General features: G+C 37.7%; 9 protein-coding genes and 1 long non-coding RNA gene across 16 annotated transcripts in view; 5 read left to right on the plus strand and 5 right to left on the minus strand.

Annotated features, from left to right (window-relative positions):
• Positions 1-1,035: 1,035 nt before the first annotated feature.
• On the minus strand, positions 1,036-12,117 carry hnf4g (hepatocyte nuclear factor 4, gamma). 2 transcript variants are annotated; one of them, XM_057322910.1, is made up of 10 exons: positions 12,006-12,117; positions 6,115-6,277; positions 5,549-5,643; positions 4,628-4,734; positions 3,993-4,148; positions 2,900-2,987; positions 2,637-2,789; positions 2,306-2,542; positions 1,480-1,590; positions 1,036-1,169 (listed from the first exon to the last, which is right to left on the minus strand). In XM_057322910.1, exons 1-10 carry the CDS (start codon positions 12,031-12,033, stop codon positions 1,036-1,038), a joined length of 1,272 nt encoding a protein of 423 aa, XP_057178893.1. In that variant the 5' UTR covers positions 12,034-12,117. The 2 variants fall into 2 exon arrangements, with proteins under 2 accessions (XP_057178893.1, XP_057178892.1); XM_057322909.1 differs by lacking the exon at positions 12,006-12,117 and adding an exon at positions 9,574-9,700.
• Positions 12,118-17,720: 5,603 nt separating this feature from the next.
• Positions 17,721-18,599, minus strand: LOC130546680 (probable G-protein coupled receptor 141). The gene has a single exon (XM_057322041.1). It carries the CDS (start codon positions 18,597-18,599, stop codon positions 17,721-17,723), a length of 879 nt encoding a protein of 292 aa, XP_057178024.1.
• Positions 18,494-30,049, minus strand: pign (phosphatidylinositol glycan anchor biosynthesis, class N). Of its 3 annotated transcripts, XM_057322848.1 has the most exons (30): positions 29,763-30,049; positions 29,217-29,460; positions 28,791-28,912; positions 28,628-28,726; positions 28,440-28,546; positions 28,225-28,349; positions 27,930-28,060; positions 27,681-27,797; positions 27,151-27,191; positions 26,997-27,056; positions 26,828-26,920; positions 26,683-26,738; positions 25,948-26,026; positions 25,676-25,858; positions 25,440-25,579; positions 24,940-25,039; positions 24,725-24,817; positions 24,558-24,649; positions 24,311-24,413; positions 23,584-23,692; positions 23,360-23,462; positions 22,990-23,092; positions 22,536-22,622; positions 21,924-21,979; positions 21,760-21,835; positions 21,548-21,621; positions 21,327-21,369; positions 21,188-21,240; positions 20,831-20,994; positions 18,494-18,604 (listed from the first exon to the last, which is right to left on the minus strand). In XM_057322848.1, the coding sequence occupies exons 2-29, from the start codon at positions 29,441-29,443 to the stop codon at positions 20,871-20,873; spliced, it is 2,796 nt and encodes a 931-aa protein (XP_057178831.1). In that variant the 5' UTR covers positions 29,444-29,460; positions 29,763-30,049; the 3' UTR covers positions 18,494-18,604; positions 20,831-20,870. The 3 variants fall into 3 exon arrangements, with proteins under 3 accessions (XP_057178831.1, XP_057178830.1, XP_057178832.1); XM_057322847.1 differs by lacking the exon at positions 18,494-18,604 and having other exon boundaries at positions 18,611-20,994; XM_057322849.1 differs by lacking the exons at positions 18,494-18,604; positions 28,791-28,912; positions 29,763-30,049 and having other exon boundaries at positions 18,611-20,994; positions 29,217-29,306.
• Positions 30,050-30,603: 554 nt separating this feature from the next.
• cops5 (COP9 signalosome subunit 5) lies at positions 30,604-34,469 on the plus strand. Its single transcript, XM_057322656.1, has 8 exons — positions 30,604-30,957; positions 31,053-31,287; positions 31,496-31,624; positions 32,028-32,093; positions 32,253-32,338; positions 32,506-32,617; positions 33,325-33,473; positions 34,187-34,469. The coding sequence occupies exons 1-8, from the start codon at positions 30,821-30,823 to the stop codon at positions 34,272-34,274; spliced, it is 1,002 nt and encodes a 333-aa protein (XP_057178639.1). The 5' UTR covers positions 30,604-30,820; the 3' UTR covers positions 34,275-34,469.
• A 2,684-nt stretch (positions 34,470-37,153) lies between these two features.
• Positions 37,154-43,675, plus strand: ppp1r42 (protein phosphatase 1, regulatory subunit 42). The gene is made up of 10 exons (XM_057323159.1): positions 37,154-37,505; positions 37,826-37,919; positions 38,310-38,478; positions 38,564-38,730; positions 38,979-39,117; positions 40,277-40,393; positions 42,009-42,126; positions 42,352-42,483; positions 42,806-42,928; positions 43,562-43,675. Exons 3-10 carry the CDS (start codon positions 38,350-38,352, stop codon positions 43,573-43,575), a joined length of 939 nt encoding a protein of 312 aa, XP_057179142.1. The 5' UTR covers positions 37,154-37,505; positions 37,826-37,919; positions 38,310-38,349; the 3' UTR covers positions 43,576-43,675.
• A 1,458-nt stretch (positions 43,676-45,133) lies between these two features.
• LOC130547323 (transcription factor 24-like) lies at positions 45,134-47,129 on the plus strand. 2 transcript variants are annotated; one of them, XM_057323184.1, is made up of 3 exons: positions 45,134-45,511; positions 45,816-46,273; positions 46,515-47,129. In XM_057323184.1, the coding sequence occupies exons 2-3, from the start codon at positions 45,833-45,835 to the stop codon at positions 46,614-46,616; spliced, it is 543 nt and encodes a 180-aa protein (XP_057179167.1). In that variant the 5' UTR covers positions 45,134-45,511; positions 45,816-45,832; the 3' UTR covers positions 46,617-47,129. The 2 variants fall into 2 exon arrangements, with proteins under 2 accessions (XP_057179167.1, XP_057179168.1); XM_057323185.1 differs by lacking the exon at positions 45,134-45,511 and having other exon boundaries at positions 45,713-46,273.
• A 1,640-nt stretch (positions 47,130-48,769) lies between these two features.
• Positions 48,770-52,361, plus strand: LOC130547136 (uncharacterized). 2 transcript variants are annotated; one of them, XR_008961853.1, is made up of 7 exons: positions 48,770-48,854; positions 49,980-50,031; positions 50,142-50,256; positions 50,535-50,591; positions 50,866-50,919; positions 51,235-51,288; positions 52,169-52,361. It is a non-coding gene; the product is annotated as an uncharacterized LOC130547136 (long non-coding RNA). The 2 variants fall into 2 exon arrangements; XR_008961852.1 differs by having other exon boundaries at positions 52,119-52,232.
• Positions 52,086-58,418, minus strand: mcmdc2 (minichromosome maintenance domain containing 2). 2 transcript variants are annotated; one of them, XM_057322830.1, is made up of 14 exons: positions 58,100-58,418; positions 56,520-56,650; positions 56,217-56,276; positions 55,894-56,089; positions 55,683-55,805; positions 55,368-55,469; positions 54,708-54,836; positions 54,382-54,616; positions 54,098-54,303; positions 53,795-53,961; positions 53,266-53,445; positions 52,977-53,119; positions 52,450-52,559; positions 52,086-52,254 (listed from the first exon to the last, which is right to left on the minus strand). In XM_057322830.1, the coding sequence occupies exons 1-14, from the start codon at positions 58,194-58,196 to the stop codon at positions 52,100-52,102; spliced, it is 2,034 nt and encodes a 677-aa protein (XP_057178813.1). In that variant the 5' UTR covers positions 58,197-58,418; the 3' UTR covers positions 52,086-52,099. The 2 variants fall into 2 exon arrangements, with proteins under 2 accessions (XP_057178813.1, XP_057178811.1); XM_057322828.1 differs by lacking the exons at positions 52,086-52,254; positions 52,450-52,559; positions 55,368-55,469 and having other exon boundaries at positions 52,850-53,119.
• Positions 58,419-58,733: 315 nt separating this feature from the next.
• sgk3 (serum/glucocorticoid regulated kinase family member 3) lies at positions 58,734-65,098 on the minus strand. The gene is made up of 16 exons (XM_057322831.1): positions 64,915-65,098; positions 64,733-64,816; positions 64,465-64,537; positions 62,826-62,901; positions 62,429-62,504; positions 62,256-62,305; positions 62,025-62,082; positions 61,615-61,698; positions 61,383-61,514; positions 60,852-60,964; positions 60,684-60,720; positions 60,206-60,292; positions 59,863-59,958; positions 59,618-59,773; positions 59,326-59,415; positions 58,734-59,248 (listed from the first exon to the last, which is right to left on the minus strand). The coding sequence occupies exons 1-16, from the start codon at positions 64,990-64,992 to the stop codon at positions 59,072-59,074; spliced, it is 1,467 nt and encodes a 488-aa protein (XP_057178814.1). The 5' UTR covers positions 64,993-65,098; the 3' UTR covers positions 58,734-59,071.
• Positions 65,099-67,919: 2,821 nt separating this feature from the next.
• The window catches only part of apoob (apolipoprotein O, b), a 2,806-nt gene continuing 2,738 nt past the window's right edge, over positions 67,920-67,987 (plus strand). The window contains exon 1 of the mRNA XM_057322899.1: positions 67,920-67,987. This exon is cut by the window's right edge and continues 23 nt beyond it. Coding sequence (XP_057178882.1) covers positions 67,984-67,987 — 4 coding nt within the window. The 5' untranslated portion in view covers positions 67,920-67,983.

Consider the following 67,987-nt stretch of genomic DNA (forward strand, 5'->3'; position numbering starts at 1 on the left):
CAGGGCATTGTTGGCTGGCTTGCTCACCGGGAGACTGCTTTTATTAGATATTATTAGATATTATTCACTAGAATGATCTTGTTCTATAAACACCATGCGCTGTGCTGTGTTTTACATTTTCTGTTTTTCTGTTTTTCTCCTGTAAAGCTGCTTTGCAACAATCCACAATGTGAAAAGCGCTATATAAATAAAATTGAATTGAATTGACTCACCCTCTTGTCATTTCAAACCAGTATGACTTTCTTTCTTCCGCAGAACACAAAAGAAGATATCTTGAAGAATGTTGTTAACAGCCCCCCATTCACTTGCATTGGTTACAATAGAAGTGAATGGGGGGCTGTGCTGTTCTGTTACCAACATTTTTCAAGATATCTTCTTGTGTGTTCTGCAGAAGAAAGAAAGTCATACGGGTTTGAAATGACATGAGGGTGAGGAAATGATGACAGAATTTTCATTTTGAAGGTGAACTACTCCTTTAAAACCAAATGGAAAAAGATATTCTTACTGTTTTGCTACAGTGTACATTTTGACTACATTTTATTTAACACAATGTAAATATGTTTACATTTCACTAAACACAATGCAAATAAATGCTAGATAAAGTTTTAGTTTTAATAAACACTTTCAAACAAAATTAACATTCCTTAAAAGTTGCAAAGTATGGAGCAATTTTGTTAATAAATTAAAAAAGTCGCTTTTAACTGACAATAATTTGTTATTAATAAACAAATTGTCTACAATTATCAGTTTACCAGTTATGGGTTCATAAAAAGAGAAACCACACTTATCTAAAAGAAACACAACAAATATCTATTAAAAATATATATTAAATAAACAAAGTTTTTTTTTGAAGTTCCACTCTAAAAATAGCCTAGATTTGGAATTTGTTTCAGTGATCTAAGAAGTTCTCTTTCACTCAGATAAATATGTTGCGCTGGAATTGAGTGTCAGAGTGTAGCTTTCACAATTGACACACACACACACACACACAATGCTCCACTACACTTGCACAGAGAGAATGAGACTGGTGGAGCCTCATAGGGGTGGTTCAGGAGAGGGTCTGTTTGACATGGGCTGTGGTGGAAGCAGGAGAGCCGGGCTGCCGGGGGGCTTGTAGACCTCCTGGATCTGTACTAGGGTAGGGGAAGGAATGGGGGTCTCTGGAGATGCTGAGGGGAAAGATGGTAAAACATAACATGACAAGTTTACATTATTGAGAGTATATGTGACCCTGTGAAAACCAGGCCAAAGTCTCGTAATCTAATTTTGAGGAAACAAGCATCAAAGTTTGATTTCAAGCATTCATTTGACTATGATTTCAATCTTTGACATGGCCTCACTCAGTCAGTATTAAATCAAGGCTATATTTGCACAGTGTGTTCTTTATGTAGGATGATTTTTACGGACGTAGAAAACAGTAAATCACCAAAAAAGGCATTTCATATTTTTTTTCATAGATTAATAGAATAATCGACATACACATCTGTGAATGTCCAGGTACTGGTATTGAGCTAATGACAATTGTCTGCCCCATTATTGGACCCTGCGGGTGTCCGTTGTGATGCAGGTGAGGCTGTTCATTGGTTAGACCTGTATAACAAATAAACAATGGATGAATTATTACTGTTTTGTAATGCAACGCTGTTTTCTCTAACTAAAATGGCACAACCACAGTAAACATTTACATGCATTTGGCAGACAGTTTAAAAACCTTAAAATTAACCATGGTTTCATTATGGTAAAAGTGCAGTATCCATGTTTTTTGGTGGACTGATTACCATTTGTATTGCCGTAGTTTGACTACAAATATCATGGTTACCGTGGTTACTACAGTAAAACCATGTTAAATTTGTGGTTCCTACACTTATATAATACTGTGTTGTTTTCAAACCATCGGGCTCATTTGCTGCATTAGCTAAAACACAAAAGAGTATGGTTTTACTACAAATTCCATGGGTCATTTTTGCAAGAGATGTGACAATGAGTCCATTCAAGATTTACATTTGATTGATTTATTATTTATTTGAATTGCTTCGAATTTAACTCATGTTCTTGGTGTGCCATTTATTATCGAGTGCATGGATGACATATTTTTGTAGGCCAACCTAGAAGTTAACGCCGCACTCGTTCCCTTGACCGAAAGCTTCTGCAGATCTCAAAATACGTCACCTCTGCACCGCTCTATTGAGCCATAGGAAAACGTGAGCGTCATCATGGCGCTGTGGTGTTGTGGTTGGGTTCCAGAGCATGCAGTTTGGTAAGGTGGCATGAATGCCTGATCTCAAAAAATGATCATCACGCTTACCTCCAAGAAGCATCTCCTGCAGCAGGTTATCTAGCTTGGTTAGGCCGAACAGCTTGATAAACTGAAGCTGCTCTATCAACTGCCAGGTGATGCTTTGCAGGGTAGGAAGAAGGAGCAAAAGCTCTCCGAATCGCCCACGCGAGTCATACTGCCGGTCATTAATGTAGTCTTCCAAACTCATCTGAACCTGATAGCGCATGGCCTTGATCTTAGAAGGGTCTCTTAAGCTTTTGGCATCTAGAGGTGAAAAATAACAATAACATGTTAAGTGTTCCAGTATAGATATTTGAATGGTAAACACATGGGTTGATTATGAGAGCATATACTGTACCGGGGTCGAAGAACACAATAGCCTTCAGAGCTGCGTATTCGTTGTCGTCAATTTGGATGTCCTGAAAGGGTAACACCAGTTCATCTATAACACGGTTAGCCACCCGACCTATCTCCGGCTCAGGGCAGTTTCGATGGACAATACACCCATTACCTGCATGGGAAATAAGCAACGAAAGATCAACATCCTGCTGATGTGTGTAATCGTCTGTCTGTCTACAATTATGTTAAAAGCTGAAAATGACATTTTATTTGAGCAGTTACCTAGTAGCAGGATGTCTTTGTATGGCATTGACCTCTTAGCAACCCCGAGAAGAAGATGCTCACCTGCGTGTGCTCGCAATAAACTTACCTGGAGAAAGATTTTTTAATATTTAAACAATACTATTAAACAATAACATCAAACGGAGTTTGACTTTCTTGGTTTCTTTCCTTATCCTTTCTTTCACAACTGCTCACAGAGTCTTAGGTTAATTCCATTTAATTTCACATATTTCCACATGAGTTTACAGCAATAAATAAAGAGTATACAATATACACAGTTTATACAATACACATTGATTTTAGAGTTTACGCAGATTTTATGTTTTTGATGTGTTTTTAGTATGTCTCCACTGTTGTTTATATTGTGTTTTATCAAATAAATGTAGATTTTGTAGGATTTTACTGGTTCAGGGCAGGCAATTACAGTAATTTACTGTATAGGGCTGCATGGGGCTTTTAAGCCTAAAAGATGGATCTGTTTCATCTTCATCTATTAGTTGAACCAGTACACAAAACAAGCATAAATTATTTGTTTATGGATTAAACAAACGAACAAACAAAAAGTCATATGGACCACTTCCATAAATACAGGTTAACGGCACTTTTTGACTTTTTTTAGGTATGCTACAGAAGAGTTTGCACGCTACAGACAGTTTCATTTGACGTTCACGCCTGCCATGAAATCAACTTCCGGTCTGTGGTCATAATATAACCATTTATTTAATATTCATTTATATTCATATTTTATTGTATATGAATTGTATTAAAGTACACTAAAACTACTCAACAGTTGTTGATTCTTTGCGGAGGTCTACTGGAAGTTAAGTCTGGGCCAAAAGAATGAAGTAATATCATTCTCGTTTTAACTTGAACTACACCTTTAAATTATATAACAAGGTTTTGCATGTCCAATAATAACAAACATAAGATGGGGAGAACTCAAATTTTGTGCAAAACAGTGCATGATGACTACAGAGCTAAAGTGAGTCAGTCATGTGAATAGCAAACATTGAGCTTCAGTGAACGGCCCTGCAATTTAACCCAAGGGCCTCCCCAATTAGCACAGCCAGCGCTGCTTTCCATCGGCCATTACCTGGTCATCAAGAGGCAGTTCACCGAAGGCCGGGATGTATTTAGCCCATTCCACCAGAACAAGCAGCTGCTGCTTCATAGACTCGCAGACATCAGCGACAGTCGCAGATTTCTTCTCGGAAACATCAGCAGGGCCCATCGGACTGGCGACGTTGATCTGCTAGGAAATAGACGGGAACTGAACTTACTGCGTCTCAAATGGTTTTTGGCACAGGCTGTTGCTTCTCTCACACAGGTGCTCAAGCAGATCATTGGAAATGTTGATGACACTGAACGCTGCTCAGAGGGCCTGACGATCACGCAAATGACTCTTGTTATCTGTCTATTGTCATTATTAACTCCAGAGCAGAACATATTTGGAGAAGCGCAAGCTAGTGTAATGAAATCGGTGTTATTTCTTCAATCAGCATTTCTGCTGGTTAATTTTTGTCTTCGGTGCCTGTTTATCTACAGCAGAATGCATTATGACTTTACACCTTTGCTTTGACTGACAATCACACCAATGATTTATTGCTCGAACGCAATAAAACTTGCTAATTAAATGCACATTTTTGTGTCAACGCACTCTTTCCTGCACATATTCTTTCTCTTTCTTTTTGTCTGTGTGTGCGGATTAACCTTGATAGGACGGTATACCTGCTGTGAGAGGGATTCAGCGTGAGCGAGGGCCGTGATTGGCGGCAGGTCATGTGAGTCCTGCATGTTCCTACGGGAGCTGATACGATCGCGCTCATTCTGCACCGCTTCAAAAAAACAACACAAACAGATGATTAGCGAGTTAATAACAGTCAGGAGTCATTACTGATTAGCCAAGATGACGGGTGTGTTTCTCAAGCATGCTTCTAGCCAAGCTCACACATTTCCAACAGGTTTATGACAGAATGCAGTTTGAAATGTTTTGAATGCGTCTAAAATGTAAAATCAGATAGTAGGAGTGCTCTTAAAGGGATAAAAACTCTCTCATCATTTATTCATCCTTGTGCCATTCAAAACCTGCATATGACTCTTTCTTCTGTGGAGCACAAAAGAAGATATTTTGAGAAATCTCTCCGTGGTTCTGTGTCAAAACAATGGAAGTCAATGGTGGCCGATGTTGTTTGCACACCGACATTCTTCAAAGTATCTTCTTTTGTGTTCTGCAGAAGAAAGAAAGTCATACAGGTTTGGAATGACACGAGGGTGAGTAAAAGATGAAGGAATTTGTATTTTTGTTATTTTTAGTGAATGCTACTCTTTTCGAAAGGAGATGAAACAATTCTGGAGATCACAAAAATAATGTGACTTAAGTCACCTCATTTGCTACCTTTAGTTGCACGTGGTAAAACTTTAACCGACCACAGTCTCGAACAACCTGTGCGCACGGAAAGCGAGGTAGGGAGCACATGATCGGTCGTCATAAAAGTGTAAGCCAAGGTTATACATCCAATAAACGAAACATCCTTGTGTAATCAGGACAGGTTTTATGGCATCATCCCTTTTCCTTGTTATTCTATTAACTGTCTGCTTACCGCTGTGAAATGAAAGCATTTAGAAAAATACAAAATATGGCATGTTTACCTTCTTTCTTCATTCCAGCTCGAAAACATTTGTGAAGCCTGCAAAACCGGCACTGGTTCCTCTTATCTTTATCAACAACACACTGACGATTGAACCTGGCCAAGAGGTCAAAAATCATGATCTCAAAACTTTACAGGTTAAAGGGACAGTTCACCCTAATATGAAAATTCTGTCACCATTTACTCACCCACTTGTCACTTCAAACCTGACTTTCTTTCTTCCGCAGGACACAAAAGAAGATATTCTGAAGAACGTTGGGGGCCGGCACCCATTTACCTGCATTGGTTTTGTGTCCACAGGATAGAAGTGAAAGGGTGCCGGCGTTGTTCGGTTATAACATTCTACAAAATATCTTCTATTGTGTTTGCCGGAAGGAAGAAAGAAAGTCATACAGGTTTGACAAGAGGGTAAATGATGACACAATTTTTTATTTTTGGGTGAACTATCCCTTTAACGTACACAGTGATATAGATAGTCTTGTTGTGTGTTGGTCATAATTATTTTTTAATGCATTTTTGCATCCAAATGATGTTTAATACACAACATTAGTTATATATGAGATGTACCTGCATGAGTACACGTGACTCTTCCTGATGCTTCTGCGGAAGAAGCCTTTGCAGCCATCGCAGCTGGAGGCACCGTAATGTTTCCCTGTGGCTTTGTCACCACAGATTGCGCAGTTGGAGCTCACGCCGGTTTCTCCTCGACTGGGCTCTGTCGGCATGCTTTCTGTGGACAACAGCAGTGAGAGTTAGGGATGGCGCTCATCACACACAATGTTATTGCCATCTGAACACTCTGCTGGTTTTAGAATTGCTGCAACGCTTCAGTGTAATCATGGCTGGATGGATCACTTAGGTGCCTTCAATCTCAGCATCAGAACAAGGCTTTTACCTCAACGGTTCTGACAAACATCATGTGAATATCCAAAAGTTGCATTGCACCGTCCATATGATAGAATGATAATGTATTGATATTATGTGCAATAATGATCAAGATTCAACCAAGTATAATAAAATATCACAACAAAAGCTGGTGGGAAAAGTGGGAAGCTAATAAAACACAGCTATCTTCAGTGTTACACTCAGTGAAGCCATGCTTGGGTAAACATGGACAAACCCAACAGTTTGGTTTACAATATCCTGCGGGATCGTTTAAACTTAAATGAATTTATCAAATTTATTATTACTTTTGTATCATTTTTCCATTTTTAAATCAAGATACATTTTTGAGAAGAAAAATGACCTACAATATCAAGTTTGAAAAAGTTTATGCCTAAAAGAAGAAAAATATCTACCAATGCATTAAGAAAAGCAAAATAAAGTTAATTAAGTTATACTCCTGATTTAGTACCAGGGCTGGGTTTGGGGGTCTAGGGGGGCGTTGCCCCTCCAGATTTTTCTTGGGCCCCTCCAAAATTATCCAGCTGACAATTCAAATAATAAAAGATTATTATAATTTAATAATAATAATTATTATTAAATACATACTAAATACTTATTTGTATTATCTATTAAATAATGACCTGTCAATTTAATTACAGAAAAATGTAAAAATGATGCATGCAATGAACTTTTTGGTTTATTTATTTGCCCAACCAGAATATGTAATTGCCCCCCCAGTCGAGCCAGCCTAATACCGGGCCTGTTTAGTACCAAATTCAATATTGTTTTTCTTATACTATTGGCAGATATTTTTCTTGTTTTAAGCAAAAACTATCATTTTTATCATAGAACAAGACTTAATGTCTTAGGTAACTATGCTTCTCATAAAATCTTTATTTAAAAATGTTTATATATTTGTACTGGAAAATAAGACAAAAATACTTCAAATAATACTTCATATAATTTTGCTTTTCGAGTAAATGTGTCTGGGTTTAAGAATTCATAGATATTTGTACTGGAAAACATGACAACAACATGAGAATAGAATAGAAACATTATTAAAATAGAAATACAATCGAAACATTTTTGTCCAATTTCAAGGAACAGGTACCAGATAGCAGATCTTCAGAATACAGGCAAACGTGAGAAATTCATTTTTTAAACGTATGGACATTTCTTTATAGGTTCATTTTAACCAATGGCTGGAGTCCAAATTTGATCTAACCATGCGTAGAAGAACGCCACATTACAGACAGTTGTCTTGTACTATTTGCTTTTAGCATTGTTTTGCTCCCTGCCATTCACTTTTGGAGTCATGAACCACCAATTTAGATCCACTGTTCAATTGAGTTGATCAAGAATTGCACATCCAAACACACCCACCCTTCAAGCATAACTGCCAAGCTAAGAATACATATTAAAGTTAATAAACAGGAGACTAGTAAACCTCATGAACCACTGTCACAATCCCTCTATCAAATCTAAACCTTTCACACAGACTCCCAATCAGAAGAGCTAATGAGGTGAATGAAGAAGAGTTCTGCATAGGTGAACAAAGGAATGCTCGTCCTAAAAGAGCTTCGCTAATGCTACAGAGAGCGGCACCCTTCTGTTCATATACAAGGATGAAAAATCAATCATTCCTTTGTGCATCCAAAATCATAACATTTCAACAAAAGAAATGCAGCGGGGGACTTTAGCCTTTCATGCGCGGAGACTGATTGGAAGCTCCCACTGTCACAGGACGGACTTCATTTGGATTAGCCTCTGTTTTATCCGATAGACAGATATTCAGAGGAGATTGACATCTCGTGGATAAATGTTAATGCGGGTTGAAAGCAATCTCTTCTGATTCAGCATATTCCCAAAGTGATTCTTTCTTATTTCAGAATAAAACATAATACAAAGGCAAAGGGTGTGTGTGGTCACCGTGAGGCAATTTCATTCTGTCAGCTTTTCTAAGAAATTGAAAATCTAAAACAATGCAAAAACACACAACCAATTCATCCAATGACACAAAATCCTACAGTATTAAAAGTGTCATTTGTGTACATCTCTTGGTGTTTCTCTAGCTGTCCGTCTGTGTCTATGCCTTTAAATGTCTTTCATTCCAGTCACTTTATGACCTTTCTCTATCTGTGCGTTTAGATGTACTGTAAAAGATCGTAAAGATAAATCGCAAATCTTTGCAGTCTCTGCATTTTAATTCAGCATCAGGTTAATGAACAGATTTGGATAAATCTCATCTTGGACATCAGCGGATTGTGGTGACACAATGGTTAAAGATCTACAATTGCCCAGAGGACAGAGGTTTAAGTTGATTCATAAGCTGAAGGGTATATCTGGATGACTGTCCTGAGTAGAAAGTCTATTTTAAATGGCCTGCTAGACAAAATGGCATTGTGACAATATTTCAAGAAAAACATTCTGTGTGCTTTATGTTAACATTGCAGTTGTAAAAACACCAGGCCTATTTATTCACCCTCGTGTCAGTCCAAACCTGTATGACTTTCTTTCTTCTGCAGAACACAAAATAAGAAATTTTGAAGAATGTTATACTGGTTGACTTCCGTTGTATGCACACAAATCCACGGAGACATTTCTCAAAATATCTTCTTTTGTGTTTCACAGAAGAATGAGTCAACAACAATAGGTTGGATAAATGAGTAGAGATTGTTTTGTGAACTATCCCTTTAACACTTTTAATGTGTCTTCCCTTTGTTAAACTTTTGCTGAAAATCTCTAATCCTCAGGATTTCTGTGAAACTCTCTGTTGAATTTTAAACTGAGTAGAGAATCTTTCGAAAGAGTTAGCTAACAATGATCTCTTTTTAGTTGAGGTAAATGATTGTGCAAGAGAAAAGTCATCCTTCACCAGCCCCCAAAACCAGATTGAGATATTAACCCAGCCATGCAATTGTATCTGTCCCCTTAAGAAACACAAGTCTGATTCAACTGAAGTCATCCACAGATTATGACAGATGTTAGTTTTGCACAATACACATATGCACCAATTTCAAAAGTAATCGTTTCAAAAATCAGAATGGTCATTGGCTCTAGCTCACCCAATCAGCAGCCACCTCTATTCTTCTTGACACAGATTTTAAACCAAAAGTCCCTATTGCTGTGTCCAACACTCACCCCCAGAATAAAGCACCTCTGCATTCTCAAAGCCCAGGGTGCTATAGGTAGGGTCCAGGCCCTCACAGTAATTGGCTACATCCATGTCCAACAAGGATTTAGGAAGAGGAGCTGTTGAAAACTTCATTCCTGCCAGACTATCTCTGCTTAGCCTCGTCCTGGGACAGTGTCTCTTGGTGAGAGTATTGAGGGTAGCCTGAGGTTGACCATCTCTTCAGAATGCTGATTTGTCACCTTCTAAGGTGGGGAGGAGCCTTGAACAAGACTCCTCACCTCCTTGCACAAAACTTATCTTCTCCCCTTATCCTATACTTATCAGGATGAAGAGATAACAGTATTTCCATTTGTTCCCGATAGGAACAGCGGATTTTATTGGCGTATCGAGAGCCAACTAGTAGGCCTTGTTTTCTTCTTCCAAAGTATACTGCACCTTTACACTATCAAAAGTATTTATAATGTTGCACAATGAATCTATAGAAGTTGTTGCGAACCCATTATGAGCTGTCTTTGGCTACCAAAAAAGGATGGTGAGGATACTAAGCATAAGTTACCCTGTGACCAAGAGACATTCAAGAATCATTTGAATGTAATTTTATTTATTTATTATTTTGTAAGTATTATTAATACTAATACTACTAATCATGTAATAATATTTCTACTAATAATAATTGTAATTAAATGATTATTGTACATTATTCATCTTTAGAAACAAACCTATATTTCTGAACATAAAAAAGGAAATTTAAAAAATGATACAATTTATGAGCAGCCATAACATGCCTCTATTCTTGTGCAAAACCAATAGGAAAAACATGCAAACATTCATCTCTGGTCACAATTGACTAAAGACCTTCATAACATTTAACTTCAATAAAATAATTTCTGTGTTCAATCTTTATTGCTTTAAAGAAATAATTGACCCAAACTTCGACAGCAAGACCAGCTGACAGCCATGGTCACCATGCACTTTCATTGCATCTGTTTCCGTGCAATCATTGTGCATGATGATTGTGTCAGTTCCTAATATTCTGCATTTACTCATATAAATTCGTACAGATATAGAACAACATAAGGGTAAACTATGTTCGCTTTTGGGTGAAATATTCCTTAGGGTTTATCAGATAGACTATAAAACTGAAAGGTTGTTTTTTATTATGGCATTTTCGTGCACCTTCATTTTAAAAGTCTAGATTAAAGGGCAGTCGTGGCCTAATGGTTAGAGAGTCGGACTCGTGACCAGAAGGTTGCCGGTTCGATTGAGCAAGGCACCTTAACCCAACTTGCTCCCCGGGCACTGCAGTGATAGCTGCCCACTGCTCCGGGTGTACGTGTGATCACCACTTGCTGTGCGTGTGTTCACTACTCTCTGGATGGGTTAAATGCAGAGTCACATTTCGGGTATGAGTCACCATATCTGACTAATAGGTCACTTTCAAAAAAAATAAAATAATAAATTGTCACCTTGCCAAGTGCCCTGGCTCTCCTGTTTTTGCCAAGTGGTTGATGTCCTTAGGACAACATCATGTTGACCCTGGGACAACATTTAAATCAACCAATGAGATTTCAGAAATAAGTTGACAGTTTATTTTAAGTTTCATCTTCCTACCAGGATTAGGTGCTTCTAGACCATTGTTTTTCCCTCATCATTTCCCTCTGATTTTAGGGGTAAGTTATGGTTAGGGTTGGGCTTTGGTGTGGGTTTAGGTCTTATTTATAAAAATGTTGTCCTGAGGACATCAACCACTTGGCAAAATCAGATTACCTACCTCAGATTTACTAAATCCAACAAAAGTATCACCAAAATGCCATAACACAAACAGAAAGACAACATATCCAACATTTCGGTAAAGAATTATCAGAAGAAAATATAAGGCATAAATTGAGGCTTTATTTCTGTAAAATGTGATAAGCAGGGTGACACATTATAGCAGGTGGTTACATTTTAACTTTACTCAGTGTTTTAAATGAGGAAGTGCTCAAAACTTGATAACAGTCTTGAAGGTGAGGTCATCTATAGCATGCCATTTTCTTTCAATACACTGAACCTTATGCAATATTTACAGTTCCAAGGCAGACCGATGTATACAAATACCATACATGAAATATATCTTAATTGATCAGTAATTCATGTAATACACAATTTCGTAAGTAAAATCATTTCAAGGTCAGAGAAATTTTGTTGGGCAAAAAGAGTTCAAACTGTATATTGCTTGTATTGAAAAATGTTTAATATGAGTTAAAAAAAACAGCTATACACTCATCTACACGTAATATTTACTTTCACACACAAATTTTGTTTGGCTGTTAAAAACTACTTTATAGGTGGACTATTTTAAATACATTTAAAAACCTTTAAATTCCTTTAAATCCTAAATATTTTTCAATTAATTTTCGTTGCGTGCGAACGCAACTCAAAGCAGTTTCGGTCTTACCTTCTCCCGGTCCAACAACGATTTGCATTGATCCAGCAAAGCCCAAACGAACATGTGTCAAAAACAAGAAACAAAAATACTAGTTTATGCTATTACAGAGAGAACCTGGGAGTACATGAAGTGTTTAACATGTCATAAGCTTCACATTGGTTCAAACAATTGGTGGTGTTGGGGGAGACTCTCATTAGATCGATTTACTAAACAAACTGAAAGTTGGGTGGAGATGTTAAACAGTAACTAGCCCCAATAAAACTTGCCTGTGCGTTCACGCCATATGGAAATGTAATAACAAGAGCACGGACAGCTGGGGCTTTCTAACAAAGAAACGATAACAACTGTGCTTTAGGAAAATAGGAGTTCATTTCGTAACAAATACATTAGGATACATAAAAATACATTCGTGACACATTTTTCACTTTTTTATTTTCGAGAAGTCGTAGAAGCTCATGTTAAGAGACGCAGAATGGAAGCATAAGGACGGAAAATATTTGTTTACAGTATAGAAATACTATTATATTCTTGCGTTTATAAGCCCCAGCACTGATCTCTGAATGTTTTCATATTGCCGGAAGATGGCGCCAAAACACTTACAATCTTAATGAGCCCTACAGCGACCGTCAATCATTATGTTGTCAAGGAAATTTAAGATTAAGCGTCTTTCTGGGATCTCTGGTGACCATTTACACTGCTGGAACCAACCCAGCGGGCATTTCAACGTTGAGTCTTGAATCAACGTCATGGTCAACGTTGAATGACCGTTGGATTTTGTTTTGATTTTGAAAATTGAAACAAGGTTGAAATCCTGACGTTGTTTTAACGTCTCAGGTTTCAGCTAACAGAAGTTTGTTTTAAGAACGTTCCCAGCTAACAAACGTCACCATCACACCATCATGGTGATCAGTGTTTCCTTGAGTTGGGCTCTTCTACCCTGACTATAAGTGTTAGATTCTGGGCGTGTTGTAACTGTGTGCATGTCATGTACTGTTGTTATGGCGATGCAATGAGATTCTAATCCTCATCTTGTGGTTAGAATCATTGATCTCATCTGGTTTGAGTGCTGTGCTGTTGATGTTTAAGTAAAATAGTTGGATCCTGGAGTTACATTAGCATTTTGAGTTCTTAAAAATGTGTTAAATCTGGACATATAAAAAACTATAGCAGGGTTTAGACAAACACAGACATCAAGTATCAGGGTATGAATCTCAACAATGGTGACAATCAACAAAAGAAAACATCATGCTGCAATGCATGCTGGGTAACATCTTAGTACAAAACTCATTCATGATTCCCAGCATGCATTGCAATTGATCTGTACACTGGGTTCCAAATTATTATGCAAATGATATCTTTCTCTGGTTTTCCTAATTTGTCGATGCAAATGACAGTCAGTATAATTTTCAAGTAATCAACAGTTAGGGTACATTTGGAATTTTATTGAACAAACCTCCCACTGACAACAGTATTTATTTAAAAAATGAAAAACTCAAAATGCACTGTTCCAAATTATTATGCACAACAGAGTTTGAAAACATTTCATAGGTTGTAAAAAACTGAAAATGGTCATTTGTTGAATTTGCAGCATTAGGAGGTCATATTTACTGAAATCAAAAGCTATTTCAATCAAAAACATCCTAACAGGGCAAGTTACATGTTAACATAGGACCCCTTCTTTGATATCACCTTCACAATTCTTGCATCCATTGAACTTGTGAGTTTTTGGATAGTTTCTGATTGAATTTCTTTGCAGGATGTCAGAATAGCCTCCCAGAGCTGCTGTTTTGATGCTAACTGCCTCCCACCATCATAGATCTTTCGCTTGAGGATGCTCCAAAGGTTCTCAATAGGGTTGAGGTCAGGGGAGGATGGTGGCCACACCATGAGTTTCTCTCCTTTTATGCCCATAGCAGCCAATGACACAGAGGTATTCTTTGCAGCATGAGATGGTGCATTGTCATGCATGAAGATGATTTTGCTACGGAAGGCATGGTTCTTCTTTTTGTACCATGGAAGAAAGTGCTCAGTCAGAAACTCTACATACCTTGCAGAGTTCATTTTCACACCTTCAGGGACCCTAAAGGGGCCCACCAGCTGTCTCCCCATGATTCCAGCCCAAAACATGACTCCGCCACCTCCTTGCTGACGTCGCAGCCTTGTTGGGACATGGTGGCCATCCACCAACCATCCACTACTCCATCCATCTGGACCATCCAGGGTTGCACGGCACTCATCAGTAAACAAGACTGTTTGAAAATTAGTCTTCATGTATGTGTGGGCCCACTGCAACCGTTTCTGCTTGTGAGCATTGGTTAGGGGTGGCCGAATAGTAGGTTTATGCACAACTGCAAGCATCTGGAGGATCCTACACCTTGAGGTTTTCGGGACTCCCGAGGCACCAGCAGCTTCAAATACCTGTTTGCTGCTTTGCAATGGCATTTTTGCAGCTGCTCTCTTAATCCGATGAATTTGTCTGGAAGAAACCTTCCTCATTCTGCCTTTATCTGCACGAACCCTTCTGTGCTCTGAATCAGCCACAAATGTCTTCACAGTACGATGATCTCGCTTAAGTTTTCGTGAAATATCTAATGTTTTCATACCTTGTCCAAGACATTGCACTATTTGACGCTTTTCGGCAGCAGACAGATCCTTTTTCTTTCCCATATTGCTTGAAACCTGTGGCCTGCTTAATAATGTGGAACGTCCTTCTTAAGTAGTTTTCCTTTAATTGGGCTCACCTGGCAAACTACTTATCACAGGTGTCTGAGATTGATTTCAGTGATCCAAAGAGCACTGAGACACAATACCATCCATAAGTTTAATTGAACAATATAAAATTAAATGTTTACGACACTTAAATCCAATTTGCATAATAATTTGGAACGCAGTGTATATCAGAATTAGTTTGTTGATTGTCACCATTGTTGAGATTCATACACCGATACTTGATGTCTACATTTGTCTAAATTCTGTTGTCTTGTGTCCAGTTCTTACATGTCTTCTAGCCATTGAAATACAATTAAACTCCCTTATATTATTGTTCCTTCAGGATCAAGAACACGATTCTCATATAATATGCATTCATTGAATTGAACTACAACATTGTTTGGTGTTTTCATCATTGGATTAGAATCTCATTGCATCGCCATTACAACAGTACATCACATGCACACAGTTACAACACACAAAATAATCGAACACTTACAGTCAAGGGACAAGAGCCCAACTCAAGGAAACACTGATCACCATGATGGTGACTTTTGTTAGCTGGGAACGTTCTTATTCTTATAACAAACTTCTGTTAGCTGGGTTGAAACCTGAGACGTTGAAACAATGTCAGGATTTCAACGTTGTTTCAATTTTCAAAATCAAAACAAAATCCAACGGTCATTCAACATTGACCCATGACGTTGATTCAACAGTGACTCAATGTTGAAATGCCCGCTGGGTACATGATTTCAACCAAATATCAACGCTGAAGGTCAGTCGTGTGCCAGCTGGGAACCTTTATCAAATAAATAACATTTTATAACTCAAAAAAAAAATGGTGCTATATAGCACTAAAGTGGTTTTACGGCCCATATCTTCGTGCTTCAGTCAATGGTTCTTCAGCGGTTCGGTTCTTTGGGATAACCGAGGTGCTATGTTGAACCGCTGAGGAACCATACAGGGGCTAAACAGGTGTTTCGAAAAGTTCTCCAATGCCATAGAAGAACCTTTTTTGTCTAAATGGTTGCATAAAGAACCTTTAACATCCGAAGAACCTTTCTGTTTCACAAAAGGTTCTTTGTGGGGAAATAAGGTTCTTCAGATTATGAAAAGGTAAGAAAGAGATGGTTCTTTAAAGAACCTTTGACTGAATGGTCAAAAATGGTTCTTCTATGGCATCGCTGTGAAGAACCTTCTAAGCACCTTTATTTTTAAGAGTGATTAACCCCTAAAGAACCATTGACGCACCAAGATATGGTTCTATGTTGCACTTAAAGTGGTTCCCATATGGGTACGAGCCAAAAACCACTCTTAGAGCTATACAGTGAGGGAAATAATGATTTGATCCCCTGCTGATTTTGTAAGCAGGGGATCAAATAAGGGACGGGCCAGTGCACCGTAAAATCTTGGACGAGAACCTCCTCCCCTTAACTAGATCACTGAAGATGGGTCGTGCATGTGCCTCTAACATGACAAAGACCCAAAACATATTGCCAAGACAAGCAAAGAGTGGCTTAAGGAGAAGCACATTAAATGTCCAGTCTCTAGACCCTAGTCCTGTAGAACATCTGTGAAGGAGGCCAAAACTATCAGAAATGACTGACCTCTGTGCTCGCCAACAAGGGTTTCTCCACCAAGTACAAAGTTATGTTTTGCTCGGGGATCAAATACTTATTTCACTGACTGAAGTGCAAATCAATTTATAACCTTTACATAAAAAAATTTCCCCTGATTTGTTTTTTGATATTTTGTCTCTATCAGTTAAAATAAACCTACCATAAAAATGATAGACCCTTCAGTTCTTTGTAAGCAGGCAAGCTTACAAAATCAGCAGGGGATCAAATCATTATTTCCCTCATTGTATATAGCAACCATATGTTTTCATGTTGAATTTATTCTAAAACCCCAGTAACCACAAATTCACCACGACCAATAGCTGTGTTCCGGATAGCACACGTACATCTTGGTGATGTCTATTTGGTGTCTGTATTTACATCTACAAGACCTATTTTTTATTGTTTGCTCATCTGCAATACATCTCTGAGGCATTTCCTGACAGACGTCATATAGACACTTATAGATGTCTATAAGATGTTTATGATTTATGATGTAAAACTAACATTTATCAGATGTTTGTATGTTCTTACAGCCGTACCTGTGCTATCTGGGGTATGACTTTTTAAATAAAACCACCAAAAACATGGTTAGCTACTACACTATATTAAAACAATAGTTTTGGACTAACAACGAATCACCAGATGTGTGGAACCATAACTACAGCATACAGAAAAAGAGGTCCCATCGTGAATAATTTTGGTGAGGCTGCATCTTTTATTTACCCTGTTAACCTTCAATCAGACAATCCACTAAATCACATATTTTGCCTAAATTCAAAGCTTATATGCATTTTAATAGCACCTGTTAAAATAATGAAGAGTGTTAAACAGTATTTTGTATGTTTTAAATCAATTTCAGAAAAATGTTTAATGACAAGAGTCTGAAATCGGCACTTTTTATACTATATAAATGTCCAAACACAAATAACCGGATGCTCTACTATTTCCGCCAAGATTTCTCAGTAAGCATCAGTTGGACACTTTTCTATCCCATAAAGCCACAGGAGCTGAAGAGCAGCCGGGTAAAAATTGGAAGTTTACAAATGAAAAAACTCTTAACGGAAAACTGTGAGCCGGGCAGATCTGTGCCATTGCAACTGATACAAGAAACAAGAAATGTATTCCTCATGGTTTAATGTGTACTTGTTTGTTCTCGTGTCAAAGATTTTTGCGGTTGTTCTTAGTACTGTGTCATAAGTGAACAACCACACCGTACATCATTTTACTGTCACATGACAGATGCATCACGCCTGGAAGGTGCACCCATACTACACACGGTTTCAACACTCAATCAGGTACAGTACTTCATTTAATTCAGTCGCCTACATATTGAACATTTCGGATGCAGGGAAGGTCCAGTTCATCAAGTCTGTGATAGTGTTTCTAAGTTTCAGGTTCAGCACATGTGACACATGCCCTTCCCCGTGAACGTCAGCATGTCACAACAGGTGAGTGCCGTGATGGCCAAGAACACCTCATTTATCTCATGCGGCTTTGTAGTCTCGTTCAGATAGTGTATCCGAAACAGGTGATACGGCACCAGGCAGATAAGCATGATGAACACAAAGCAAAGGTTTTTCATCTGGACCCAGAACTCCTGCTGGAAGCGACTGGAGGCTCCGTGTTTGCGTAGTAATGAGCACAGGACGATGGTCTGGAAGCAGGTCAGAACGAACGACACAACGGCAATAAAGATGGATAAGGTCATGTTCAGGGCGTAGATGCCTTTGACGCTTAGCACATCATCGAAATTAAAGCAATGGTCTGTATCCTGGTCTTTCTCCTTGTGGCCGTACTGAGACAGCACGGTCGGCAGCATGACCACCAACAAGATGGACCACAAACAGGCGCTCGCACACATAGCGTGTAAACGTCGGTAAAACTCAGTGCGCTGGGTCTTCTTGTAATACTGCAGAAAACGAAGCGTGAGAACGATGGCGTAGATTACGAACACCATGTACATGTGGATGTGGATCATGGCACTGACCATTTTACATAAGGCGTGGGGCAGATGCCACTTTTGGGACACGTAGTAGTAGATCCGGAAGGGAACGGTGAGCAGAAATAGAAAGTGTGCGACCATCAGGTTGAGGAAGACGGTGGTGGTCAATGAACGAATGTTGGTTTTTAATATGCTCATCATGACGGTTAAACCTGTGGAGCCCGCCAGCAGCACGATGCTGTAGATGGCGATCAAGGTGTTTCTGAAGGGCTCTCTGAATTGAGGGCTGGACGTGGAGTTGGTGATGTTGGTCGCCTCGGTGTTGTTCATCATTGTCCCTAGTGGTAAAACATACCGAAAGTCAGAGAAAAGTGATTAGGCAGCTTAAAGGAATAGTTCACCTTCAAAATGAAAATTCTGTCATCATTTACTCAGACTGTCGTTATTTTAAACCTGTGTGATTTTCTTGTTTCACCCGTGTGAACACGAAAGAATTTATTTAGAAAAACCTGTTACCAACATTCTTCAGAATATCTTCTTTCGTGTTCGGCAGAAGAAAGAAAGTCGTACAGGTTTGAAATGACAAGACGGCATTTAAATAATGACAGAATTTTCATTTTGAAGGTGAACTACTCCTTTAATATGAATCAGTGATTTAGTTAATGTGCAATTGACCTCCCGTTGAGAGTGGTTTAATAAATTCCAGCTGGCACAGCTTTCGACAAAAACATGGGTAAAGTTAACCTAGAACTTAGTTGATTTAAACCAACAGTTGGGTTTGTTCACATTTGAGCCAACTGTGGTTAAAAAACGACACTATATATATACAGTATATATATACTACATAATCCCATAGATCGCATGCATACTGAATTAGAAATGTAGAGATTAAATGCACTCTAAGTCACTTTGGATAAAAGCGTCTGCAAAATGCATAAATGTAAATGTGGAAACACTGATACAAACTACTGTATCAATAACTATATACAAGTTCCTGCAAAAGCAACATCAGCACAGAAACACACATTTATTTTTTGCCCTCTGAAAATGTAACAAAGAAGATGCTGACTCTCGTTTCCCCAACCATGCTTAGACGTGAGAGCCAACATTTTCCTTATCAATAAGACAACGCAAGAAGCAAGCAAGATACGTACCCTCAGAAGAAAGCAGAAGTCAGAATGACCAGACAAGGAAGTGTTTGTCTCTGTTGCATCTACCCCTCACTCAATGTGCAAATGCTGTTCCAGAACATGCAAGCAGGTCAAACTGAAACTGCTGCTCATTTGACACCTCAGTTTTGGTGGCTGACCTCAAACAATGCACGTCACTTTCCCTTTATGACTTGTGATATTTTGTATCAATAGTGCTAAAATCACAGGCACCTAGAATTTTTTATTGTCTCCTAGTAGCTCAATGCATCCACATTTAATCATCAACGTGTGTTTTGCATTTATTACACTTCCAGGGGAGCATGGAGGAGGTCATCTGAGATAGTATTAGAGATCAGGAACAATAAACTATAAACTAAAATATTGCTTACAAATATAAACTTGAGAAAGCTCAGTGGTGAGAGCATAGCGCTAGCAACGCCAAGGTCATGGGTTCGATCCCAAGGATTGCACATACTTAGAAAACAAATGTATAGGATAATGCAATGCAAGTCACTTTGGATAAAAGCGTCTGCCAAATGCTTAAATGTAAATGTAAAAAGGGGACACAACACTGTTCTAATCTAAATGTTTACTGTAATTTATATAATCGTTTAAAACCATTTTAAAATACAGTACTTTAAAGTTTCACATTTGCCATAAAACCGTGGCTGTCCGTACAGTAACACTCAACACATTTTGCAATCATCACCAACACAACACATTCACAGAAACATAATTCACTTACTTTCACATTAATCCTTGTCTGTCTTAATAAGTGTTAATCAGTGCTTAAAGTCAAAAAGAATAGATGCCAGAACTTGCAAATGAAAAGATGGAGACGTTCTGAGAGCTGCCGTTCTGCGAGAACATTTCTTGGTACTGTAAACAGAGTAACGCAGAACTGTGCACCAGCACAAGATGTACACGCGTCTGTAGACTGAACTACTGTGTACCAGTGAGTACCTGCCCAGTTCAAGCTTTAGTTTTTAACAGGAAATAGATAAACGGACACATGACTGCAGCAACAAACTATGTGGTGGTTTTCCCCAGATGCCACAAAACAAACAGTCAGAACTGAACTTCTGCATTTGATTTTTTTTATCAATAAGCCATATTTTGTCCAACCAATAAAAATGATTTTTTTATTTCAGTGACATTTATGCCCTAAGACCCTTTAACATGTGACCTTGCCTTTACATGAAGAGTACATATTAAAAAACGATTACTTTTGTGATAGGCCCATTAGCTTCAACCTGAAGACATGTCTTCCTCTCATCGTCCTCAAAGTCATAGGTCTTCTTGAGTAACAATGATATTAAGAAACACAGGAAAGCATCTTTACCAAACACTGCGCCTCAGTCATGTCAGCGTGCCGTTGAACGTTTGTTTGTTGTGTTTTGTTTGTTTTTGCACCTTGTAAACACATGAAGACAATGGTCAAGGTAAGCAGTCCTCATCTAAGGTGCATCTTTCTTTTCTGCCCAATGAGGATTCGCTTGGAGGTCAAGATGTGGGTCATGATGCTCAGTACCATGAGGAAGATGGTCATGGACATGACGATGACATAGTGACTGATACTGCATCAAAGAAACATTTCTTAGTATTTCATCAGATAATATAATGACAATCTTATTATGCACAAAAAACAAAAGTGAGCAGGAAAATTTGAATTATTATGATACACCGTTACACAATAAAACACACAAATGTTCACTCTGTGAACAGGATGAAAAAGTTTATATAATATACTAGCACAAATGGTTAACCCACCTAGTGCCAATGTCAAGCCAGCTTCCATAATCTTTAACCAAGAAAAAGAAGTGCTGGGAAAAAGAATAAAAACATTTTACATTTATTTTCTAGCACAATTATTGTGCCATGATTAATTGATCTTGTTTTCTGTGCTTACCAGGGCCATCAAGTCTGAGATGACTAGCACAACCAGGAAAAGGCTACAATAAAACATAAAAAGTTTTTGAATGCAACAATAAAATGATACAACAGGGTTCATAGTCCAATTATACAAATATTATGTCACAGCAGTTTTCTCCACTAGTGCCAGACATACGGTTTAAAACACTCATAGGCTAAAAAAATATCTGTTCAAGTACCACTAGACACTGCAAATACCTTCGTGAGGAGAGCCGTGTTGACACTCGTATGCTTTCAAATGTGCACATCACAATAACAAAAGGAATTAAAACCTTAAAGAAAATAAAGCGGAGGAAAGCAATGTAAATACATGTGGCAGAAATAACAGCACGCTTGATCGGAGATCATTTAAAGAGGAGATATTTGAAACAGTAATTTAAGGGCAGTTTGTTAAGTGTGAAGTGTCCTACCTTCCACATTAGAAGGCCACCCATGATGAAAGGATTGAAGACGGTGAGAAAGCAGTACACCGAGGCTGGATCAAAACTTTGAGGGAAGATATTCCCATCTTATATTTACCATCTTTTCACAGGACTGTTCTTACGCTTCAAAATAATTGTAAATGGCCGCTTACCTGTTAATGGAGGCAATGTTTCCACAGCCAAAGAATGCAATTATTATGAAAAACACCTTATTTCAATGTTAAGGCATGTTTGTAAACATATACAGCCGTGGAAAAACATTAGAGACCATTTCAAAATTATTTTCCGTTTTACTGAATGCACTACTTGAACTACTAACAATATTTCTCCCAAATTTCAATAATAATACTGCTTTGTTTCATTTATTCGCAGAAAATGAAAACTAGAGAAACAGGTCAAAATAACATTAAAATAACATATTTTAGACCTCAAATACTGCAAAGAAAAGAAGTTCATATTCACTTTTATGAAATACAACAGTAACATTTGTACATGTATTTAGAAAAGGTTCAACAATTTGTTTTTTATGTGATGACTTTGATTTTCATCACAGTTTTGTCATGCTGTCAGTCTTTCACATTGCTGTTGGATGACTTTATGTCACTCCTGAGGTTTGATTTTCTTCTAATTGAACACACACTCAACTGAAATGGCCCCGATACATCTATTGACGCTGATTAAATAACAATTTGGAATGGTCTCTTCATGTTTTCTGTGGCTGTTTATTGTATTAAAGCACAAATGATCTGCAGTCCAAAAGATACAAAGAAGTAAGATCTCCGGATGTCATCCAGCGTTAGCTGCCTGATTTTGGTAATGTCAATATTTTCAGCAAAATCGACACTGGAAAGCTAAGGGAAACAGAAAACATTACGATCAGCGGTCCGTCAGTTTTATTGTGAAAGGACAACTGAATTCATATTTAAGTTTGCAACATCTGTATTCTCTTAGAGAAACTTAGTTAAGTTACTTCTTAAAAAGGTTGAAGGAAAGGGTGGGGACAGATGTTGTGTTTCATTTTGCCTTTATATTATATGCATGACATGACATTACATTTAGCAGACGCTTTTATCCAAAGCGACTTACAGAGTATGCGTTCTGCAGATGGTTTTATGCAAATAACTTTCAGTTCACTAAAGGTCTACCTTTCTTTTTTTATCAGTGTGTTCCCTTGAGCATTCAACCCATAACCCAGCTGTACCAACAGAGGACTACTACCTCAGTCCTGTTTGACCTTCCCCGAGTGTTCATGGCCTCCTGCTCCACATTGATCCATGCAAACATAAGCCATGACAGCACTGGAGGAAACAGAGCCTCGTACCTAAACAGAACAGAACAGCAACTATCAGTCGATCATTTATCTACAATAATGATTCTCAGAACATTCAGTAGTTGATTTTGGGTCTATCACACCTTTCACGTACACATAGATATGAAAAGTGACTATGAACATTCTGTGAACTGTCTGTTGCTTACTGCAAGCACTTTGTGGTTTCTTTTTGCATGTCACTTCCTAGCAGTTCCTTTGTGAAAGCCAACACCAAAAGTTCCTCTAATGGATGTAAAGCTAAGCCTCTGTAGATCTTACCCTGTACTCAGGAGCAGGTAGACACACACGAGAGACAGCAGGATGCTCAACAGTCTGTGAAAGAGCCTGGTGGAGCTCAACAACGGCACAAAAAACGAAGAAGCTAGCATAAAAAGACAACGAGAGAATTAGAAAGAGAAGACATGAGGTTTGTGGCGATGTGGTAAGCTCTATGTGTACTACTGGAACGGAGGCAAAGCAGTGTGGAAATGATGGTGATGAACCTAGCGTGATCCAGCTAACGAGCTGGTTGAAGAGCGGCAGGCCTTGCTTCAGCTGCAGACTGATGTGGGTGCTGGTCAGGATGTAGGCGCACAGCATCACCTGCATGATCTGCAAACACATTCACGAAAAAAAAGGAAGCTAACACATTGACAAACCGCTTCAATTAGGATACAAATGATGATATGTAGAGCTTTAATAAAAGTCATGGCATGCAAACAAGTGTACTCACATTTGGTTTGATTACTTGCTTCAAACTAGAGTTTGACCGTACACCCTTCCCTGACCTTTTTTACATTGCATTTGGCTCTGAAAGTCGTCTAACGGCAGCTTTTTGTATGTGTAGTGACTCAAAAAAAGGCGCTAAATGTGGAAACCATTGTACTTACCCACAAACATTTACGAAAACAACCAACATTTACATAACCAGGCAAAATGATGCAGAAGGTAATTACTTCTGAAAAAACAGCAATGCATTATTCTATAAACTCAAGTTATAAATGTAGGTATAAAGTATAAACTGATTAAATATAAACTGTTCCACATTAACTGTACCACAAACCCTCTTTTTCGGGTGAACTCGGGTGTGGTTTTTATTGCTTAAAACAGCCGACACAACAACGGCACGAACCAGAGAGTGATGCTATAAACATCTGTATTAAAAGTCACTATGAAAATAGCTTCAGAGAATGCACGAGAACAAAGAAGAAACTGGAGAGCAAAAATGACCTGGCAGATGAACAGCTGGCCATCTCTGATCAGAGGAGAACGTTTCCATGACGACCAAAGGTATGAGGAAGAGATGAGGAGGGTCAGCACTCCAGCACATATTCTAAAGCGACAAATATTCAAAAACCCTTTTTAGAGAAAAAATCATTCAACATCACCCATCACATGTAAGAGTGTAGAAAACAAACACAAATTGACGTGAAACTAAAGGGTCCCGTTGCGATTTTCTGTATAATAAAGTGCTTACACATAGTTAACGTTGGGGTCCCGTCCCACCACAGGCAACAGTGGAAAAAGAGCCAAGCAGAGACAGCTCAACATCCAGGTCACTGACCTAAACTACAGCGATACAACACAACATGACCTTAACACAAGCAACACACACGACACACTTCATACCAGAATACATCCTACCTTGGCTTTGATATACAGGCCAGAGACCACAGGCCACGGTGCCAGCAGAATCAATCCAAGTGTCAACATGCCCCGATAAAAAAAACTCACAACCTAAAAAACAAACAAGCGGCAGTGGGGAAATGAAAAAGTAACATATCTATAAAGACTAGACTGCTATACAGTGTTTATAACCAGCATTACAGATATACAGTAGTAGCACATACTGCACTTACTAGTAATTCAATTCCAAACATCACCAGCAAAAAATATCCAAAGCATTGGCTAAGTGGTAATGAGGGAATGGATCTGATCAGACCGGCAAGAGTTTCATATCTGTTATAAAGAAAACACACACACACACAAGACATTAGATTTAAAGACAAACTGTATTTGACCAAATTATGAGCCTTTTTATTTAGTGAGGACCAGAAAAATGTCCTCACAAGTACTTCACCGTGTAACTGAGGACATTATAGCTAAACCAGTAAACACACACACACACACTATACAACCGAAATCAAGCACTAACATATAAATATGCTTGGTTAGGACTTGTTGTATACAATTTTGGTTGCTTTCTGTATGTTTAACTGCTAGAGTATATGGAGCTGGCAACGCCAAGGTCACGGGTTCAATTTTCAGGGATTGCACATACTGATAACATGTAAAAGTCCTGAATCCACCTGAATCAATACAATGCAATGGTCAGTTAAGGATCGCTGATATAACTTACTCTTTCACAACGGCGTACCACACCAGAACAGGAAGCAAACAGTAAATGTAGTAGGTCCAGGGACTGGATTGGACAGCCAGAAACAAAGCTACAAACAGACCTAAACATAGGAACGTCCAGACCAGACTCCTTTCTGCAACCTTCAAAATGTGCACAAACACACAGACACATACTGGATATGACACTTCATGAACATATTTTTGAAACTATGCATCAATGCATCATCTCTGTCTTACCGAGTGTGTGTTAGTTGGAGGTTTACGCAGGCTAGCGTGTGTCTTCAGGATAAACAGAACTACATAAGAGGTCCAACCAATAAAAGCCAGAACCACACTGCTGCCCAGAAAGAGACGATCGTACGTGTGGTAATACGACAAGCCCTGCAAGGCCTGAGCTATGAGATCCTCACAATAAGGAATCTAGATGAAGAAAAGCTGCGGATAGACTTAAAGAGATCTTTCTGATCAACAGATCAGTTTGGACGTGATGTTGACCAATCAGCACTCACCGCCTTATCAAACTGTCGTCTTTGGATCAATTCTCTGGCATGACGCACAAAATCCATCTGCTTAGACTCGGTAAGGGGTCTAGAAAAACAGCACAACCTCACAAATTCACCTAAGATTCAATAATTGATTTTACAGAATTGATTTATATTCTTTAAGGAACCTCGACATTCTGCATTTATAACTATTTAAGTGAAGATTTTAAAGGAATATTTCACCTCTGTCATTATTTACACGCCCTCTTGTCATTTCAAACCTGTGTGACTTTCTTTCTTCTGCAGAGCACAATAGAAGATATTTTGATGAATGTTGGTAGCAGAAAACCCTTGGTCCCCATTGACTTGCATTGCTTTTGTGTCCATACAGTAGACGTCAATGGGGACCAACGGTTTTCTGCTACCAACATTTTTCAAAATATCTTCTTTTGTGTTTTGCATAAGAAAGAAAATCGCACAGGTTTAAAATTACAACAGGGTGAGTAAATGATAACAGATTTTTCTTTGTGAAGGTGAACTATTGCTTTAATTTTGTATGACCTCTTCCTGAACCTTAGAATAAAACAGGCTATTTTAGAACTGTACCAGACTTCTCTATTTGAATGTTTGAATGTTATAAAGAGAAGATCCACTCGTTGTAAGTACATACTGTGAATACAAAGTGCAATAGACTATTTTTTCGAAAGAACAATGAAAATACTGTTTTCCATTATATGTCCCCTTTAATTGAATTTTACTTACTGGTAAGGTGTAAACAGAATGGATATTGTCGTTTCTTTCTTCTGTGCCATTTTCACCTTTGGATGTCACAAACAAAATTGTTAATTCTATTCAAATGAAACAAAATAAAATCAAGGACAGATGTCATTCTGGAGGACTCAAATACCTTGAACTGCTCCAAAATCTGAATAGCATTTGCAAACATGCTCTCAGCCTTGAAGTGCTGGCTGTTATTCAAGTAATTCAGTGGCAAGACCCCCTGTAAAGCAACAACACGAGCTATAGATGGAGCAGAAGATAATGTCTGAAACAGGCTCTTTGAAAATAATGCTCACCACAGAGTTCAAAGGAAACGGAACTCCTAAAAGAGATGACATCAGGGGAGCAATATCAGCCTGAGATGTGAGGAGAAGAGAAACCATAATTCAAGCAAATTAGCCAGGCTCTTCTTTTCTTTTTGAATATACTGTATAAATACAGATATCTCACTTGATTCACATCTACCCTCTTGTATGTTTCTAATCCCCATTCTGAAATGCAAAAAAATGTTATTAAAACTTACTAGTTACTAAAAGCCGAAGAGAGTGGGGGATAGTACAGGTAGTCCTTTAAAGGGATACGTCGCCCAAATTCTGTCATCATTTACTCACTTCGTGTTGTTCCAAATCTTGTTCCGACGAACACGGAGAAAGATATTTGGAAGAATGCAGATAACCAGACAGATTTTGCCCCCCATTGACTCCCATAGTAGGAAAGAATACAATGGTAGTCAAAAGTGCCCCGGAACTGTTTGCTGTCCTACATTCTTCAAAACGTCGTCTTCTGTGTTCAACAGAAAGTCATTTTTCCTACTATAGGGGGCAAAATCTGTCTGGTTACAAGCATTCTTCCAAATATATTTTTCTGTGTTCATCAGAACAAAGACATTTATACAGATTTGGAACAACTCGAAAGCGAGTAAATGATGACAGAATTTTCATTTGTGGGTGAAGCATCACTTTCAGTGCCATAAAACAAACCTTTTAGATAAAAATCGTCATATTTCTGAGAGTCGGCCCGCTGTGCTGTCTGAACCCCAGCTCCCCACGCCACCAGTGGGGTCAGCGTCTCTGATGGGTGTCCAGCACCATGAGATCCTTAAAACAAAATATACTGTGGTACTTAGACTGACATCAACTATCATTCAGTGTATAACATTGTTAAAGTGCAATCTTTTTCAATTCTTTCAAAGTTTTCCTGTATCAGTCCAGGGCGTGGAGTCATCTTACCCCAATTTGTCATGCCGTGGTCAGATGTGAAAACATAAGCGGTTTTCCCATCATGCCCAAAAAAGTCATCGATCACAGTGACAATTTCAGCGACACCTGTATCAACCAGGCCAATGTTCTCTAGACACTCCCTGCACCAAAATGAAAAAGAAATCCTTGATTGTGAACAGAACAGTGGCTCCACCTAGTGGTAAATCTGATTTTAGGCATTCGTGTACATTTCATGACATCTCAACACATTTTACTTTCGAATAATTTTACTTTGTTAACATGCAGGACAATGTATCTTGCTTACTTTGACATGGGCCGGTGGGCGTGGCCATTTGTGTCTATCCCCAGAAGATGCAGAAAAAACACATTTTGTTCTTCATGCAACTGATTCAGTCGAGTTTCATTGTTTTTGGCAGCACTAAAAAAAGCCTTTACAAAAAAAGGAAACAATTAAGAAATGAAAAAGCCTACACAACTTGAAATGTAGGTGCTGTGTGTACATATATGGCAGAATCTTACCTTGACTTCATCAAAAACCCAAGTGTCCAGCCTGGACGCATCAGTAGAAGCAAAGTCCTCTCGCTCTGGAGGATACGTGTGAGTGTACACGTGGTCTCCGCTGGCCCCTGGAATACACCGAAAGTGCTGGTAAAAGTTACAGAAGAGCCACTGTACTCACACGTCTACTGACAGGTGTGTGGTAGTACCTTTAGCAAACATGGGTAATATGTCAGGGCTTCCCCAACACCAGGTATGTCTGCTCTCATTAAAAACAGAATCAAACTCAACCGGATTCTCCTTCCAACCTGAGAATGAAAACAAATGTAAAGCACTCTATGTTGTTATGTTTACACAAAAATGTGTTCTTACCCTTGGCAACAGCACTAACATCTTCATAAAAGCCTGCTATGAGAGCAACGTGACCCGGGCGTGATTCGGTGGGCACATGTGTGTGTGACACCCCCCACGTGCCAGCCTCTTCAATAATACTCCTTATGACAGGCAACAATAATAAATGATAATCGACTTTATGTTTTCACCATAAAGATCACAATAAAAAGACCTCTAAAACACTAAATATTAAATGTAAAAGCATAGAGCATCTTTAGAAGCAGACCACTTCAAAGTTTAATAGACTAATATCTGCAAGAGTATTGAATGGGGAATATAATAACCAATGCATGTTTTGTCACTGTAAGAAGCTACTAGAAATCTCATCTGGATCACAATAGTACTGTAAGTGGCACATTCAGTCCATCTAATCCAAGCATGAACAGATAATCCTACATTTATCACCTTAGGTAAGGAGTCCTGACTGTCCCGTTGTCATCTGGTTTAAAAAGGCTGTCTGCTCGAAGGCCGTCTGCCACAAAGAGCACCAGGCGCTTGGCTGGAGGTGGCAGAGAGACACGCTGAGGTGTCATTCCATGGACAAGTGGAGATGTGAAATAAATGTCAAATATCGAGAGAAAGAAAACCACATGGACCAAGAGTCCCACGATGAAGAACGTTATCATCTTCATCTTGTCTGCAGTCAGACCTGTGGTATGATTTTAAGAGGAAAGAGATGCATAGTTTATTTCACTATGCTGTTTGAGTATAGACATTACAGATCGATTATTCTGCAAAAAAGAGGACAGAGTGTGAACTTAATCTTTGATCCAGATTAAAATTCTATCTGGAACACTCATCGTTACATTAAACAGACGCAACAGGTATATAAACTCTGAACTTTAACGTTGACATCATCTGAGAGGAGGTGCATTTGAGGGCATATTCCCATTTCATATGTGACATTATATTAACGTCGGGTTAATATAAAGTGAACAAAAATAATCTTACCTTTTTGCTAATATCAGATGAAACGGACTCATGAAGTTTCTTCAATGACGGTAGACAATATGTAAATCTTTTTAGTTCATCACTTGTCAATGAATAGACACTGTAGCGCATGAGTGACCATACAGCAAACGTTATTTTGAGTGTATTGTAAGACTAAATGTTAATATAATGTATCGTTTTGTCCGTTTAAAGGTGGCATATGTGTAGTAAACGTAGCTTTTGACCTGTTAAACCAAACAGTTTGTAAGAAGATTAAACTGACAACTTTTCGTTACTTCCGTGTTTCAGCAACCTTTGAACTGAAAATCCCCGCAAGGAATTTTGGGGAATGTAGTTTACATACTCAAAGCCGCTGAGAACTTCAGATTTTTCATATTTAAACTATAAATAGTTCCATTGATTAAAATGATTTTTTTTTTCATTTGTATCCTGTAGCTCAATCGGTAGTGATAATATACTGTCTGGGTTAGTAAATGTGCCTTTATTGTATTATTATTTTATAATATCTAAAAAGAAAAAAGAAGCAAAGGTAACCCGAAAGAAAAAGTACGCTACTCGTGTTAAAATTATTAATCACTTTTAAATAGATTGGACTGGACTAGATTTAATGTGGCTGTAAGAAAATTACAACAGTCAAAAGGCTTGTTCGACTTCATACGGCCCCGGAAGAACCGACAGGCGGAGACCATCCCATTACCGCGAGAGTCATTCAAAAGCATATAGAGCAGTCGGCTCTCGACTCTCTCTCGCGGTACTGTGATGTCACGCCCATAAAGTCGAACAACCCTAAAAACGACTGCTGAGGACTTTTATTTTGACAACATGAAACCACGTACGGCCTTGTTTGTTGTTGCTGACTTCACTCAGGTTTGCGCGTTGCTCCGCAAAAGGATCCAGCCGGAGCTTTGTTAACTTTAATTAAATGCTGCGTTTACATGTTTAGATAAACTTTTGAAGATTATATATAATTGTTAAGTATTTTAATGATCATAATTTGCAGGCGGCGCGTACAAACATTTCATTTTTAATAAATCTGGACCTCACAACTGACTCGAGCCATGGCTGGCAGTAGCATAGCGATGAAGACATGGGAGCTGTCAAACAGCATGCAGGAAGTTCAAAGTATTGATGAAATATACAAATATGACAAAAAACAACAACAAGAGATTCTGGCTGCCAAACCTTGGACTAAAGAGTAAGTATTCCACCACAGCATAGGCTAAGAGGCCTTGTTTGTCTTTTGATAGTTGATAACAACAGTTTTCCGAACTGTGTTTCTATTGTTTGCAGCCATCATTATTTTAAATACTGCAAATTATCGGCGTTGGCACTGTTGAAGATGGTGATGCATGCCAGATCGGGAGGAAATCTGGAAGTGATGGGACTTATGTTGGGGAAAGTGGACGGAGAAACGATGATCATCATGGACAGTTTTGCTCTGCCCGTGGAAGGCACTGAAACTCGAGTTAATGCTCAAGCTGCAGCCTATGAATACATGGCTGCCTATATAGAGAATGCCAAACAGGTACAGTGGTCATGTGTGACCCACATATTGTTTTAAATGATATTGAGCAAGTAAAAAGAATGAGCCAAGCATTTCTTCTATATTATGAATGCGTACAGCTATACTGTGTAATAGTATGTCTTGAGGATGCATTGCTTATGGTTTTTCTTTAGATAAGTATTGATGATTCCATTCAGTCTATATGCCCTTTTATTATGAATTCATTTAGGTGGGCCGGTTGGAGAATGCCATAGGATGGTACCACAGTCACCCAGGATACGGCTGCTGGCTCTCGGGCATAGATGTCAGCACTCAAATGCTTAACCAGCAGTTTCAAGAGCCGTTTGTCGCAGTTGTCGTAAGTGCATGATAATGTTAAACGAGTTGCTTATTTTGCATTAGGGCTGTAGTCCTCTATAAATGCAGTCTGCATCAATCTCTAAAGACAGAGGGAAAATAGCCTAACTCTGAGATTTTTAAAGCGTCAGTTTAAATTCAAGCAAATCGGTGATCCATAATTGACCCCCAACATACAAATGAGTTTGGTGACATTTGTAGTGGTGTCTGATTAATGGCTGTTGGCTTTGTAACTGAATACATTATACAGTTTACCCTTCATTGCTATTGCTTACTTCATGCCCAGGGCAAATAACAAGCGGGTGCTCATAACTTGCTAAACTGGCAGCTCATTGGTTTTATTTGTTATATTTGACTGAATTGTTTCGCTTAGTACAGTGGTTGCGATTTTTCATGCTTCTCAGATTGATCCCACGAGGACTATATCTGCGGGAAAGGTCAATCTTGGAGCTTTCAGAACATATCCGAAGGTAGGAACTGTTTTCTTTATCAATTCAATGTTTTGTATGTGCGGTAAGTGTTGTGTGTAGTTTTAACTGTGTAGTATTTCGTGTCGTTTCATTTATTTTTCATCATGGTTTTTGCAAGACCTTTCATCGCTTATTACAATGTTTAAAATTGAACGCTAGGGTTACAAGCCACCAGACGAGGGTCCGTCTGAATACCAGACGATACCACTTAACAAGATTGAGGATTTTGGAGTGCATTGCAAACAGTAAGTATACCTGTCATGCTGAACGCCGTTTTCAAGCATTTTTCTGCACGCATTATGTTGTAATACTATTATTAATGATTTTATTTCATTATCTTAAGACTGTTCGTGATGCACATATTTGGAAATAAGTTATGCCTTTTATGTTTATTCCATCTTCCTCTTTTTAGGTACTATGCGTTAGAAGTGTCTTATTTTAAATCTTCACTGGACCGCAAACTTCTAGAGCTCCTCTGGAATAAATATTGGGTCAACACTTTAAGCTCCTCCAGCCTACTAACAGTAAGAATCAATCATTCTGTTGTTTATATCTCTTGTTATTTTACATTTTAAGCAGTACAATGTAAATATTTTTAGCGTGTATTGTAATTTGACATGTATTGACATTTAAGCCTACAACACTGTAACAAATACTAATTTTATTGTCTTGAAGATTTTTCTAAATCCTTAATGACACACGTTTTGTATTTGCATAATGCCAGTAATATAGAGTTTGACATCCACTGCCCGTGGTTAGTATTTATAAATGCTGCTTTTGTTAAGACGGATTGTTTTGTCCATCTGTTCATTTTAAGTGACTATAAGCCAAAGTCCACCCCCATTGTTTTCTGCGACATTCTCTGATGAGCCTTGTTTAACACTTCCAATGGGGTGTAGACTATATCTAAATAGCAGCCTCAGAGCTGTGCGCTAGAGACAAACTGACTGCTTGTCAAGAGCGGCTTGCTTTGCCATGGAAGACGTGTTGTCAGTGATTACGTTGTCACCACAGACAGAGACCTTAAGGTTATTGAGTCTGTCTGTATTGTGAATCTTTGTCTGGGGAGTGTACAACCTCACCTTTCGCAAACTTTCGGAACATTTCCCATTTGTGCTTTAGCAAACAATCCATGACATGTGTAACAACCATTCTGAATTTACCGTCTGTGAAATTGTGCATTAACTTAGACCAAGCAGAATGGATTTGTTAATGGATATTGCTTGTTCAGAATGCAGACTACACCACTGGACAGGTGTTTGATCTGTCTGAGAAGCTGGAACAGGCAGAAGCTCAGCTGGGAAGAGGCAGTTTCATGCTGGGCTTAGACACACATGATAGGAAATCTGAGGATAAACTAGCCAAGGCAACACGAGACAGGTAATATGATTCCTTAATATTCCCTAGTGTTTCCACACAGTGTTGATTACAACAGTAAAAATAAGTTGAGCCAAGCCAAGTTTATTTATATTATATTGTAGTCATACAAACTACAACAGGCTAAATAAAAAGTCAAACAGAAATACAGTGAGGTCCTAAATCTGAAACCAGTGAAAATGCTTAGGTTTTCTATTTGTCAGTAAGTAGTTGACAGTGTTACAGCAAAAATAAAAACTAACCAGATAAATCTCTCTTATGCTATTTTTGTTTTGAATATAAATATGAATAATATAAAATAATATATTATTAACTAAATAACTTAATTTTTGCTATCACACCATAGGACACATGTACAGTATATTTGTCATGACATCTACCCCGTTAAAAATACTTCATTGTTAGCATCATTTAAATGAACAATTTAATTGAAAGATTTACATAGATTTTTTAATTTCTTAGTGTTGAGTATTAGTATTGAGAGCAAGCAATTGTTAAACAAAAATGGTTATAAATTCATATTGGATTTTTGTACACAAATTTATGAAACCCTATAAAATAAACAAACATTTACATTGTTTCCGAGCAAAGGTTACTTTTAAAGTAAATAAGTACAATTTTGTCTTTCTCTATCGTTTTATATAGAAATGCTACCTAACATGATTAATCAAGGTTTCTTTTGTAAAAATGTGATTAACATTTCTCTTCTTTTTCAGCTGCAAAACAACCATTGAGGCGATTCATGGTTTAATGTCCCAGGTTATCAAAGATAAACTCTTCAATCAAGTGAACACATCTAACTAAACTTGAGAGGAACTGATGTAGGATGACCTTATGTTGTGTTTGCTTATTTACGTAACATATTCTCTTCAATATGGTTCTGTTTTGAAAGACAAAGTAATTCGTCTGTAGGAATCTATTCATGCAATGTTCAGCCAATGTTTGCATCACTTGTCATATGTTGTAAAACAATAAATCGTGTTCACGTTCATTAGTTAAGGGACTTCAGATGGTTAATGTTTTAAAAAACGATGCAAGCTCATGTCAAAATAATACTGCATCGTGTGTTCTTCAAAAGTCTGGTTAAAATTGGAACGCATGCAGATCATTGACAACCTGTCCTTCAGAGCGAGACTAATGAGTTTTCCTCAGCGCTGCAGAATACCAGACGTTTTTAAATTTATTCTCCTCTGGGTTCGGTGTGTAACACAGTACCGTACCATTCCCATCTCCCACGATCAGAGCAGTGGGAGCAGTATTCCATTCACACGCCCTAACAACGCAACGTTTAGCAAGTTAACAAAAACCACAGCGCAGTCACAGACCACGAACTTCCTTAAGAGGCCATTTTCATGTTTGCCAGTCATAGCATTACATAATGGAATAACAAACTCAATGGCTACGCCGGCCCAAATGTAAACACAACTTGGCGTGGTCAAAGCGCATCTGTCAGGACGACCCTGTGCAGGTTGTCTCTGTGTTGTACACAGTCCTTCAGGATTCTGAGCTCGAAGCTGTGGCCTGTCACTGATGCATCACAGAAACGGCAGCGCGGCACACTGGAGTCTATTCAGCCCTGCGTGTCTGCTCTTTATCGCTACAGACACTCAGCACACATGTGGTTTCTCGCACATAAACGCGTCTGCATTTTCTTACAGACAACGGTGCTGACATCATGCTCGTGCTGAGTTTTTGCCCCACTTTAAGATTTTAATGCTGTGTTCCAGAAACCAGCGAGCTGTTCAATTGTGCCCTATGCAATTTGTGGATTTTGGACTGAAGCTGAAACTGAAGTGAGAGATTGTTTTTACTCTGGACCACTGAGCCAACATACCGAATCCAATAGTTTAGCCCACAGAGGATGAAATTCATTGAAATCGCAGTCGTCGAAAGTTCAGCGTTTCACCCATTGGAATCGCAAATGAGGCTTATAATCATCGCCAGATGAGCGTTTGCTTGAGGACAAAAGCAGATGAGTACAAATTGAGAATGAACCCAAACATAAGCATATTAGGTTTAATGTGAGTGAACTAACATCAGCCAAATGCATTAACTAAATTTAAGATGTGTTTTCTATTAGTAAGAGCCTTCTTAGATTACCGTGGAATTCCACTTCATTTGCAAAATTCTAAATGTTACTAAAATACTAGTACAGAAGAGATTGTCATTAAGGGACTATAACACACAAACATTTGTTCATAGCTATTTATTACAACGCTCCTGTTAGCCCTGCGGGACCAATGACCCCATACACATCCACAGATATTTGGTAGCACTGATGTTTTCTTTGGACCATGTAATAATCTCAACAAGCATGGCAGTAAGGAGCTGAAATGTCCCAGAGGGAATAGACCCTCGCCACCCCCTACCCCCCAAACTCCTACATCCCTAACCTAACCAAAGCAACATTTCCATTTTGCAAAGTACTTTACATGCATAAATGGAGGCAAGTCACTCAGTTTCAGGAAGCGCATTCCTCCACAGTATATAACAATACACGGGTCACTGCAGTGACCAAAACACACCCCACTTCTCCAGAAGTGCATTATTAGAAGCAACAGTTTGAAAGAGAGAGCAAGTGTTCAGTTCCACCAGCTGAAGCTGATAAACGGTTTAGATTTCAGCATGTAAATGCTTAAGGATCTTCAGCTGCTTGCGAGAGACCCCTCAGGTTTAGAAAACCCCTTCTTGATATAATACATTCACAAATTATAACTACAAACTGTTTTCATATATCACTGTACTAGTTTCTTGCAAAGGCCCTTGTCTCTTTGAGGCTTGAGGGTGGCCGCAGGTCTGGTTTAAACCAATACTAGTTTTTCTCTCTCTAATCCTCAGAAAAACAAGAAGGGCAAAAATGCAACTCTGCAGTCTTCAGTGAGTGAGACCATGTTGTCGAAATGAATACATTCAGCTTCACTTCTAGCACCTGTAACAGTATCCTGTGTAATTCTAGACAAGAATGTTACTCACAGACAAGGCTTAAAACTAATCCCAGACTAAAATTAATTTTGAGCAGTCTTAACAATGTCTTGAATGTCTTAAAACAACTTGCCCTGACATATAGCTTAAAATATGTCCGTGTCATTGTTTTGTTTCAGGATGCACATCAGTAATGTTTTTTTCTACGGCATTTAAATAAAAGTGACTGAAATAGCCTAAATTAACTAAGGCATAGTGCTGGTTTAGGCTAAGCCTTGTCTGTGAAACCGGGCCTGTAAATGGGAGGTTAAAAAACTAATTTACGTTAAGTAAATGTTTTTGACAAATGTATAGGACCCAAGTCATGATTTTACTTGTAATCTATGTTTAAAAGGGAAATGTGCACTTGACTGCCAAAAATATTATTTCTTATTAGGATATTAAGTATTTTAAGTATTTAATTCGGGAATATAGTAAAATGATTCCACAGCAGTTTTCTTTTCCTGGTTCATTGACTCCTGAAAGTTTAATGCACAGTTCACTTCATTTCGCCAGGGTTGTTTCTGAATCACATTTCCTCTGAACATTTATATGCTTGTTAGTTCTTTTCAAGAAATTGTACATTTCTTTAAATGTAAAAGTTGTAAAAAATGAGATTCCACAGACTGTCATTTCAGTAAAGGTTGGTATAAAGGTAGGTATAAATATTTTCGAATACGAAACACAAGATCTAGACGATTAATGTGTTGCTTTGATAATATGATAATTATTAACAATTAATAAATAACAAAAAACAGTGCTAACCTTAAGTAATTGTCACATTAAAACAGAAACCAAACAGAACGAGGACATCTACTTCCTTAAGAGCTTTTATCCTGAAACCACATCAAATAATCATTTTCACTAAGGAAATGTAGTCTTGTTAAACTTGCCGACTCTCCTGTAAGATCTCTTTAGCGGTTATCTCCGGCGCGTCAAATGACCATGCGTCGCGTCGTTGCCATAGCAACAACGGTCTTCGTCGTTTTCCTAAACAAAGCCAAGACAAGAGGAGGAGAAACAAAAAAGTTTGAGTTCATATATGAATATTTGTACATTCTGGCCTGCATTAAGGTAGGATTTTTATGAGCTACGTTATCAGTTTCTCCGCTGTAAGAGTTTCTGTTTGATCTTTACAATCGCCTAACTTAATTGGGGCCTATTTCTTGTTTTCATTTACTAGAAACAAGAAAGCTCATATATACCCTATATCAAGAAGTAAACAGCAATGTATTATAATGATTGGCACGCGGTTCTGTTCCCTGGAGTTTTCTGCTATTGATTTTAAGAGGCTCTTTATGTCATCTCGATGTAAGCTGCTGCTCTGAGATCAAGTGTGAAACCGACCTGCTGTCAGTTTTGATGTATGTATTCCCTTTATTTCTGCCATGTAGTGTTCACTGTTGTTTGGACGATAGTAGGCTATACTCAGTCAGCACATGGAATAAAATAGCGAGCATCCAAAGTCTTGCTTATGAGGCCTTTCAGGTAAGCTTGAAGTTTTTTTTAGTCTTAATACTGCATAGAGAATGCAGATGTGCAGGGTCAATATATGGACAATAAAAACCTCATGGGATTTGATTGTTTCTTGAGAGAACAGATCTTCTTTCACAATAATCAAAAACATGTAGCCTATACCTTTCACAATTGGCCTCATTTACACTTTTCAGAGATAATATGTATGCTGTTGCTAAATCTAGAAATCATCTAGAAATAATGTCTTTTAAAAACCAATTTTAAAAGATATTTAAAATAAAAAAATCTATTTAAGTTACATTTAAATCTTTATAGAAACATATTAAGGAGTCTGTCCTCTGAGTATAGGCTAGTATCCTTGTATTGATTTTTGTATTTTGCTTTCTCCTTGTTTTATGACAGTTGCAGATGAGAAATTCATCCTGAGATTATTTCAGTCACAATGGTCCGTCTGACTGTGCATCTTATCGCCAGATCCAGCAATCATTCAAAGTCCAGAAGTGAATCACTTCAACAATATCTCAAGAAACTCACACATCTGAACTTTTCAAGCAAAAATATAGAAGACATTGTAAGTTTTCTCTCTTAGAGTTGAACATAGTTGTATTAATTGCACTGTATTGTTTGTTAATTTTTTTCCCCTTCTCTGAATACAGGATGATCTATCGATATGCAGAAACCTCACTGTCCTTTACCTATATGATAACCAAATTTCACAGATCTGCAATTTGGGATTTGCCTCAAACCTTACACACTTATATATGCAGAATAACAATATCTCCCACATAGAGAACCTCTCATCTCTACACAAACTCACCAAACTGTAAGTATGAAAGTACAAGCTTGTCTGTCTGTCTGTCTATCATCTGTATGACTATACGGTCATCTAAACCTTGCACGTTTTAAAAACTATTTACAATTTTCAAATTGTCAAGCCATTATAAAAGTACGTCTTATAGTACAAAATGCGCTGATGCATTTTCTCAGTATTGTGATTTTTGATTTAAAATGCATACCACCATAGAGAATATTCCAGGAGTGATGGCTTTATCTGCGTCTATGTTTCTGAAGGTTTTTGGGAGGAAACAGCATCACTGTTGTTGAAGGATTAGACGAGCTGAAAAGTCTGAAAGAGCTGCATGTGGAAGGCCAGAGACTACCCCATGGAGAAAAGCTGGTCTTTGATCCACGTTCCATTTCCAGCATTTCTGTGAGTAACGTTAAAGGGATAGTTCACCCAAAAATCTACATTTTGTCATTTTTTACTCGCATGAGTCATATGATGTTCTACACACGTTTTAAGACCTCCCTGCGTCTTCGGAACACAAATAAAGATATTTTTGATGACATCCGAGAGCTTCCCAGGCCTCCTCATAGACATCAATTCTCTCTGTCAGGGTCCAGAACAGTACTGAAGATATCGTTAAAATGGTCCATCTGATCATAGTGGCTCAATTTAATTTTTGTGAAACAATGAGACTACTTTATGTGTGCAGAAGAAACCAAAATAACGAAATTCTTCTCAGTCTCCGACACACGTTCACAAGACCACCTCGATGCATGCGTTTGAGCGCACAACCCGGATGCACAAGCGTCTTGGTACTCTAATTAACGTGCGTCGTAGACTGACAGGGAAGAGAAGAATATGTTGATGAAAGTCTTCATTTTGGTTTCTTTTTTTTCTTGTCACTTCATGATCCACTATGATCAGATGGACCATTTTAACGATATCTTTAGTACTTTTCTGGACCTTGACAGAGAGAATTAACATGATGTCTACGAGGAGGCCTGGAAAGTGCTCGGATGTCATCAAAAATATCGTTATTTGTGTTCCGAAGATGCAGGGAGGTTTTTGATTTTTGAGTGAACTATCCCTTTAACATTCATACCACTTCAGTGCAACTTAACTACACGTTAGGGAGAGACAAAGTTTTACAGAAGTCTTATAATAGCTAATGCACTTATATTTAGATTGACATAGCAAAGTGTCCTGAGGCATCCTGTGGGATTGCTGTCAGATGAGAGGCATAACATAGATGAAACTGACCCAATGCACCAAGAGTATCAAAGCAGTTCTGTGCAAAATGTAATAAGGGTAAAAGAGGGCTCTGTGGCTGCTTACATGTTTGACAGATCAGCACGGAGGGTTTACCGCTCAGGCTATAGATAAACAAACGCCAAAGTTGGGAATTTTGTTTAGTTTGATAATTAATGAAATTGCGAGGATAAGTGGACCAAATTTTCCCCCCAGAAACATCTGTAAATGCTCTCCTTTTACTAACACAGTGAAATCTATATTGAATCACCAGTGGTGGAACTGGTCTTAACTTTAAAGTGTCTAATGACATTGTCAAATTTCATCCTTTCAGGACTCTCTGTCCATTTTAAATATCAGCAAAAACAACATCGATGAAATATGGGACTTGACTCCTCTAAAAAAATTGACTCATCTTTTTGCTGCGGACAACCAGCTGCAGGATTTACAGGTAAAATATGACTTTGGTTACATTTCCATAAATCCATAAAAATGATAAAGGGTAATTTTATTAGACTAAAAAAAGTTTTGTATTATTTGATTATGACAAAATGGTATGTTCCTATGAAGTGTGAAAAGATTGGTAAAAGGAGAAGACTGTTAAAACCTAATCTTACAAATCCTACCAGCAGTCTGCAGATTTACACAGGGTCAGAATTATTCAACAAATCAGCGGGCTGCTCTCCAGGGACAACTTCTGCTGACAATTTAAACAAGCACAAGTTTTCCTCTTTCCTTAGTGAATTGATTTTCCTCCATAATACGCTCCCCTTACAGCTTCGGCCAAGTCTTGAAAAAGTTTGATTCAAACCTATAGCTTTGTTGTAGCAAAACTACATCTAAACCTTTTCATTTCTTCTGGAAAGGAATTTTCCAGATTATTTAATAATAAAGTTCTGGTCTAAGAAATCTGTGCTTTATAAAAACCTTGGTAACTTGCTTGGAGCAGTAACTTTGGCCAACAGCACAAAGGCAATTCTCTCAGCAACTGTCACTGATAGTGATCTACGTGTCAGAGGAAGCTTTCATGTTTAGCAGATATCTTCTTTAATTTATACAACCCCTCTGCCACTATTGATTCAGCGACGACAGCACCCAAAGGATCAATTTCTCCTTTACGCATTTGGTTCAATTCAAGTGGAAAAATTATGGATTTTTAAAATAGATTATGACAGACAGTCAGTCGAGTGACAAATGGGTACTGCAGAAGCTGTTAGTGGCGCATGGCCAGACAGGGATCGAAGCGCTGGTCAAATACAGGTTCATAACTGGCCATCATTAACCCAGTGTGGGGCTGGAAAGAGCCCAGTCAGGAAAGCATTCAGCACTCCGGCGCATGGGAGGGCAATTTGGTGCTGGGCAGTTCCCAGCCAAACCCTAAGAGTGACAGACCTGACACGATCATTTATCAAAGCCTGAGAGCGCGGCTCACTGGAGTCCCGCTAGAGCTGATTGCACACCAACTGAAAAGTGGAAGCACTTTGGTTGAGACAGGAAGGCAATGAACAATCAGAGCGTGTCCAGAGAGTATTCATATTTCCAGCCTGGATTAATGTGTCCTTAGATAAACATACACTGCAGGCAACATGCTTGAGGACTACTGCCCAGGGGAACTTGTTAGTCATGCAGTCCAAGTGACCAAGTATTTATTAAAACAAGCTGATTTCTTGCTTATGCATCAGCCATCCAAATTTTTGTCTATATTGTTTCTGTTTTTTTGCTTGTGGCATTTTAAATATGATGTTTTCATAAATCATCATGAAAACATCATGCTAAAACATTTTTTTGATGTTTAATCTGTGTGATACAAACTGTTCAGTGTTACAGTATTTTTTCTGCATGCAAACTCAGATATGGAAACATAAGATGTTCTTTTAAATATGATGTTTTGATCATGTTTAACCTGCTTAAGTTCTGTTTATTCTGTCTGGTATTGTGCGCCAGTGCTACAAAACTGTTCTGCATTTTTTTTGCATGCAAACTCAGATATGGAAACATAAGATGTTCTTATTTTGCACAATAATTTGAGATAATATTTACAGTAATGCCTTTGTTTATACTTTCAGGAGTTAGAGACTGTGTTCAGCCAATGGTCTGAGCTGCGGGTACTGGATCTGAGTAGAAATCCAGCGTACCACAAACCTAAATACAGGGACAGACTAACAACTGCCTGCAAAACTCTAGGTGAGAAAAGAATGATAACAGTGATAGGAGTATTTTTCATATGCTTTTATTTAGATATTATGTTATTTAAAAATATATATTGCTTCTCAAAATTATTTTAAAAATCATACAATCATATCAGCCCTTTTATTTATTTTATTAATTAGTTAGTTACCTACAGTTTATGAATGAATATAAATATGTTCAGGTGAAATTATGAACTTTATTAATTCTTCTGATTTTTAGAGGACCTTGATGGAAAACAAATAAATGAATTATCTAGGCAGTTTTTAATCAACTGGAAAGCCTCAAGAAATGCTAAGAAAAAAACAGGTGATGAAAAAGACATCAAAGGACAAATCAACAACCCATTTGCAAGTATGAAAATGAACATACATTTTTGTGTTTGATTTTTTCTTTTTGTTAATAAATTATAAAAAAACAATTAAATGCATAAATTAAAAATATTGTTATCATTTAATATATCATTTATATTAAAAACAAAACATGGTATTTTATTTCAATAAACATCTTTTTATTATTTTATTCTTGATATTGTGCTTGTCTTGTAGAGAAAGAAATTATTTATTTTGTCTCATTGTGTTTCATAAGCATGTGGTTAAACATGCGTTGCATGTCCCATGTGTCACATTCTCTATGTTCCACGATTAGATGTGACTCACCCCTTGTTTTGCTTTAGATGGTTTTCACATGAGCCCCCAACATCCCCGTAGCAGCACCAGCTCTCAGGGTAAGCCATCAGAACTCGGGAGGCCTGGCGTTACATTTCGGACAGACCAAGTTGGAGCATCCAGCATTAGAGGTATAGTATGAACAAAAAAAATCTCTAAACTCTCTCATTACATAATTTTGGGCTAATGAATGAGGCTGGAGATGGTCATCTTTTAAAACCATTCCCACCCATGCAAAAAATCTTTAGTACTGGCATGAGATTTCAAAAATGGGTGTATTAGCTCCACTCCTGCATTCTTAAAATGGATGTGTTGATTTTAACACATTGTTTGTGTTATCCTATTTAACAGATTATGTGTTATTATTGTGTTAAAAGTAACACAAAATGTGTTGTCCAAAGAAATAACACAGAGATGTGTTGTTTAAATCTACATTTCAGTTTCATTATCATCATTCAAAAATTATCTGTTGGCATAATTATGATAAATGACTGAATGTCTCCTTAGTGAGAAAAATAGTTTATAGCATGAATATGGATGATAATGCTGAAAGACAGTTGTTTAAATCTTATTCTGCTTTTTACTGTGTGGTCTAATAACAAGAGGATTTTGAGCAATCTACATTTTAGGGCATTTTTTCATGAAGCCTGCTTAGAAAAAAATGAACTGTAGTTGTTGGGTATTTTTATGGTAGTTTATGGAATCTTGTTTATTTCATTTTTGTTTGCTGTTTAATTTATAACTCTATTTTATTGTTTTTACAGGTCAAAAGGATTGAATAGTCCAATGAGTGGCATGCTCTGCAAATCTCAGATCAACAGTCACACAGTCATTTTACAGTCTAAAATCTCTTTAGTGCTCCTTTGGCACTATATGAATATTTTTCTTAAGACAGTATTTACTAAAATTATATATATATATATATATATATATATATATATTTTTTTTTTTTTTTCAAGAATCTTTAGCTCTGTCCGTCATCTGTAAGAAATGTGAATTGTTTACCCTCACATATGGCACTATCTTGACAGACCTGCACTGCCTGATTTACACCCTTATATTCTGATATCCTTTCTCTGTGTGTTTATTATGAATAAATGTATAATTCAAATGTTTATTATTTTTAATATTTTTAAATATTTAAGAAAATCATCAAATTCAAATATAATATTGGCACCAATAAGTATGTTTGCAGAAATGCACTATGCATGTTTTACAATATGCTTTAAAGTTGAAAGAAAACATTATATTTAAAGAACGATTTTTTTTGCAAGTTATTTTTCGTGATTGTGAAAATAAACCGAATTTTATAGAGGACAAAAATATTTACAAAAATTACAGATTAAGATAAAAAAGTCGGTCTACAACACACATTATTTATTGGTTTATTATATTTTATGTCTTCAAATATATATATATATATATTTGCTGTTGTTGAGAATATTTGTTGTCCACAAGAATATTAAATATTGACTATGAAAAAAATTACCACTTCAACTGTATGTTTAAATTTAGATTTATCGTTTCAACTGTCAAATTCATAATTTATAAACTCATTTTTTTCTGAGGATTCATTTCAATTTGTCTATTATGCAACGGGCTCATCAACATCAATGACACCAGAATGAATTGGAATTTTGTTGGTATTATTATTTTATGCATTTTTAACTTATTATTTCAGATACGGTTTAGAACACGCCGAGTAAATTGATCTGCGTGACTGTAATTCCTGCGTATTTGGACGAGTTTAGGGTATAACCTCTGAAAGATGTAGAGTAATTAGCCCGAGAAGCTTACTTAACCTCATTTGCTCTCCTTCATATAATTATTGGCCTGAGGGCACTAGTGATACTTCATCCTTACAAAAACAATGTTTATTAAGAACAGTCATATGAACAGAATATGTTATGAATAATTCCATTCATTAATTTTCCCACATCTCCGTTTGCGGACTTCGGAAAACAGAATGATTAATTTAGGAGTCTCGCAAGAATTTCCTCATGCTTGCCAGTTGATTGCAGTGTTTAGTGTTTATTTATTGGCTGTGTCCCAGGAAATGAAGTTGCAGACGATATCTACGGCTCAAAATCTAAAACAAACATCCTTTTTTTTTACTTGAATAAGTAATCCTTTTATCGAAAGCAAGGAAGCATCTGATATTGTAAATACATTTGATATCTGTTTGGCAGCTTCGTTGATGTATGCTTACAGAGTACATCAATGTTTACTAAACAAAGCCAACCTGGAAAATTAGCCCAATTTATTCTGGACTAAAGAATTTGTCATCATTTTTGAAGTTGTAGTTCACACAGCAATGTGAACTTTCATGGGGTGGACGAAAATGCTGCCTCTGGCGTCGGAAAACGGACTGTGCCCTCCTACTGATGCGAAGAGCACAGCGCCAGTTGCCAGAGTTTTAAAGGCTTTTGATTAATTGCACCGGAGTGAAACACTTGTCAACTCCTTGTGTTGTCCAATAAATTAGAGGCTCTGGAGACTTCACGCGCTCATTCAGGTGAGGACCCTGCGTGCGCGCGGACATACATGCGTTCCTATTTTTCACGGTCACCCCGACTATATGTTTTTGCAACGGCAAAGGGACTATTATTTCACTACGGTGGTTTTGCCAAGCAGTGCAACGGATCTCTTATAAGAAAACAAGTTTTCATCCATTGACGTGTGGTTTTCAGGACAGCACTTTAAAGATAAAACAGGTAGTTATTAAGCCTTGAGTATTTCCTAAGGACAACTTTGTCAACGAGAGTGGAATTAAATTATTTTATTAAAACGTAAAAAGCTGCATAGCATGGTGAGCAAAATTTTTACTTTGACATGAACTAAACATGCTTTCTTTTCTTTTTAATTTTATTGTATTTATTTATTATGGCTCACTCAGTTTACTTGAGGCACAATATGTTTCTACCTCAGTTGTTTTTGTTTCTTCAGTATTCGAGTGCAATGAGACGTTTTTCTAAACTGTTTTAACACGTGCCTTGCTTGACATATGTCATTATGCAGGCTGCTAAGTAGTTTCAATGGTTGGAAAGCAGGCGGTCCGTATGGATGGTAATGGTTCTGTGACAGTAATGGATGACAGTCCCGCATCCAGTCCCAACTCGAGCCCTAGTCCTGACACTCTCTCCGCGGACAGCCAGCGCGCAGAGGCCCTGTCTCGCTCCGGGGTGGTCCAGTCCGGTGGCCTCGGGAGCAGAGGGAGACCCGCAGCAGCCAACGCGGCGCGCGAAAGGAGTCGCGTGCAGACCCTCAGACACGCGTTCCTCGAGCTACAGAGAACATTGCCGTCTGTGCCACCGGACACCAAACTGTCCAAACTTGACGTCTTGATATTGGCAACCACATACATAGCGCATTTAACGAGAACCCTACAAGAGGAAGGGATGGAAGAGGGAGACAACACAAAACAAAATGAAGCTTTGAACTCTCTTAAAGGCGATGGATACTTACATCCTGTGAAAGTACGTATTTTATTTCTTCGTTTTTTTCCATGTGCTGCCATGTGATCATATATTTTAACATGAATTTTCGATACAGCAAATGTTGAAAATGTCTTCCAAAATAAACTTGAACATATTTTTGGTTCAATCTTTTGAACAGGCTACTTTAGATTCAAGGTCGAGGTTAAAGCCTAATTTTCAAATGACATGTGCTTTAAGTAGATAATAATTCACTGTATTTTTCTTTGCTTTTTTCTTTCAGAAATGGCCAATGCGTTCAAGATTATATGTCGGCGCTACTGGCCAGTTCCTGCGTAACTCAAAAGAAAATCAAGGGGCATCTTCATCATCATCACAAATATAAATATTTGCACTTAAGTTTTTTTTTTGAGGTAATAACTGAAATGAAGGTTAAACTTGTAGGCTACTCGTTGGACTTTCGGAGAACCACACGACAGGAATTGTGTTGTATAGGCTTGAAACAAGACAACGCTGAAGGGGTTTGGAAATAACTCTTCGCTAAAAGGAGAAAACTTTGAACGATGCCATTCAGACAAACTGATTTCCATATTTATATATCCTAATTATTTCAAATGTGTAAATAAGAATAAAATATTAAACGTGTGTTTTGTAAGTAAAGTTAAAACTAGTTCTCTTGGATCGCTGTTTAGACTTGTGTACTCTGCAGTTCTGTACTTGTTGGTACCTTGTATGCCGAAATTCCGTGTGTTAATGAGCTGTCATGCTTGAACTGTTAGCTATGCACTTTCTGTTACAACATTTGCACTAAATGCATGTGTGAATAACTTAACATTCGTCATGTGAAGTGGTCTGTCACAATCGCAACAAAATATCACGAGCCCCTTTTCTTAGGTCTTCCCTCTATTTCACGTGAATAGTTGCTAGTGTATGTGGAATGGTCAATAAAATAAAAATATTCTTAAACTGTAATTGCATTGATTTCAAGATTATTATTATTATTATATACCTAAACGAAACCATTAACAATATTACGACGAGAAAAATGGGAGTTTTTTTCCTTAGGAATTACTGGGTGCAAAATATTTCACATACAGTAAATGAGGTACACTCAAAAAAATGATTTTACGATACTGTTCACTTTATTTAAACAATTAATTTTGTTTTAACACCATTGTATTAGGTTTTATGTTCAAACACAATTGCATTGTGTTAAACGGACTAAAAACAGTAATGCTTTGGCTTAACTAAATGTTTACATTTTAAATTAACATGTTTCAATCAAGTAGATCAAAATCATATTTGATGCTTGTTCAATGTACTAAAATAAATCAAGTTAACACAACATAAATGAATTTAGTTGTATTAAAGTAGCGTTATTAACTAGGAACAGGATTTCCACTTCCCATCATGCTTTGCACGGGGCTGAATAGGGAGAGTAAAAGTTGCAATAAAATGTTATTTTATACATCTTTTATCAAAATGATGAAACACGGATATTTGTTCATGTTTAATACTCTTTTATGTTTGTATTTAAAAGAGTTTCTGGTGTGTTAATGTTTTTGGGGGGTTACCATTGTGGTAAAGTGTAGAGCATGTGCTTGGGTTGAGGACCTGCTAACCAGATTTAAAATTGCTTTAATAAAAAAGCAGGTACTTGGGGTATGCCGAAAGTTTAACAAAACCAACTTCTGGCTAACTCCGAACAATAAGAGCTTTATTTAGCTTATTTAGTGTGTTAAAAATAACAGCTGGTTCCACATAATGGAAACATGTTATCGCTACTTAAATACTTTTAGTAGGATGAACTTATTTGATTCAAGTTATTTGGACATTATTTGGACATGGTTGTTTAAGTTTACTCAGTTCAGTTTAGTTCGTTTTACATTAAGTATTTGAGTAGAGATAACATATTTCAGTTGTGTGGAACCACTGTCCATAATTTAATTATGTTCGTTTAAAGTATAATTTTTTTCAGTGTAGGCCTACATGTCTTTATAATTGCTTTGTTATCATTTTAATACACAGCTTTTGTCTTCACGTTGATTTCGGTGCTTATTCATGAAAACATAATTTCAAAGTTTTTAATCATGTCACTAAAAGATTGTGGGTGCAGTTATAATGTTTATCGCTATTCAAATACTGTTGGTCACTGTAAGACAAAAGTTTGTCTATGCAAGACCTGCAGCCTACATCAGCTCGTATTTAGCCTATTTTTATATATATTTTGAATGGATGAGGCATGTTTAAATGAGTTTAAGCAGTGAAAAATTATAGAAAATAAAGTAATAAAATATACTGTAGAGTGATCATGGTAAGCAAATCACGCATTTAAGTCATTAACGTTACTGTTATTTAACCAAATCATAGGAGGATCCTCATTTAAATTAAGTCTTTATTATCACTGCGTATAAATGTGTCAATAAAAGTGTGCGAGACGCATATTTTTGTGTTATTTTCAATTCAGATCAATGCGCACGCAACTTCTCATTTCAGTGAAATACGCATGTGCTCACACAAGGAAGTTCCCTTTAAAAGGTGAAGTACGCATGCGCAACCTCCTTTTCTCCGCAGGCGAGGAAGAAGTGTATGCTCGTGCTGCACATTGCACTAGTGAACCGAGGTAAATTTCGCTTTTGATAACATTTAATCTAACTTCTTCACAGAAATAAATGTGCGTGTCTGCTTTATGTTGTATTAGCCTACTCTGCGTAGGAAGAAGCTCGTGCGCAAATGTTCCAGGTTTGGCCACGTGGTTGGTCCACGAGGATCATTAAACTTGCACATAGTGAATTTAATCGGTGCTTCACTCTCATACATGATATTAATTATTATATGTAGTAGCATTTGCTTTCGTATTTCAAAATACTAAGATAATTTGAGCCCATTTTTTATCCTATCAATGTTTTTCACGAGTCATTAGGCCTTAATGCTTCGTATTTATGTATGCAAGTAATGCATTAAGTTTAAAGGTTAATGTTACTTGACCCCGTTTTTAAGAGGATCAGCTTGTTTCTTCACGTGTTTAAATGCTTACAAGAGTGAATTCACGTGTACACTTGAAATGTAGTTTTTATAAATCGGTTTTAATTGGTATGTTTCTTTACCAACAATGACTTGATGTGAAACAAAATAGATTCAGAAGTTGTAAGAGTGTGAAGCTCGCTACCGCTTCTATTCATGACAAGATGTCTGATCAATAATGTGTATATATGTGATGCGCAAAATCAGATTATGCTGTAATCATGACACATCCAAGAAAGGGTTTTAAGAATCCCTGGAGGATTGCAATAAATCATTTTGTCAGATGTGTGTCCCAGTTTCAGTGATAAATTGCCCCTTTGCCATTTGCTCAGGACTGTGCTCTGTCCATATAGGTCTGCTGTCCCCTGTGTGGCCTTGCTAGTTTGGGAATGCTCTTTATATGGCCTAGATGGGGTACTCTGGGATTTGACTCCCTTGAAGGTGCTGTGGTCTTGGTAAAGGTCCTGACCTTGAGTTGAACTAGCGTTGTCCACGCTTTTGTGCTGGTGTGGGAGGATCTACTCTCAAGCTGTGTTACATGTACCCTTTGACCTGTAGTGCATCAGTCATCTTTTTGAGATGGGATTGAGTTTTTTTGTTTATTGGCGCTTATCTCAGTGCTGCTTATTTGAGGTAGCACAAAATCAATAGACCGAACAAATTAATGACCATTATAGGGAGCTCTGTCTTATGTCATGACGTTTCTGTTTTTGTTGCATCACAGAGAAACCAAATGAAGATGTTTGTTGCAGGCGGTCAAGAGGACCATTGTAAAGGTAACTTAAGTAGCTAAATTGATCTTGTGTAAATTAAAAAATGTGAATAAGATGACTAGAAAGCAAAACTGTCCATTAGTGATGATTTTTTTACACCGTTTACCCGTCAGACCTGATTGGATTGTTGGAAAAAGGTGCAAATGTATTTATCCTATCCTTCCCTCATCCGATTACTTGATTGACACCGGAAAAGGATGACGTGAGAACCATATCTTAAGCAATAAGGTAATTTTCTTTATCTATAATGTAGTCGCTTTGCGGATGTCTTCGCACTTTATCTATCATACCAGATTATGCTGATACTGTGCCTATACATGCTAACTTTATGTATTTTTGGTCAGAATGCTTGTTGCAGTGATGATTTCACATTTTTACGCCGTTTACCCATCAGACCAAATTGGGTTGTTGACACTGTGACTTTCTGAAGCAACAGCATGCAGAGTAATTGACTGTCCTGTAGTCCATCTAAAAAAGGTGCTAATGTATTTATTTCCTTCACACAGATTACTCTATTGGCAATGGAAAAAGGATGATGTGAGAGTCGCATCTTAAGGAATAAGGTAATTTTCTTCTTGGTTTGTCTAAAATATATTTGCTTGACGAGTTTGCCATCACACTCCATCAGACCAGATTTTTCACATCATATGTTAAGATGACGTTTTTTTGGTCAATGCTTGTTGCAAGTGATGAATTCTCATTTTTACGCCGTTTACCCATCAGACCAGATTGGGTTGTTGACACTGTGACTCTCTGAAGCAACAGCATGCAGCGTTAATAACTATCCTGTAGTCCATCTAAAAAGGTGCTAATGAATTTATCCAAATTTTTTACCAGGTTACTGTATTGCCACTGGCAAAGGATGACATGAATCGCATCTTAAGCAATAAGGTAATTTTCTTTGAACCTATAATATAGTGGCTTTACAAGTGTCTTCTTCGCACTATCCATCGGACCAATTTTTGTGACACTGTATCTGTAGATCCCTTATCCCAGATGTTTCACAGAAAATGTACCTTAATGTTTTTTTTGGTCAGAATGCTTGTTGCAGTGATGATTTCACATTTTTATGCCGTTTACCCATCAGACCAGATTGGGTTGTTGACACTGTGACTTTCTGAAGCAACAGCAGAACTGTTCACTGCTTAGCAGTGCCTTTAAAATATTTCATGGTACTAATGAAATCATCGTCTGTCCCCACACCAGAGTAAAGAATTGCTAGTGAAGAAGGCTAATGAGGATGACTGGCTCCTGAAGAAGGTGATTGGTTTCACCCTTCTGCAAACGATGTTGTTGTAATGTAACAGTGGTAGCTTGAGATTAAATAAATCTTTTTACAGAATGTAACCTAGTTGTATATTGTGTAATGCCTGACATGATGAATTTCACGTTTTGGCTGTTTACTCGACAGATTTGATAAAGCTATGACACTTATTTTAGATTTTGAATTGGACAAAGTTTAAGTTATGTTAACTGACAATATTGAACTATTCTTTTTGTCTTGACTGACGCAGCCATGCAATTTGGTGGATGTGTGGAAAATGCATCCTGGCAAAGCATTAGGGCTGTGCAATTAATCGAAAATTAATCGTAATCGTCAATTTTGGCCTTCAACAATTACAAAAACAAAATAATCGAGGTAAAACGATTATTGTGCCACATTCCATTTTGCAAGGATCCTCTCTTTTCTTGTGGTATAAATCCACAGCGCACCCCTTTCCTTTACAGTGGTTCAGCTATGCTATTTCTTTACATTTATTTTCAGTTGAATTTACAGTTTAAAAGCAAAATTATTTATTTTCTATGTTGTTTTAAAAGTTAATGAGTAATCGTGTTAAATAATCGGGATCTCAATATTGGCCAAAATAATCGTGATTATGTTTTTTGTCATAATCGAGCAGCCCTACAAAGCATGATTACTGATTACTTGAGGCATTTTCAGCTTGTTTCTGAACGCATGTGAAAACCCTAAGATGATTGTTGAACCTTTAGACCAAGTCAATGTAGTAAATGATTCATGCTACAAGTATTATTATTGTGTACATCAACGTTTCTGTAAAGTACCTTGATCCTATTCCTCTACAATGCAGGTTGCATAGGTGTGCACAAAATCCAAGATTTGCTTGCGGAATTTTTCCAGGGTAACGTCTCTGTAGTGCAGGGAGTCCAGGTCATGTAGAGCACAGGGAAACACTGCATCGGGTGGAAATACAAGCGTAGAGGCCCCTGTGTTGCCAAGACAAGTCCCAAACTTGAAATAACCTATGGTAAGGTGATATTGACTCCAAACTTGTAATGATATGATTAAGTTGTGGTCCAATAAATAAAAAAATACTAAATTCTTGTCCTTGTTATAATTTTTTAAAGTTCAGTATATTTTGTAGTTGTAAGTTAACTTGTGAAACTGAATTGTGAACGAACCATGCTTTAGGGTGACTGAACTTTCACACAACAATACTGCAATGACAGCATCTTCCTCTAGAACTTGTGTTCTCAAGCTGAGTTTAGCATGCGCTTGGGCCATGGAAATCCTGTCGGAACAGGTAAACAAACGAAATGCATAATGAAATTTTTTTAGCCAATTTATGCTTGTCTTGCATGGTTTTAAGATTTCCATTACTGTCAGCATAACTAAAAAATTACTCTGCATAACTGAATGTTTTTTTATTTTGGTCTGCAAACAAGAACAGGCTATTGTTGAAGCCTCCTCTAGGTTTACAGGCAGTGTAAACTGTATTTTAACATTAAAGCCTAGGAAAAAATATTTCTTAATTTTTTTATGCCATAAAACAAATTTCTGATATAATACAACACTGGGACAAATTGACTTGTCTTATGGCAGTGCTCCATCTAGTGGTACAATATAGCAACTTTATTGAGTTACAATCATTCAAATACTGTAACAAACTATGTTTGTGTAATGAACTGTATGACTCTGCAGTACTTACAGAAGTTTTATGGAAGTGACTGAGACAGACGAGCATTGTGTTGAGTGTGATCGAACCCTTCGACTAGCCATGTAATAACCATGGATCATCTTTTCAGCTGTGGGACTCATGTCCACCTTTAAGTCCCTTGCTTGAGCCAAAAGCTGAAAACAAAACGACTTTGGCGTCAACAATTGCTGCCTATTTTCATTTAACCAACTTTAAAATCATACTTTACACCACTTCAATCATAATTTAACCATTAATTCAGATGACCTAATATAAAATGCATGTGATGGGGTCACTCAACCTCTTTATAATCTTGTGTAGTAAACTGCATGCATGCTGGATAAAGGGGCTCTCCTGGAAGGATGGCCTGCCTTAGGGTGTGCACTGCCATGGACAGGAGTAGAGGATCGCTGCTTGTTTCTCGACACTGAACTACGAGACCAAATGCCTCTGCGAGCTGAAGCGGAACTGAACCCATTTCCTACAGTTGTCATAAATATGTCATTATAAGACAAGCAAATGCTATAAAATGATAACTTCTGACTGAAACAATAACATTAGGGAAATGAAAGTCATTGTCTAGATAATTTTGAGTAACTGGGGTGAGATTAAGGCAAACGGGCTTAAAGAACGTTCCTAAAATAGATGCCATTGTCTGTGTTTCCTGTTCCCAAATACAGAAAGAGGCGGGGTAATCTACTAAGCGTTCCAGCATTCCTTTTACATCTAATCAGTCTTTTAATATGTATGACTATAAAAGTCCAACAATAACATTCTGTTCTCTGAATAAAAGCCAAGTTTGATTAAAATAACATATGACGTAAACCTACCACAGCACCCAGCACTGCATTATCACATTTAGCTGTCCTCTTGGAGGGGCAAGCAGCATCAGCTAGGGCCCAGAAGTTACATTGGATGGGAAAGGAGATCTGCTGGTCCATATCATCACCATATTTTTTTCCAGGAATGAAGACAGACACAGTCCGGTTTTCAAGAGCTAAAGAATATTGGAGAAACAGCACAGAGACGTAACAACTTCGCTTGTTAACGTGGTCTGTTTTTTCTGCCTTTTTGAAAATACAATATAAGTTATCTAATAAGACCATTCATAAAGTATTGTGATTATTTGGCACCAGATTGAAGCACTTCCAGCTTGTCTCTCTTGTAGCACGTGAGGTCTCCCAGAAGGCAGATTCCTCCAGTTGCCAGCAGAGCTGAACCTGCATGCATGTTGGCAGTACCTGCTCCATGTTCATCTCTAGATAAAGATGCCAACAGCTCTCCTGTAGGTGCGTGTAGAATGCCTCGCGAGGACAACGGCAGGCTAGATCTCATTAACCTGCGAAGAAGAAAAAAACATTTAGAAGTCAAATAATTTATGATGATTATCTAAAAGCAAACAGGTTTGAAGACATACCTGTCAATGATTAGTGTGTCACTGGTGAGAGCGAGCACATCCAGGTGGTTGGGAGCATCTGGAATATCCTCACTTTGTACCAAGCTAAGTAGTATCCCCAGTTTCAGTGTGTTGTAGAGTCCAGGTGGAATCACGGGGGAACCAAACGAGTTAGCTACAACGGCAGTGAACCTCCATGGGGAGCAGGCAGAGGCAGCCAGCAGGTTCTGGAAGTTTTTGCTAACCACACAGGGGCCTGTGAGCGGCAGTCAGGAACAAATTACTTTGACGTGCTGTGAATATGGTTGGTTGTTTTGATAACATCAAAAGTCAAAACAAGACCTTACATTTGGGGGTCCACGGCTGGACACTGCAAGCCTCTACACTCCATGTTACACTGGGCCACTGGTGCACATGGGCTGGAATCCCCACAACTCGGTACAGATGGCCAATTCTCATGGAGTCACACAGTTCATCTAATTACATTAAGGAAAACAAAACAATGACAGTTGGGGATTGGTCTTTACTTATTATATGAGAAACTCACCACCTCTATGGCTGCCAAGAGAAACACTGCAGGCTCTTTTAAACAATGATTCCTCTATGACTTCCACAAACTAATGAGTGTACCTTACGTTTATTAACACGTATGTTCAGTAACTGGAGCCTGGTGTATTGAATTCCAGACTAATACTAGGTCAACAGAATATGCTAATACAGTCCAGAGAATCTAGGGCCTCTCATGTTGGCTAAACAGAAAACATTATGGAAGGAGACAGAAACACTCAATCTAACACTTAAGGACACTGTGATTGGATGTGTTTTACCAGTTCATTTTAGCTTTCTGCTTTGGCATTATGTTCTTTACGAAAACCAGGTTAATAAGGGCTAAAAACCCACGAATCAACTGGCTTATGTCCTAATGGATGACTTAAAGGCAATTACATGACATACCATTCAGAGAATAGGAAACAATTTAGGATGCTAAACAATCCATTTTGGCCTACCTCTTAGAAAAAGGGTGACAGATTGATATCTTAAGAATGCAAAATCATGAACTCCTAAAACATCCACGGCGCTGACATGAATGAGTTCAACAAGCTGTTTATCTGTACATAATGAAATATGCTGACAATAAACAATTTTGCATTCTACACATTTTAACATTCTGTTTTAACAATTGCATTTTTAAATTTGTTGTAAATAACAAATGTAAAAGCTAGTCTATGTATTATTATATAACACACTTGTTATATAATCATATTATTTATAATATTAAAATATTGTATTTTGTAAATTATGTTTTATTAATATTGTCTCACCCCCTAAAACCCGAGACTTCACATCCTCTTTCAGTGGAGAAGAGCAGAGAAAGCACATAAAATCACTCCTTATCGTAGCAGACTCTGTAGCACCTGGTACATGAACTCGAATGTGATGAAACCCTTTGGAAAAATTGGGAGGTGGGAAAAGAATTACAGAAAATGCCCATATATAGACAATTTCAAAAGAATTGAAAGAAATTAAGGTTACCTCTTGAGCAAGGGCATTTCTCGTCTGAGCAGAGAAATCTGGCTCCTTGTGTGTATTTTGTGACACGTGTCATGGCAATTACAAGGCCCTCCAAAGCAAATGGTCTCATTGGACCATACCCACAGGGAAACTCGGAGAGATCCAAACAGTAGTTTGGAAAAGGTGGGAGATGTGTTGGCTTTAAAACAACGTTAACCTATTGAAAAAGTGTACATGTGTTAACAAATATGTGTCTATTGTGTCTTCGTATTGTTGTCAATTGACAATATAATTTATTTTAGTCTTTAACACAGAGAATAAAGTAAACAAATGCTATTCCATACCTGGTTTTCAGTTTCTATGTGCTCGATAAGTGATAGCGTTTTAATAGACAGAAAACAAACCTGAAAAATAGGAATACTCTTTTAGAATACACTAGTTACAAAATGTGCATACACTGGTTAATTGCTGAACAAAGTAAAGTTTTTCTTCAAATCATGTTTACACACTCTACAAGGGCGAACTATAACGGTGCTACATTAGATAACAAAGCGTTAATTTTAATTAAAAAAAGAATAATTTACATATACAGTACACTTCAGTTGGTAGAGGCCTATGCATTTTGTACGTTACTTTGTGAAACTCACCGACTGAAAGAGTGAAGCAGCTTTTAGAGGGTCGTGCAGTATACAGTCTCCCAGTGTGGCATCCAGTTCAAGCACTTCTGAGGGATTTACATCGAAACTGAACCTATACACGGCCTGCATCTGATGTGCGCCTGAAACACACGTTTGTTTTGTGTCATTCCTTTACTGTCGACATGGAGATATGAGTTTTTATTCCCTGCTAACCGTAACAAAAAGTGAATGTATTTAATAATGGCTAAAAAAGCATAACTTAATGGTTTTTAGCGGTCTTTATTGATGAGTTTCGTAGGTAACTTTAGGATATAGCGGATGGAAACCAATGAAAAAGCTACTGTGAAAATAAAAACACACAACATTGCGCAATTCTTTATGTTTTCAGTAATTAGTAAACAGCCGATGACAGACACATAAGCATTTACGAAAATTTACCATGGTTTTACTACAGTTAAAATTGAAAAACCATGGTTTTACTACAGTTAAAACAAAAAAAACATGGTTACTGTAGTAAAACAATGGTTATCACAAAATAACCATGGTTTTGAAAACCATGTTTTTTGTAAAAACTAGGGATGCACCGATATGTCAATTTTGGCCGATAACGATACCCGATCATTATTGAACATTGGAAGCCGATTACCAGATATTGGCCGATATACCGAATCTAAACATTAATATAACATTTTCTGAGACTGAAAATGATTTTTGTTCCCTGAAAATCATGTACCAAGCCTACTTTACACTGGTTAAAGATTCTTTAACTTTTAAACTTTTCTGGTAGAATGTTTATTTAATAAACAAATTAAAGATGTTCTTCCAGAGAAACCCAGAAAGGTGTTCTCAATAGCCACAAGTCTAACAGGTCTCAAGACAGAAAGCATTCAGACAGCAGTCTGATTCAAACAATATGCTTTTGTTCCTATAATATACACGTTCATACTACTAATATCTACATAGTACAGTACATCAACAATGTTTTGCTAATAACAGTAAGTGAATGATCATGACAGAAAGACAGTACTGTACTGGATTTTAACTGCAGTGCAGCGTGCAGCTGAAGTGGTTCAACTTGAGGAAATGATTCATAATTTATAGCCTATAATATATCGGTGTAAATTTTATTATCGGCCGATACCGATAACATTAAAAATGACCGTTTATCGGCCGATACCGATAATTTATCGTGCATCCCTATAAAAACCACAGTAAACGATGGTTACTGCCCTAATCAATGCACCAAAAAAACATGGTTACTACACTTGTACCACAAAAAACAGTTAATTTTCGAAAGGATAACAGAAATCGTTAAAATTACCTTTTACAGGAGGGTTGTGGTGTTTATTTGTGTTTTAATACGATGGTATGAGACGTAACCCAACTTATATTTGCTTTTTAGTTAATATTTTAGCTTTTAAGCAATAGGTCTACTGTAAAGAAGAAAACTCGTTGTGTGTGATTATAAAAGTGTTACCAAAAAAACCGGACGAGCACCTTTCTCACGAGCAACTGTTTAGGCCTACTGAGGTAAATTACGCCTACTGTATATACAAATATTATAAATGCAATAGCGCGTTCAAACAAACCTTTTATTGCATTACAGTCGTCCATGAGTTTACGCAACCCACCACTTCTGTCTAAATATATTATTATCGCTTCTTTTAGGGAAAGTAAGTTGTCCATATCTTTACAAGGTGTTCAGTCTCGGCAGCAGAGCGGGAAGCGCGCGCGAGCGCCCAGTAGCTCGAGCCTTGGCGAGAATGTGCAAACTTATGCAAATGAGACCCATCAACCGTGCAAGAAGCGATTAAAGAAAACACCTTCATATGTCAGTACATCATTTATGGTTCATGTCATATGTCAGTAGGCACCATGGCGTTTCATTTCATAGCCTAATCTGAGTGCAGCAGAGAAAGTAGTTTGGCTCATCGTCACTATTTTAGAGCTTAGACCTGATTTAGCTAGTAGCACTTGTACTAAACCCGAATAAGATAGGGTTTAAGAAAATTCATTTAGATTTCAGAATGTAGCATACATTTTATGATTTCAACACATACGTTATATTAAACAATGTAAAGCAAAATGCATATTAATTGAAAGTGTTAAACAGGAATGGAAATGGTTTTGCTGACACGATAACAATGCATCTTTCTAACAAAAGACTAAACTGCAAGAACACCATTGGTCATATATAACATAAGACAAAAACAAGGAACGTGATAAAGCGGATGCTCAAGTGAACAAATCTCATCCAGTTTTCCTTAATACATATCAATTTAACCATAGAAAACAATTCTGAGGGGAACAAATACGAACACATCAGCATCTGAACTATGTCTCAGGTAAAGTGTTCAATGTTATACAAAATATACTTTAAGCATAAAAATAAAGTTTGAAACACCCTGCATTCCAAAAGGGTTATGCACTGTTACAAACACAAGGGTTCATTCTCTGACTAGGACACAAAACTCGTCCCTTTCATCAGAGAGAGAGAGAGAGAGAGAGAGAGAGCGAGAGCGATCACAGCACAGCCATTTCACGCCCTGTGTGATTCACTGTTAATCAAACAAGAATGAATCTTCTGATGGCGGAGCATAAGAAAAGCCCACAAAGGCAGCATCAGCCTCCATGACGCTAGCGTTAACTATTGACATCCCTGAAGAGACGCACACAGAGTTCGGCACAGCTTCCTCTGTAAATTCTGGATCAAAGTTTGAGATGTCATACTGGGAGTCCTGCAAGACGACAGAGTTAACATGTAAAACCAGCACGTATAGATATGCGTCTAAAAAGTAATTCTGTCAAGTCTCACCACACAAGGGTTAAAAGGGGGTGGGATCTTTTTCTGCTCAAGGTCGTCCCAGTTGATGGATGAGAAAAAGTCATGCCCTCTGACTTCACTCTAGAAAAATTAAGACAGGATCGTGACGACATACTGAGCATTTTCACAAGATTTCCTGTTGTTTCCAATTGAAAAATGCATCCCGTACATTAGTCAGGAACTAAATTGCAGAACCCCATATTACGTCTATAAATCATTCCTACAAAAGTAGAGTAAATCTTCCACAAGGGGGCAGCACACAGAATACTAATGAAGAGCTCACAAAGTCATCTCTGTAGCCAAGCCTCCTGGTGTGGTCTTTCTCCAACAGGGCCTGAAGTATAGACCAGGCAGCAGTGGATGCCCCGGGGCGCATCACTAGTTCCTTGTGAAGAATATTGTCATACATCTCATGTGTGTCCCTGCTGTAGAATGGAGGCTTTTGAAAGCATAAAGATCAAACAGAATGTATCACTGCCTGTATAACAAATATCCAGTGGCTATTTTTGAGGTCTATTTTCAACTTACAAGCCCATAGAGCATTTCATAGAGGACAGAACCCAGACACCACCAGTCGACTGTGTTATCATAGGGCTGCTTCTTGAGAACTTCCGGGGCTAGATACTATCAAAACAACAATGCAATTATTTCCTTATGAAATGTTTCTATAATGTATTTTTTATGTAAATTTGCAGTTCTGAGGAAACAAAAACCTGAGCATTACGTCTGAGAAGCGTATGATAAATTAAATATACAATGCATTATGAGCGAATATTTAGAAAGACTACACTGACCATTTCATCAGATCAGATGCTAAACCCACTGTATACGATACAGCTTAAAAACATGCAATATTTGTATACCACAATACCTCAGGTGTTCCACAAAATGTGGTCGTTGTGTCAGCTTGCGAGATGCCTTCCTTACACAGCCCAAAGTCAGTCAAGACTATGTGTCCCTTAAGAGACAAAAGAACATTTTCAGGAAGCAATTCACCAACACAAGAGGCCTGTTTTTCTCAGAGCCAAAGAATCTTTTGTCTGACTGGAATTCTGCCAGAGACCTGTACGCTCGCCGTTTCTTCCGATTATTTTATAGGAAATGCACAAATAAATCGTAACCTAATATCAAGCATTCTTGCACATTAAAAAAGAACTCTCCAGTTTCAATGCAGTATTTTATTTGGCCGGTTAAAGCTACACTTGCTCAAATGGACACCTCAACTTTGTAAATCAGGGACGTTTGTTATACTTTCACAGCAAGGCCAGATAACACACGCCAGTTTCCACCGAAACTCAGAAAACTATGTTCAGCAATGCAATGATGATGATAAAAAGAGGGATGCTTACTTGAGAGTCCAAAAGGATATTTTCTGGTTTCAAGTCCCTAGGAACACAAGGTGGAGGATTGCACGGTGAAAGTCTGTTAATCATTCTCTTTCACACTTCAACCGTTAACCATCATCTCAGAAAGCCCCAATTACAGGAGAAAGGAGTCTTTAGAAAACCTGTATATACCTGTAAACAATCTTGAGAGAGTGCAGGTAACCCAGAGCACTTGCCATCTCAGCGATATAAAACTTAGCTCTGGGTTCGGGAAAAGTTCGTTCTTTTTGGAGGTGAAAGAAAAGCTGTAATGAGAAAAGTCAGAAATTGTAATGCTGTTTTAAATGCAAAAATGGGACTTTTCAAAGGCATAACAGTCATGGTACATCATGTTTAGCCCACATCACTAAAGATTATTGTAGCTGACATTTAAAATGTGTTTGACACAGCTTTGGCTAAAAGAAGGAAGTCAGGTCATAGGTTTCAGTATATTTCACTAAGCATGTCTATGAACCACACAAATTCAAATACAATGGCTAAGACAATAAGCGCATTCAAGTATTGGCCTGACCACCTTATTTACGAATCACATGACACTGGCCATCATTTTCTTATTGAGACATTCGTTGTGAAGCAATAGTTCCATTGATAACATACTGGTTTTACCAGTGGCGTGACAATAGTTCAGATGTCACCCTCTTTGTATTTTTAACAAATACTCACTTCTCCACCATTGACAAAATCCAGGACAAAGTATAACTTGTCTGCTGTCTGAAAAGAATAGTGCAGTCCAACCAGGAAGGGATGTTTAACGTTCTTTAACAACACATTACGCTCAGCCATGATGTGCTTTTGCTGGCATGAAAGAAGGAATATTTTGGTCTCAAAACAGGATAAATCACAATTTTAATGCATCAAAATGTTGTTGTCGTTGTCCTCCATCTCATTTAATTACCTCTCTCCTGTTTAAAATGACCTTTTTCTGCAAGACTTTGATGGCGTAACATTTCCCATCCCGTTTCCTCTTTGCGAGGAGAACCTTTGTGATGGAGAGGACACAGCAGGTTAAGATCAGTTCCGACTTCCACTGATGGCTCCATATAAGCAACACGAAAGCTCAGTGACTTTAAAACTGTGAAACTCTCACTTCCTGAATGGAGAGTCCACAGCTTGGAACTTAACATTAGGTTTAACCGAACAGAGAATTCACTAAACAGAGAAGCTCGGTAACATTCAGGGCTTTCAGTAACAGACGCATGCTGTGATTGACCCAATTTCGCTTTCAAACAAAGTGACAGCTTCAGCAAGTCATAACTAAGACATTTTCCAAATTAGGCAGTATATTAAAAATACTAATACGCATACCTTTCCAAAGCTTCCCTTTCCAATGACTTTAAGAAAGTCAAAGTCGGTGGGCTTTGCCCTATGGGAGAAACAAATAGTTATTAATACAACAACGTAACATTAAGTGTAATCTTATTTACGTTACCATTTTCATTTTGTCAGATGGAATGTACTTGTTTTTACTAAATGAATGCGGTCACTAAATGTCACTCGAATGTCAATTAAAACGAATATAAATGATAAAATACCTACTGTGGATTAGCAGATGGCCCCAGGTTAATGTTTCTAGAAGTAGAGTTACTCTGTAAATGAGATGACAAAAAAATGCAAAAACAAAAGAAGTGACTCAAAAAGAAAAAGGACCAGTGTGAATTATTCAATAGCTCATATTATTTTAAAAACTTCTTTTTACTATAAATGCCAACCTTGTCATCTTCATCCTCTGATGCATCTGAGAAGTTTTTCGATTTGTCTAGCTGCAAAAAATCTTGAATATCAGGACTGTGAATATGAAACGGGCCAACATTCACATGTTAGAAGTCCAACTGAGAAAATACAAAGCCACAGCTGTGTCCAGAAACATGAGCTAACATCAACAGCGCTCTGTAACAAGCACTGTAACCATAGCCAATCTTACACAGAATCAAATAGAAGCATCTTTTATTTGGCACAGTTACGCAAAATAACATCAAACTGGCTTTGTACTCAGAGTTCAGAGAAAACATACATATAGTATTACGTGAAATGATTTTGACATTTTACAGAAATCTTAGATTATTGACAGTAACTAAAGCAGCTATGCAACTGTGCTAAAATACTCACTGGTTGCTTATATGTGAATGAGAGACGATCCTCTGAATGAACTCATGTAACCCTGCTCTTCTCTGCTTTATAAACTCTGAGAATATACAACAAAATATGTATCAGTTTTGGAAAAAGACATTTCACAGAAATGTGTTAGTAGTAGTAGCTAACTGTTGCAAATGTATTATTGACCCAAGACCATACCACAGTTAATCACACAAATAGTATTAGGAAAGATTCACAGAATATAACAAATTGATCAAACTCAGATTACGTTTATCCTTGTTGCAAATGACCCTGTATTTAGTTGTCACTTTAGTTTGGTCACTTTGGACCAAAAAACCTGTGAATATTGGCACATTACTAAGTACAGAAGTGTTTTAAAGGGGTCATATGGCACGAATACGTGTGTTTCTGTGTCTTTGGTGTGTTATAAGTTGCTCATGCATGTATTAGACACGTAAAATTGCAAAAATGAAAGTGTGGGATCAAAAGATGCATTCTATGTAAAAGCGAATGCTCACACAGACCTGCCTGAGACGCCTCGTGTAACCACACCCCCACAAATCTACGTCAGTTGGTGGTCTGATTTGACTAAGACCGCCCAAATGTACACGCAAGTAAGGTGGGCGTACCTGTCAGTACAACTGAAGAGGAACCTGATGTTCCAAATATGGTAAGAGGCGTTACATTTCCGTCCAATCACTGCGCACTGGTTAACTGGCCAATCATAGCACACCTCGCTTTTCAGAGCCATGAGCTTTGTAATAAAATCTGTGCGTTTCAGAGAGGCGGAGCAAAGAGGAGATACAAACATGCACGGGATGTGGAAAATACCTTACATCATGTATACACATTGCATTACATCTAAAACAAACCATAATATTCGTTTTAGCCCCGTCATATGACCCCTTTAATTGTTGTGTATGTAAATGGCTGTGCATCTAGAGGATAAGAGAGGCATTTTGACCTATTTCCCTTTTCAATTGTCTATAAATTTTGCTATGCACCATTCTATATAGTTTGCATTCATCGTTTGGTTTGGCTCTTGTCTGTATTTCATAATAAAAAGCACTGTCCTCAGTGAAGCATGGGGTGCTACAGTCAAATATGCCTCAAATAATTAGATTGGTGTTCTCTGATGAGGCAGCAATTATCTACAGAGAGAATGAATGAGACACAGACAAAGAATGAGAGATCTTAGCTATGTGTGAGAAGAATATTTAAAGTGGTTCAGCCTTTTGAACGTTAACAATATCTGCATGTGATTTCAATTACCTGACCCATGATTTCAGCATAAACAATATCTTCTTGACCACATGCTGGTCATGTAATTGGTCACACATGAGCCAAACACATATAGTTAAGATTCCCCAGATTGTCTACAAGCATAATAAGACAGGGACAACTGTTTTACATGCTTGGAGCAGGACGGATTTAGCATGGTTCATTTTCTGTTTGGAACGCTGTCGGATAATCTAATTTGTCAAATGATCTCTGTTAATCTCAATAAAGTAAAGTCAGTAACGAACATGCATGCCATGCATGAGAACACAAAGGGTTAAAATGAGGTCTGTACAATATTCATTTTATTTCACGAGAACTATTGACTCTCTGTTACTATGGTAACAACAACAATTTCCTTCATCAAAAGTACCTGGGTCAAAGTTGTCTCCAAATATTCTCTTAGCTGGAATCTTCAAATTCATTGTGGGAAACTGTTTCTTCAACTGCGAAAAAAACAAACATTTTCTTTGTTTTAGGAAAAAACGTATGCACTCCTACGTACACAAGTCATAGTTATCAGAAAGTAGAGGTTCTGTAACTAAAAAAAGTGTTGACAGAATACTTCTGCAAGTTTGACATGTTTATGAATGCCTACATGGCCTTGATTGTGCCAACACAATCTTATTATGATCACTTACTGTATTGTACAATTTGTCAAATTCAGCGTATCTCCGAAACACAAACCACTCATGTCTTCCAACACTGACCATTACTTTGTAAACCTAACAAAGCAACAAAAAACTAAAGTTCACAATCTGACACCAATATATGAGATAAAAAAGCAGAACATCAGAATATCCACAAAGGTCACGTGACTCACAGTATAGCGCTTCTTCTTGTCTCTTTGCTCATTGGAGCAGGGAATGCTAACATTGGGACAGCTGGGAAAATCTTCCATCCTGAAGACTCGTACGATCTGAGACTCAACAGACGCAACCGGTCCTCAGAACGTTCCCCTTTCTCCGGGACACACCTGCTTCTGATGAGTACTCTCCATCATGACCCTTTGGAGAACACAAACATACCGGAGCATAAAAAAAGAGGTTCCACCGTAACACCACCGACTGCTTCGTTCAGCGCTTCGGCTCCAGAGGACTCTTTAGGCTTTGCATGAGAGGAGAAAGGGCCCTCAGAGTTACTAATCAAGTGTGGCAGGAGCACAGAGAGAAGCCTCAGTCTGGGCAGCCAAGAGATGAATCTCCACCTCTCTTTTCCTCTCTCTCTTTCATCCTCCCCTCTGTTACTCTCCGATGGGGGCGGGGGGGGGTAGGGGGAGCAAACAGGGACGTTCCTCTTTCATATGCCACTTCCACACACTCCCTCTGTCAAACGGAACACACGCTTGCTCACTGGGAGGGCGACATTCTCCTTTCCCTCGGAGGGAGAAGAGGTATTTGTAGATAACGCTCTGTTGGACCTATAAGGTGCAGGTTTCCAGGTGGAGTCTTTTTAATAAAGCTTGAAGAAAATTATGAGTGACTACATGTAGAGTTTGAGCATAAAATTGGTTCATTCTTGAATATATTTATACATGTAAATCATAATAAATGTAAATAATTTCATCTTAAATAATATAAGCTCAATGTTTATCAATAGACTTTGATAAAAGAGAAAAAAAGGTGTTTTTATATTCCACTAATCCAAGGAACATCCTACAAAAAAGTTACTTATAAACAGCATCAAAAGGCCAAACACCAATTCAGCATAAAAGGAAAGAAGTGTACATTTCTTAAAAATAATGAATAAATTAAAAAATATTTTAAAAATCCAGCAGCAAGATTACTATAAACCCTCCCATATCTTTTCAAGACAAAACTAAATGTGTGGAGATGAGATAACAGACATAGTTTACTCTATCACTTGATCTGCATTTTTGACATTCTTTGCAAATAAAAAATTAAAAATGTGCCCAATGGGTTGGGAATGTATCAGAATACAAAGTATATAAAATTAGTTGCGGTTTTAAATATTGTTTGAAAATATTTGTTTTTTTATCCCCTGTAACCTTATGACTTACCTGCAGAAAAGTCTACTGTTTTCTTCTATCAGGATCCGCCACCAAGCAGCATAGCACAATTTACACCCTTTTAATATATGTTTAGTGTCTGAGTCACGTAACTAAACAAAGACACTTCACTTTGAAACTGAAAGTAGAAGCTGGTGTTGATGACATGAGAAATGAAAGATCCATACTTTAAGTGAAAAAATTGATCAGGTCAAAACATACAAGAGATATTTTATGCTCATTATTCAACATAAATAGACAATTGCAGAGTGATTGTGGTTAGTCATTGTTAAAATGTAACTGTAAATAAAAATGTGATCTAACACGACATCCCAAACTGTCAAACAGGTTCGAGCAGTGATGGGCAAATACAAAAGATCAAGGAGAAACGTGTACTGACAAGTCACACATTAAAACACCTCTTTAAAATGCATCAGTATAGGTTTCATTTCATGCTTTCATTATAAATAAAGTGCAATTCGACAATTCTAAATTAACAGTCAAGATCATTCAGAAGTAGCATGTGTGGCATTGAAGCCAACCCTAAGCGCTAGCGTATGTGGTAAAACTCATTGAAAGTTTAACTTCCAATAAAATAGAAATAGAAAGTCTAGTGAATGTTTCACATGCTGGTCAAATTACCATGTACAGTAGGTTACGCTGAAAGACTATCGTGGTTTCATTTCCCAAATAAACAACTATTCCATGTGAAGATATGTAAGAATGTCTACAAATGCTTTTTGTAGAAATGGAATACATAACAGACAGGTTCAATCTCACATACTATTGTACTATTACCGATTACAAACAACAGCAACAGTAAAATTATATTTCCAAATCCTAATGGTGGAATAAAAGAGGAAGTTTCCTAAATTAAATATATTTTCAGATAGCCAAGAAACATCGTCTTTTTGAACTTCATTATGGAATTAATCCAGATAAATAAGGGTGGAAACATTTTTGACCATGAGTGACTGGTCTGTGTTTCGTGCGTTTAGCTTTATATAAATATATAAACATTTTATTACGTAATGGACATTATGAACTACTGTAAAGAATGAAACTGTAACAGCCTAAAAGCTACAACATTGACCGACGTGTTTACAGAGGCACTTGACCGCTTTGCATTCTTCAAAGGGAGTAAAACACACAGTAACTTGCCTTGTTTTTTCCACTTTTCCATTCAGCTGGCTCCAGTGACGTGTCGGGTGGCAGAGGAAGTTTAACGATTCAAAAATCAAACTCGGGGTGTCTGGGAACACACTTTTGACTCGTTTCAACACGAGAAAGCGCACACACGGACATTCATCATGTTATCAATGAACCGCCCGTGAGAGAAAGACACACAACGCTGTTCCGAAGTTCCGAAACAATCAGTCACGCGACCAAACGAGGGACGGAAATGTTTTAACTGTTGCAGGATAAGCCAACAGCACCCTCTAACGACCATGTGTTATTTTATTTCGAGTCATGTTTTTACAGCGCTTTTACACTTTAGTGTAACGATACTATCGTTTAGACACGATAGTATCTGCTTGTTTGTTGGTTTGTTATATATTTTGTGTCAAATTTATGTAAGATGTACAAATTAGCAATAGTATCTGAGTGGATAAATGTCTGTAAATGGGAAGCCATAACAGTTAACTATGCACGCGATTACAAAAGTGAATAGAGAATTTGCAATAATATAATGGATTGCACACTATGCTATGAAATTGTTTGTTGGTTTATTGCTTTAACACAAAAGGAAAACAAGTAAATACATTTTTTTAAGTATTTGAGGTCTAATCATATAAAACCCTATTTGACCACTCGTTTCGAATTTTTCGGCTTTTGTGCTCGTAGACTTGCCGTAACACAGCGCCGCCCCCTCCCCTCAGAAACATGT

Source organism: Triplophysa rosa, linkage group LG23 (genome assembly GCF_024868665.1).
Source record: "Triplophysa rosa linkage group LG23, Trosa_1v2, whole genome shotgun sequence".
Lineage (NCBI taxonomy): Eukaryota > Metazoa > Chordata > Actinopteri > Cypriniformes > Nemacheilidae > Triplophysa > Triplophysa rosa.

What these genes read in the sequence shown, in the direction of transcription:
- hnf4g (XM_057322909.1), bottom strand. Translation starts at nt 9,700, where the DNA reads ATGAAGTTTTCAACAGCTCCTCTTCCTAAATCCTTGTTGGACATGGAT. An exon ending in AGAGGTGCTTTATTCTGGGG is followed by an intron (nt 6,278 to 9,573) that starts GTGAGTGTTGGA and finishes TGTTGTCCACAG; the next exon opens with AAAGCATGCCGACAGAGCCC. An exon ending in AGTCACGTGTACTCATGCAG is followed by an intron (nt 5,644 to 6,114) that starts GTACATCTCATA and finishes CCTCTTGGCCAG; the next exon opens with GTTCAATCGTCAGTGTGTTG.
- LOC130546680 (XM_057322041.1), bottom strand. Translation starts at nt 18,599, where the DNA reads ATGATGAACAACACCGAGGCGACCAACATCACCAACTCCACGTCCAGC.
- pign (XM_057322848.1), bottom strand. Translation starts at nt 29,443, where the DNA reads ATGAAGATGATAACGTTCTTCATCGTGGGACTCTTGGTCCATGTGGTT. An exon ending in GCCTGTATATCAAAGCCAAG is followed by an intron (nt 24,650 to 24,724) that starts GTAGGATGTATT and finishes GTATCGCTGTAG; the next exon opens with TTTAGGTCAGTGACCTGGAT. An exon ending in TCCGGAGATCTTACTTCTTT is followed by an intron (nt 21,980 to 22,535) that starts GTATCTTTTGGA and finishes CATTGAAATAAG; the next exon opens with GTGTTTTTCATAATAATTGC.
- cops5 (XM_057322656.1), top strand. Translation starts at nt 30,821, where the DNA reads ATGGCTGGCAGTAGCATAGCGATGAAGACATGGGAGCTGTCAAACAGC. An exon ending in AGCCGTTTGTCGCAGTTGTC is followed by an intron (nt 31,625 to 32,027) that starts GTAAGTGCATGA and finishes CATGCTTCTCAG; the next exon opens with ATTGATCCCACGAGGACTAT. An exon ending in CTTTCAGAACATATCCGAAG is followed by an intron (nt 32,094 to 32,252) that starts GTAGGAACTGTT and finishes ATTGAACGCTAG; the next exon opens with GGTTACAAGCCACCAGACGA.
- ppp1r42 (XM_057323159.1), top strand. Translation starts at nt 38,350, where the DNA reads ATGGTCCGTCTGACTGTGCATCTTATCGCCAGATCCAGCAATCATTCA. An exon ending in ACCAGCTGCAGGATTTACAG is followed by an intron (nt 40,394 to 42,008) that starts GTAAAATATGAC and finishes TTATACTTTCAG; the next exon opens with GAGTTAGAGACTGTGTTCAG. An exon ending in AATCAACAACCCATTTGCAA is followed by an intron (nt 42,484 to 42,805) that starts GTATGAAAATGA and finishes GTTTTGCTTTAG; the next exon opens with ATGGTTTTCACATGAGCCCC.
- LOC130547323 (XM_057323184.1), top strand. Translation starts at nt 45,833, where the DNA reads ATGGTTGGAAAGCAGGCGGTCCGTATGGATGGTAATGGTTCTGTGACA. An exon ending in GATACTTACATCCTGTGAAA is followed by an intron (nt 46,274 to 46,514) that starts GTACGTATTTTA and finishes TTTTTCTTTCAG; the next exon opens with AAATGGCCAATGCGTTCAAG.
- mcmdc2 (XM_057322830.1), bottom strand. Translation starts at nt 58,196, where the DNA reads ATGGACAACTTACTTTCCCTAAAAGAAGCGATAATAATATATTTAGAC. An exon ending in CGACTGTAATGCAATAAAAG is followed by an intron (nt 56,651 to 58,099) that starts GTTTGTTTGAAC and finishes CGTGTGTTTCAG; the next exon opens with GCGCACATCAGATGCAGGCC. An exon ending in ATGCAGTGCTGGGTGCTGTG is followed by an intron (nt 53,446 to 53,794) that starts GTAGGTTTACGT and finishes TGACAACTGTAG; the next exon opens with GAAATGGGTTCAGTTCCGCT.
- sgk3 (XM_057322831.1), bottom strand. Translation starts at nt 64,992, where the DNA reads ATGGAAGATTTTCCCAGCTGTCCCAATGTTAGCATTCCCTGCTCCAAT. An exon ending in ATATCCTTTTGGACTCTCAA is followed by an intron (nt 60,293 to 60,683) that starts GTAAGCATCCCT and finishes TTGTCTCTTAAG; the next exon opens with GGACACATAGTCTTGACTGA. An exon ending in ATGAAATGCTCTATGGGCTT is followed by an intron (nt 59,774 to 59,862) that starts GTAAGTTGAAAA and finishes TGCTTTCAAAAG; the next exon opens with CCTCCATTCTACAGCAGGGA.